The sequence below is a fragment of the Terrapene carolina genome, unplaced genomic scaffold, assembly GCF_002925995.2.
Source record: "Terrapene carolina triunguis isolate 2854851 unplaced genomic scaffold, T_m_triunguis-2.0 Scaffold706, whole genome shotgun sequence".
NCBI lineage: Eukaryota > Metazoa > Chordata > Testudines > Emydidae > Terrapene > Terrapene triunguis.
In genome coordinates this window covers 7,061,416-7,133,504 of record NW_020665057.1, presented here as the reverse complement: position 1 = coordinate 7,133,504, position 72,089 = coordinate 7,061,416, and the positions used below count along the sequence as shown (strand labels likewise).

General features: G+C 41.9%; 1 protein-coding gene across 1 annotated transcript; it reads right to left on the bottom strand.

Moving 5' to 3' along the window:
• Positions 1 to 12,072: 12,072 nt before the first annotated feature.
• On the bottom strand, positions 12,073 to 43,262 carry FAM241A (family with sequence similarity 241 member A). Its single transcript, XM_026659871.1, has 2 exons — positions 43,035 to 43,262; positions 12,073 to 13,048 (listed from the first exon to the last, which is right to left on the bottom strand). Exons 1-2 carry the CDS (start codon positions 43,134 to 43,136, stop codon positions 12,803 to 12,805), a joined length of 348 nt encoding a protein of 115 aa, XP_026515656.1. The 5' UTR covers positions 43,137 to 43,262; the 3' UTR covers positions 12,073 to 12,802.
• Between the last annotated feature and the right edge of the window lie 28,827 nt (positions 43,263 to 72,089).

The window sequence follows — 72,089 nt, the reverse complement described above, 5'->3', positions numbered from 1 at the left end:
TGTCAACCCTTATGCTTATGCAATGAACATAGGGAAATTGGGCTGAAATCACCTAGGGAAAGGAAGCAGAGCACACAGAGGGCAAATGTGATTATATCCCCACCGGGAAGCACCAACAGGCCTGCTACGGCAACTGTACGTTATCTTGGGTAGTATGTGAACTACAAGAGGTTGTGGATGGTGAGAGCAGTGGGGGAACAGCAGCTTTGTGGGACATGTTGCCTTCAAATTCCAGCGTATGTTACAGGATTAAAAACATGAGTTAATTCTTCTCTGATCAGACCTATGTGGCATGTGAACCATACTGGAGGAGTTATGTAGGTACCCTTATCATTAGTGGAGCCAATGGCATCATGGGACTGGAGCCAGCAATGCTGTCAGTGAAAAGCTGGGAGCTGAACACAACCTGTGTGAGTACCTATGTTTGGCCAGAAAGTCATGGGGTTTATGAAACAATCTTTGACTGTTATATAGTTTCCATGCCATGCCTCACGACTGTTCCATACCATCAGTGAGCCCAGTGCATCCAAGGTACTATTGCAGTCATTTTTAGCAGCTACATGAGTTATAAAGTTTTTGATTTACATTTTTCTTCCTGAAGAAACGGAACATATGGCAACTTGATTTTTGTTTTATGAGGCTGCAATAAGCCCCGGAGCACTTAAGCATATACACAACAATATCAGAATGGAAAAGACCAAAAAACATAGATGAAGGCTTTTTACAGAAGTCAGAGAGGGCAAAAAATCAAAGACATTTCCACTGCTCATGTCCTTCCTCAGGCTGAGATTACAACCACAACAGTGAAGTGGTTTTTGCACTCTTTAAAATAGTAAGCCATGAATCCTCCACTTAGCTATCTGACATTCTACATCTGAGTCAGTGAAGTTATTACTAAAACTTCATCCAGATCTTTACACAGTATCTTCAAGATGAACTGCAAAGTCAAAATGAAAAAACAGAGTTGTGCTACTTACTGGTTCTTTATGACAACAGAGAACCTTAAAGTTTAATTATTTACTATTCAAGATTTTTTTGTTTTTTTACATTAGGAATATCAGGTCTTGGCTTTCCTCTTCTTGCAGGTTGACTTTGGCAGTCTTTAAAGGACAAAAAACATGACATCACAGGACAATGAAACCTGAGCTGCACCTCACACAGTCTCCAACTGAGGTGACATGGATGTTGAGTCAAGCTAGGAGAGTAATTGCTAAATAAAGATAAGTGAAAATCAGAATTTCCATTCCATCTGATATTTCAAATGTTTTGGGGGACAATTTGGTATTCAAGTAATTAATTCACACATATTCCAAGATCATATATTTAAAATAGAAGACACTGTATAAGTACTAAAAGACACTCAAAAGTATATATGAATAGATGCATTAAAACAAATCTAATGACAGAAGAGATGAAATATGACATTTCAAATTACCTTAGAACAGCTCAGCAATTAAAAAAACAATTTTTGGGGGGGATTTCAATACTGAAATCTGTCCAGAATAAATTCTATGTGACCCTCTGGCGCATTCAGGCCTCAGAAGGCTGGACATGCCTACCGTGCAGTGAGCTGAATTATCCCATGCTGTACATGACTAATACTAATAACAGACCTCTGCAGGAATTTGCAGAGCTCCAAGTGGGGTGTAAAATTGTTGAGCGAAGGTGAGGTGGGGCTCCCAGAATAGGGAGACACCATCTTCCTTCCATACCCTTTGTGTGTATTCATGTACTTCTTCAGTCCAATGCACCCCATCTTTTCTCTCTGACTAAGGTGAGATGCTTTTCAGAGTCCAGCAATGAAATATTAACTTTGTGCCACAAGACCCATTTAAAAATTGTCAAGGCAGGTGCAGCATCAATCCCATGAGCCTGTTTGCCATCAACTGGGTACAGAGTCTATGCTTCTACACCTGGGATGGATACAGACTTGGGAACCCCATAAATGCAATTATTTGCTCTTATCTTCTGTCCTTTTGTAAGAAGTAGAAGCCTGTAGCTGTGTAGCTTTAGAGGCTCTGCAGACAAATTTCAGATGTATGGAAACGTCAGGATTTTATTGGGGGTGTCGGATTATTTTAGGATTCTCTGTGTTTTGTTTTCAATGAATGATTTAAACTTTAAATGTAACTCCCTTATCTGAGAAACTAAAAGGATTTAAAAGCCTTCAAAAGTCCTTTAAAAAGCCTTAAAGGAAAAAGTTTTTACATAACCTCTCCTTGCTTCGAGTTAAAGGTCATTCTATTTTAATCCATGAAAATATGCACTTGGCAAAGGATTTATCCTAAACCACCAGCCAGAAGTTTTATAGTCCCAGTAACATCCAATATAAAGCCACAATCATTCCCGTGTAAGCACCAGCAAAGGGACAGGAGTGCAGTTTGTGTCTCCTATTCAAGGTCATGGAGGCTGTAGGCTGGTGTGGCCTTTGGCACAGACTAGGGCAACCCTGAGAGCAGCTCTAACTCGCTCCCCAGACCCAATCACGCCCCGCCCTGCAGGTCTTTGCAGGGGTACAGAATAGCCAGGACATAAGCCTGTCCCAGCCAGCCACACCCCTTCCTTCCTCTGGTCCACCCAGGCCTGGCTTCTACTCTGCCCACCCTAGAATGCCCATGCATCCAGGGCTGCTTTGGAGCCAGGTGCACATTACTCAGAGCGCAAACGTCAGCACTTCTCAAACTTGTCTCCTGTGAACACAAAATACCAGGAATATGGTAATGAAAGCACAAGCTGTGTCAAGTGAGGAGAGAGTGGAAATTTCCAACACTGAATGCCAATACTTAATGGAAAAATTTGTAAAGCATTAGTCATTAGGACCCTGGTTTCTTATCAGCTCCTGTGGCAGTCTAAAGTCATACGGCTGTGTTTGTGACTGCACAACTGGTTGCTGCAGAGAGGGTTATAAATGTAACAAACAGAGTCCTGGACCTAACTCTGCAGTCCTTAATCAGGCTAAATTCTTACTCAAGGACAAGGCCAGATTCAGTTAGGGTTTAACTATCAGCAGCTCCAATAAAGGCAATAGTGGAAACAGCATAATTCTATCTAAGGATTGAATTTGACCTTGGGAGTTTTGCCTGAGTAGCAGCTACAGGATCAGGCACTATGGGCCAAATTCATTCTCAACAGAAAACTCTACAGGCCACTGGGGAGTTCCACCAGGGATGAATGTGGTCCTATGATTTTATATGGGAAATAAGCAGCAGGGGATGAACTCAAACAAATACTAATGTTTTCAAAAATTAGGTTTTAAATCGTAGTAATAAAGCACATAAAATACACAGAGTATATAACTATACATACACAGATCTGATTCTAAGTGGAATACTTTCTGAGTTTCCCCATGAGACATCTGGGGCTTTTACAGAGGAGAACGTAATGAGCACTACCAGAAGCCGGTGGTGAAAGTGATTGACTTCTATTGAAGGAGAGCTGAAGTGATTTTCCTCCACAGTCTGTATTCCCAGAGAATAGTGGGAAAGGGGATAAGGAGGCATTAAAGAAGCTTTCAGAGAAAGTATCATCCTGCCCGTGTGTGAGACAAGGGCAACCTTATTTAACACAAAAGATACAATATTACCAACTTTGACATCTAAATGAAGGTTGTAATAACAGAGAAGTAAGTTTCCTGAAAGTAATTTAAGAATAGAGCAGCAGAGTGTAATGATTAGTGAAGGATTACTTTCACCTGAAAGTATTTTGGAGCTTATTTGCTGCTGATTCCTGCAAAAAAAATGCCATTATGATACATTGCTCAGTCTTATGGGAAACTGCAGATGGCAATCAATACACAAATAAGTTCTTACTGTTTTAAGGTCCTGTTTACACTAACCAGCACATGCTTATAACACAGAATTCATGCAAGACAGGTAAAACCTGCCTAAGGCTTGCATTGTAGACAGGACAGAAAAATGATAAAGTCCAATGCTGAAGCACAGTTTAGGAACACTTAAATTATGATACACTCCTGCCTCCGCTGCCTTATTCAACTGTGCTATAACCATGACAAATCCAGCCCCTATATGGGAATTGAATTCCCCAAGACAGTAGATGTTACAAGTGTAGAGTGGACCGAATGGTGATGGCTACTGCACAAGATAGGAAAAATAAGGGAGCGATTTAAAGGTTAAGTTAACAAAGGGGTCAGTTAGCAGTAACTTGTGTTTGCTTTTTGAATAGCTGGAATAAGAATCAATAAAGCATAAGGCGTTAGGCAACGCTTCACTGAAAATGCAACAGAGCCAAATAGTTTCCTTTTTACCTTTCTGATTGCTGAAATTTCTGAATCATGATTAACAGAGTACAAACAACTTAGAATAATATTTAATTATGTTGGGGGACACTAAACAGCACCACTTAGCATAAGTAATTAGAGGGCTAGAAATCAGAGATAGGTAATAGAATCAAGGCTGTTAAATCTTTTTTCCAGCAACAGTGTAATTGTAGAAGATATTTATTGAAATAAGCTCAAGCTTTAGGGCACAGAAAGGTTTATTCTTACTGAAAAATTTATCATCATATGCTTTTACTAATCCTATTAAGACCAGGAAAAGGATGCAGTTTGCTAGACTATATTTCCACTCTCTTTAGGGAAAAGCAGGGCCATTTTGTGGGTTCAGCTGCCTACAGACAAAATAAGATCAGCTGGGGAAGAGGGACAGAGTTCTGAGCTTAAAGGGCTGAAATGCCTGAGGAAAGCAAGTACTTGGCTGATGTCAGCTCTAGCGAGGTCTTTTACAAGATGCATGAATACACAAAATGACTGTAAAGGAAATGTTGGAGAACTCGTTTTAGTGTGTGACATAAGCAAGATAGCATTAAGATAGATATGCCAGAATGCTTTACTGTAACCTGCACCAGTGTTCCTTAAACACTGCCTATATTTTCCCAGGGGGAAGTAGTGTTCTTTTAGGATCAAGATTATACAGATTTTTAAAGAGATATGAATCCATTGTTTTAGCTTCACTCAGATAAAATTTTCAAAAACGTAAGTGATTTAGGAGCTTAAAAGTTCCATTTTCAAAAGTAACTTGGGCACTTGGGAGCTCGAGTCTCACAGAAAGTCAGTGAGACAAAGGGCTTATCTACATAAACATTTAGTTTGTGGCAAACTGAGGCATGAATCTACCTCACATTAGCTTCCCCCAGTCTGTCTGTGTGGACCCTGCTGGCACATATTAACAGTTCATGCATTAAAGAGCTGTCAGTGTGAGCCAGCAGGATGAACAGTTAGAGCATGGCAGGCTAGTGTAGGTTAGATCCACACCTCCGCTTTCCACAGACTAAATGATAGTGCAGCTGAGCCCCAAGATTCCTGAGTGCTTGTCTCTTTTGAAAATGGGACTTTGGTTCCTAACATATTTTTGAAACTGTTACCCATAATATTTTCCTTTGTTGCAAGCACATGAGGGAGGCATGGCTGTGTTGTTTTGAGGCAAGCTGGGGTTTTTTTTGTGAGAAAAAGAATACAGATTTACTAAAAAGCAGAAATAATTATCCCAAGCAGGTAGTCTTTGTAAATGAACTGAGGAAGAATGCTGATGTCCACCTCTTGTCCTGGTATACTAGTATGGATCCAACAGGCTCTTCGCCACAGTACTCTCAGAAGTCCTCTATGAAGCCCAAACTGCTACAGTCATACTGAAATATGACTTCCCTTGCTGGGACGCCAACAGCAGTTTCCCAGTGATAAACTTGGCTCCTACTGCACAAATGATACCGCCAGCTCCTAAAAATGAGGTTTGGGAGATTAGATCAATCACTGTTAGTGCTTTAAAATAGATACACAGTAATGGGTATATTTAAAGTACCTTGACAGAGGACACAGCAAGACAGGTTAGAAAGGCAGACACACAAATTTCTTGCAAATAGTGATTGTTGTGGGCACAAACTGGGAAGCAAAGACCAGCAATAAAACCACCGGGTTGTTCTCACACCCAGGATAGAAAGCAATACACAAGATTAATGGATATAACAGATCCTAGATCCTGCATTCAGTCCTGTTTTAATTCTCCCACTATCTCCCTTTAATGTCATTGGACCAATTCCTAGACAGCGGAGAGGCAATCCTCCCTCTTCCATGCCCCTCCACTCCAAGCCGCCATCAGCATCTTGCTAAAACAGACCTCACTGATTCCTTGGGCCTTGTAGGGCGAGATTGTCCTTTCTCCCCATTAGCTTTGGTAGCTGGTGGTGGATTGGAAAGCAGCTAATTCATCCTCAGCTGGACATAGGTCAGCAACTGCCTCACCAGAAAAGTATTCTCTCCCATTGACCCAAAATACTTTAACCTTCTAAAACAACTGTCCCTTGGACAGATAACTCTATTCTTTCAGTTTCTTCACTTTATTCACTCTAAGAAAATATTTTGCAAGCACTTGATAATAAAACATTTTTAAACACTGCAGCTGACAGCATTAATTTGCTAAGCATCAAAAATGTAATCAGGGTTGTCCAAGACACAAATGAATACAGTTCCTGCCCCATGGAGTTTGTACCCTAGAAGGCAGACACAGACAAGATAAACACACTAAGGGCTGGTCTACACTGCCGTGCTAGTTCGGCGGCTGGGGATCGAAGTTCCGAGTTCGATTTATCGCGTCTGGTCTGGACGCGATAAATCGAACCAGGAAGTGATCCCCGTCGACTGCGGTACTCCAGCTCAACGAGAGGAGTACCGCGGAGTCGACGGGGAGCCTGCCTGCCGCGTGTGGACCGCGTCTGAACCACGGTAAGTTCGAAGTAAGGTATGTCGAATTCAGCTACGTTATTCACGTAGCTGAATTTGCGTACCTTATTTCGACTTGGGGGGTAAGTGTAGACCAAGCCTAAGAAATGAGGACTTCAGTTCTTTTTGTAAAAAGTCCTCTCTTCCATATGCCTCTCTGGTATAAAGCTAGAGCAGAGAAGACAACTGAAACAGTAAAATTAGTGTCTGTGGAACTTGCATCAAGTTGTTCTATGCATATGAAGTAGCATGGAGAAGAGACAAAGCTGGGAACATGTGAAGGAAAGGTGGTGATGATGAGGCTGTCATTGCTGATGGAGCAAAGGAGCTAACAAATGAGATCCAAGAGGTAGGCTGAGGCAGAGCTGTGCAAGGAAATAGGAAGTTTAAAACTGGTGTGGTAGGCAAGAGGGCGCTAGTGATATGGCCTGATAGAGAGTGAGGAACATAAGCTCTGGAGAGACTGTCCAAAGGGGAGTCAAGGAGGCCAGATAAGAGAGAAGTTACAATAATCAAGATGGGAAATTAGCAGGGTGTGAACAAGTGTTTTCATCATTGGGACAGAAAGGAAGGGTTGGATTTTCAGTGTGTTGTGGTGAAACATGAACCTCTTCCACCTTTATTACCTTACAATAGACACCAAGTATATAAGTGCATTAGAAATAACCAGAACTGCAGGGGTCACCAACGCGGTGCCCGCCTACTGGCTGCCGGACAAGCAACTGCCGAAATGCCGCCGAGAAGCGGCAACGTCAACAAGTGTCGCTGTAGAAATGCCGCTGGTTTTCGGCAGCATTGCCTCTTGATGACGCTAATTCTCAGCGGCTGCTTGTCCGGCAGCCACAGTCTTCGGCGGCTAGTCGTCCGGCGCCCGCCACACGAAAAGGTTGGGGACCACTGGATTAGAGTATTTGTAAGCCCCACACTTTTGAAACTATTCTGTCCCCATTATAAGAAAGTTAAGAGCTTTCTTAAGAATAGAATTTAGGTACACATTGAATAGATAAGCTATAGAATATAAAACAAAATCTAAATTATTCTTAAAGGCACATACTACATAGGACTAAAAATACTTATACAGAGAAGTTAACCAAGATGCTTGGGCAATTGGTAGCATCCCCACATTGCAAGGAATTTTACTGGAAAATGACAACTGTGGGCCTGATCCTGCAACCTATTACTCATGCGAGTGATCCCATATACTTCAAGTAAGACTATTCACATAAGTTTGCAGAACTGGGCCCCAAGGCCTCCTACACAATTGTTCTAAAGCAGATTGATCCCTATGTTGCCTTACCAGTTCTGGCTTTTTGTGTGGTGTAGACCAGTGTGGTCAACCTTTCCAGATTACTATACCCCTTTCAGAAGTCTGATTTGTCTTGTGTACCCCCCAAGTTTCACCTCGCTTAAGAACTATTTGCATACAAAATCAGACATAAAAATACAAAAGTGTCACAGCCCACTATTACTGAAAAATTGCTTTCTCATTTTAACCATATAATTATAAAATAAATCAATTGGAATGTAAATATTGCACTTACATTTCAGTGTATAGTATATAGAGCAGTATAAAACAAGTCATTGTATGAAATTTTAGTTTGTACTGACTTCACTAGTGCTTTTTATGTAGCCTGTTTTAAACTAGGTAAATATCTAGGGTGAGTTGCTGTACCCCCTGTAAGATCTCTGCGTACCCATTGGGTATGCATACCCCCTGGTTGAGAATCACTGATAGAGACGTGCATTTTTTGGAATGGCCTGAAATGAAACAACTTCTGGGTTGAGGAATGAGAAATGAGAGAGAACGAACTGTTCGAAGTGGATCCACTTTGGTATGTCTTGGACTGTGTATCATTCACAATGAGTGTTAAACAAAAATGTCTATTTAGAGGTCTACAAATTATGGGCTTATAAAGTATCTCTCATGCTACTGACCAAATCTAGTTCCTCCACAGATTGCACTCTTAACCAGAAAATCCTCCCGCCACCGAAGCTGTAACGAGATTACACAGATTTTTGGAATGAGACAGTTTATATTCTTTGACATATAGTTATGTGATGCTGTATGCAGTTACCAACAGCTGCTATGGTCCACTGATGAGCACCTGTGTACTCTTCCATAGCTGATTTACAATAATTTCAAGTTCAGTTGAAATCAGTGCATTATCAAGACATATCAGATATGTTTTATTAATCAGTTAGCTGCTTCCAAATGTAAGACAGAACAACACAGAGGGTAAAAACAAATTCATGCGAGGACAGAATACATTTTATTAGAAAGAGTAACAAAGTGCTTTCAATAAGACTTATTTCACACAAATATCTCCAGGAAACAACATTTTCCCCATTATGGACAGTTTCAATGTGTCAATTTTCAGTACAAATGAGGTTCCATCAGCTTTGCTGTATGTGCACTTTCCTTACTGTACATAGTAATTCAAACATTTATGCATCTGATGGCTCTTTTGGAGACACAGTAATAGTTCTACAGAAATCTTATTATCCACCCCAAAGACCAATAAGGATTACATAGTTCGTTGTTTAATGTGAATTTGGATGATGTAATTCTTTTATACAATCATTGTATACATACATAAGACACATGTAATTAGAACTGGAGAGAGACTGACAGTCGCCTGTATTAATGTTAATGATTTTCAGCATGAGATTATAACCCTTGTATCCAAATAAAATTTACATTCACCCTTTATTTCTGGAATAGAGACTCTATTCTGCATTCTTTGCAAATCCAAAACTCCCAGTGACTTCAAACTGTAGTTGGGGGTGTGGGGAAGAAGCAATGCAAAGGCTGCTCATACATTTTCTCACAATATTTGACACAATTTTACAATGCATTTTCTTTTGATACACATCTTTGTTCAGTTATGTTGCTCATTTAAAATCATTTTCAATATAATGGAACGTCTTCCCCAGTTCACTCTCAAAAATAAAAAAAGACAAAAAAAAAAAACCCCAACAAAAAAAACAAACAAAAATGGGGCAGGGAAATGCTGTAACACATAGATATTAAAGGCAGACAATCCTGTATAAAATACTTTTATGTGACGGACTATAAGTAATGAAGTAGGGGACATTACTGAAAGGTGGTGGGGGGAGGAGAGGTGTCCAAATGATAGGTTTACTTTTTTAGAAAAAGATAAAACATTTGTCCATCTCCATCTATTCCATGTTAAGTTTCAATAATAATAAAAATAATAATAATAATAATAATAATAGAGAGGGGGCTTTTTTTTTAGGGTCATAAAAATGCAGATATGAAAGACTTGTAGGGCAGGATATAGTCTCCTTCAAAAGAGGACAGACATAGCTGACACTCCTTTCGAACTAAAATCAAGTGTAAAGAACCACCTTTTATGAATGTGTGTTGCATGACATGTGTGGGAAGGGGAGCTGCTGGGATGATTATATGCATATTGTTTGTGATCATTAACATGCACCGACAAAAAATTATATGCTGGTAACTACATTGTCTTCCCTACTTCATTTCTGTACCTGTGACCAAGCAGCCCCACTTTTGGCCGGCTATTCCTTAAGCTCCAAAACAATGGAAGGTTTCCTTTCACTTCAGGAAATCAGTGTATTCTGCATCACAACACAGTCTGTGCACACAGAGTCTCAGCAACAGGGAATATCCTACAAGACATTGACCTTTTCCCTACGAGGCAAAAGGGTTTGGATGAAATGCTCTGAACAATAACTTGTATGGGAGGAAAAAAGCATGACGTAAAAAATAAGCAAATTTTGTAATACAGGCCATATATACATATATAGATACACACACAAAACCACAACTACATATAAACAATACACAAACATACTATGTATATTATATTATTTTTAAAAGGATTTTTAAATGTTTATCCTTAGGCACTTGTGGGTTGAGAGCTCCCACCATTAAATTCAAATTATATTCATACTTAGCTTTTGGAAATCCAGATTTCCAGCAATGTTTGAGTAAAGCATATCTATGAATATTTTATGATGTACAGTATTCCCATGTCATCAGTATGCTTCTTTTACTCATGTACAGACTGATACATTCTTTAACCTGGGCCCAGTCGACACACACTTGCAGTTGAGCTTAACTTCCCACATGCAAACAGTCTTATTAATGCAGTGGGGCTACTTATAGAGGTAAACATATGCATAAAGTGTTGCAGGATTGGGGCCTTAGTGCTTAAAACCACAAATAGTAATTGATTTCAATGGCTGTAAAAGTTTACAAGGAATGGCTCCATAGGCCCTGCAACTGGATCAATGTGTGCAGGGCATGGAATCCAACGGGACTCCATGTGGACATAAGAATCTTCCTAAGGACCCAATTAACTAAAGGATTGGAGCAATAGGGATTGTTTTCATTGAGTTCAATGGTCTTTGGATGAAGCCCATAGTTTGTAAATAACTAAAAACTACACATGGTTAAGGTTTGTCAATCCAAAAATGTTTGCAAAAACAAAAGTAAAGCAGCATTTCAAAAGCTTACATCTTAAATTGTAAACTGTTTTATTTAAACAAATGTAAATGAAAAAATGCAGATGGATAGAGTCAATTCTGTATTTAAAATAAATACCGTGTTTTGGGAGGTGCTAAATTGTTAGCCTATTTAGTGAAGATTTTCTCTGGCCTTTCCTCTGCTCAGCACTTCTCAGGATTCGATCCTACATTACCAAAGTGGATTTTACAGATTTATTTTAAAACTCTATACAATATTATATCTTATTCTCTGATATTTCAGCTTACAACATGCTTCTCTAGATGGTATATTTCCAAATCAAACACCAAAAATTCCTGAGTAAGACTGCAGTTGAAATCTATCTTATTTGCGTAATTGCTCATATCTTACATTAGGCCTGCGTCTGCTGTGCTTGTACAAGCAAAGCTTGCATCTACGTTAGGATTGGGCAGTAAACCAGAATCATCATCAAAGTTGATAGATCCACATTTAATACTAGTAATACAACCCTCCTGCATATGAGGTGTAGAGGGGCTGTGGTCAGTATTCAAGCACATTAGCTGGAATAGTAGGTGCAGAGGTGGGGATTTATATTTATTTGCAAAGTCCCCAAATTATTTCCTCTAAGAGAACTGTTTTGATATTTAAAAAAGGCATTAATGGCTAGAGCCAAGCACACATAAGTAGACCTAGGCCTCGTCTACACTAGAAACTTTGCCAGCACAGCAAAGTCAGTTACGGGTGTGATTTTTTCCTGACAATTATATATTGGCAAAAGCTTTAGGGTAGATACAATTATATTGGCAACAGTACTTTTTTGCCAGTATAAGCTAAGCCTACCGGAGGAGGATTTGCTGGCATAGTTATGTCGGTATAGCTAGACTGACAACCCTTTTCTAACGTAGGCCTGGCATTACAGTCACAAACTAATGTGTGTGCGCACACGTGCAAGCCAGTGGAGGAACACATTTTTAGTTAGTTCAGATTTATGGGCCCAGCCTTCAAAAAGCTTACAGGAGAGAACAATGTAAAAATAACGGAACATAAATCTCATGGTTATGTGTACTCTTCAAAACAAAGAGAGGAATTTCCATTACACAAGAAAGTGTCATTTCAAAATATCAGCCACATCACAGAAGAGAGGCTGACCCCATTCAGATGGAGGTGTTTTTATACCACATTTAATAAAAAGGCAACCTAGGACTGAGCCCTCAAGGTTGCAATGGCTCATGTACCCTCACTCAGGCTTGTCCACACCGAGTTAGTATTTGAAACGCTAGTGTGCAGTAGAGTCACACCCTGGCTTGCTGTGTACTAACTTACTGTGTGGACAAGCCCTTCAAAAGAGTAAGTTACTTTGGACAGTACCATTATTAGGAGCATATCCTTTTCATTCCCTTTGGAGATGTGCTAGGACTGTTGACTTCCTTTAAAATGCATATGTAATTTTAGTCTGAATGTAGAGACCTCACAAATGTAATGTGTAGCATGATTTGGAAAATTGCAGCTTTTAATATGCCAGTGTTTGTTTAAACATATAAATCCACTGAAAGGTGACATGGTTGTAATATGTTATCCAACAGGCCATTCACCATACTCTACTGTTGCACGTAAATAATGACAAGGCACAGAACAGCAACTAGTCCAAGAGCTTGTAAGCCAAGGAACCAAAGCATAACCCAGAAGAATATGATTATTACAGGTTCCACAATCCGTTCTCCAAAATACATCCTCGTGAAGCCTATGCTGATAAGGCTTTTGTTTAGTTCACCAAATAGAGTCCCCATCTTTTTATAGTCATCTATAACAGGCTCCACAGTGTGGTTTCTTTGTTCTTGCTGGACCTGCAGACAGAAAACAAAAGCAGGAAATAGTTTGGACGTATATTATTTATATGATACTATTATTACTGTCTCTTACAATTTACAAACATCTCGGCTGTTTCTACTTTCAAGAATTAGAAAAAAAATCAAAATATACCAAAAAGTATACGTAAAAAGGAACTCATTAAATTCAGTACCTGATATGAGTCGCATATTTTAACATAGTCAATAGTGAATACAGTGGATTCATTGAAAAGTCATTGCCAGTAAGACTTTAGAACCACTGAACCTGCATGAATAACCTCTACTAGCAGACTACAAACCATTACGTATTTTGCACAAGACAAAGAAACTGAAGGGATTTTTATTATTGAAAGATGGCCAGGGAAGACAATGGGCGAGGCTAGCAACAGGGAAAGCTGAAATTCATCCTAGTGTGAAGACATGGTGCAAGAAGTTGTGGAAACCTCCCAGTATTTCTGGAGGTAGGGGTAGGCAGCAGAATGGGTTTAGGAAAATCACAGGTGGAGCAGTGGTACCAAGGAACCTTTGCACCATTAAAGGGTGTTCCACACTAACTCCAAATGGGACAGATTGGAGGGGGGCAACTGGATCTTCACTTATGCAAATCCAGTGGTACAAACACCATTGTACAAGAGCCACAGAGGGGCAGAAGTCACCATTCTATCACATGGGTTAGAACAGCGGCTGCAGAGCTGGGACAGCTCCATGAAATTAATTGCGCAAAACCGAAATACTTGGGATTTGAGTGAAGAGGGGTGAATTTCATGTTCAATGAGCACACTTTCAAGATGATAAAGTAGCTCAGGGACATGCCTTTTCTGATGCTTCCATTAGTAGCAATCACAAGTTACTCATCAATATTTTAGTCAACAAATCAATATTTCCAACAACAGGCTGGTTGTAAACCTTAATTATAGTTATTAAGTGTTCATCATAAAGCAAAGTTTCTGGAAGAGGGAGTACTGTGTCAAGTCTGGATTTATATTCAAAAGCTAATTTCTAACTGCAGCTTCAATTATATCTAAGGGTAGAAGTCCTTCTATTTCCTGTGGTTACAGCAGATAGTAATTGGCTTCCTGATGGAGACTACCTGGGTAACTGATAGTGGAATCTGGTCCCCATTACAGAATCTGATAACCTATAATTTTAAAATGCTGAATTCCCATTAGTATAAAGCACTGTACTCACGATAACAACAACAACAACAAAGACAATCCAACAGTCTAAGCACCTTTTCCCAAACTAGATATTAGGTCACATGTAGAACCTTCATATGGAATGAAAGCTTGGTTGTAAGAGTGCTATAGCAAAATTAGGAACAGCAATGAAGAGAGACCGAACATTTGTAACAGTCCATTGCAGTTCTACAGGTTCATGTGTGTAAAATTAATTTTTCCTACCTGCCAGTTCACAAAATTATTTGTTTTGAGCTTCCAGACTTTATCTCAGAAAGAGACAGGTAGGGCAAACATACCCAGTGGTTAAATATTTTGTGTAGTTACTACGCAGGCTCACACAGTAGGCAGATTGTTGCTTAAGATTGGAACTCCGCTAACTGGACAAACTTATTAAAAGCCACCTGTGACGTTGCAGTCCATATAGTTTTATAAAAATATGCTAATAAGTGAATATAATGTAACTGGAATATGCCTCATGCAAAAGGTCTCTTGTAAGGTATCATTACAAAGCTTATAACTTACTGAGTGTGATCATCCTATTTGTATAAATGTACCACTCTTGTATCTGACACTAGAAATATGAAATACAATTCTGAGGGCCTATTGTAATTATGCAAAGTGTGGGCCATTAATGGTGGTTTGGAATCTTGATGACACCCATTAACCAGGACCATTGTCTGCAGATGGCTGTGTTTTACTTGTAAGTCTTCCTGTATACCTGTGTGCTGGCAAGTGGGCAATGAAGTCTTGCAGTGACATGGGATCATGTCACCTGAACTGGAATCCATCTTTAACCTGGCGTCTTTCCATTGAGAAGGAGGGGGTGGGAACCCAGAGAGGGCCAAAGGATTCCCACCTTATGCAAAAGACATATAAAGGGGTGGAACAGAACAAAGAGAGAGGAGCCATCATGAAGAATCCCCTACCCACCACGTGAGCTGGAACAAGAGCTGTACCAGGGAAAGAATTGTGCCCAGGCCTGGAAGGTGTCCAGTCTGAGGAAAAAAACTTACTGAAGCATCTCTGAGGGTGAGATTATCTGTACTCAGTTTGATTAGACATAGATTTGCACGTTTTATTTTATTTTGCTTGGTACCTTACTTCATTCTGTCTGTTACTACTTGGAACCACTTAAATCCTACTTTCTGTATTTAATAAAATCACTTTTTACTTATTAATTAACTCTGAGTATGTATTAATACCTGGGGGAGCAAACAACTGTGCATATCTCTCTATCAGTGTTATAGAGGGCGAACAATTTTTGAGTTTACCCTGTATAAGCTTTAGACAGGGTAAAACGGATTTATTTGGGTTTAGACCCCATTGGGAGTTGGGCATCTGAGTGTTGAAGACAGGAACACTTCTGTTAGCTGCTTTCAGGTAAACCTGCAGCTTTGGGGCAAGTAATTCAGACTCTGGGTCTTTGTTGGAGCAGACGGGAGTGTCTGGCTCAGCAAGACAGGGTGCTGGGGCCCCGAGCTGGCAGGGAAGGCAGGGGCAGAAGTAGTCTTGGCACATCAGGTGGCAGCTCCCAGGGGGGTTCTGTGATCCAACCCGTCACACCACCCTCCTTTTTTCTCCTCGCCAAATTTCTCATACATGGGTCTGCTTTTCAAGGGGCACAAAAACCACACCTGCTGGCACTTTGGGTCCAATCCTGCTCCCAATGAAATCAGTATTAAATCTCCCAGTAACTTCAGGAGTGCAGGATCAGATTGCAGAATGTTTGAGCCTGAATCTCGTTTGTGTACAACCCTTAAGATTCCATAGGAAGGATGCTTGCCACATTGAGAGTCTGTTCTTGTCCCCTTCTGTCCTCTTGTGTAACAGAGGGAGTTTCCTAAAAGACAGATGTCACACTAATATGCCAGCTAGTGTATTTATTGAGGGAAGGATATGTAGGGGGAAAAAGTGCAAAAAACTGATCTCGCTCTGTCATTCACACTCAGAGGCTTGCACTTAAGGTCTATACTGCAGCTCCAGGGACCACAGTTAGCATGAATGGAACGACACCACATACTTTCCATGTGCAATGCTGATGCAGACAGAATACTTCTGGGAGTGCCTGTAGGAGTAACTCCTACACCTTCCTGGAGAAACAGCATCCTCTATCCCAACACTGGTCTTGGACAGCTGGCCAGCGCAGAATGGTGTAGGGCCACATCCCATGGGGTTTGTCCAATACCACAAACAATGCAATGACTTCCCTAATACTTGCACTCCCTGATACGGAGGGTAGCAGCCAAGATCCAGGCTACACCATGCTCAGTTGGCCTCCTGGACAAAGTCAAAATCTTTAGCAAGATCCTTAAGTGAGTCATCACCTGATCAGGCCAACAGTTCTGAACTATCTTCAGTCTCCATGAGGAGGACAGAACAAATTTCGATAGCCCAGAGGAAACAACTGAAAACACTAAATAGTTCACCCCTGAATTTACTGACTTGAATTCTTCCCCATAACATAGATTAACACTATAGAGTACTGTAAGATTTTTGGTGGAGAGGCACATATCAAACTTAGTTCAGGACTGCCTGGAGTTTTACTTTTGTCTTACATGTCTTGTACATTTTTATCATCACATGAATTAGTGCCAGGCCATTGCTGGGAAAGCTTGGAGTCCTTGCCTTTCTCATATTATTTTACTCTGAAAAGTTGAAGGCAGCAAAAGCACATACATTTTATTACATCAGAACAATGAATAAATACAATAGTCTATTATTCTGTAATAGCCTATATTACAAAATTTAAAAAGTCTCTTCTAGAAAAATTTTAAAAATGAAAGGCATTTACTTCATTCCCCACTTCTTAAGCACTGATACAAACAATTTTGTATTCCTGAATCTCTAAGGTAAAATAGATATTGAAGCACATTAAAACTAGAACAAAAGCCTTCATTGTATGGTATGTTTAATATGGCAGAATAAATTTCACCCATTTTTCTGATACTGTAATATCTGTGGCAGATTATAAAGTAACTTTCAAAATGAGATTCTTAATCTAGAGGAAAGCTGCTAAAGCAGTTAGTATGTTACTAATCTTTTCGTTGGACTGAAAAAAAAATCTAATAAAGAGAAATAATGTAGGGCTCTCCTCAATAATGCAACATATTTCTGAACTAGTCTCTGTACTGATCTGAGTTAAAATAAAAATTTGAAAATGTGCTTCAAAGACTTCTGAGATGAGCAATTTTGCTTCAGCAGGGTATCAAAAAACAAGTAAAACTGAAAACAGATTATCAGCCATAAAATATAGATGGCACATTTTTCTTCACTAATGCTGCATAATCATTCCATGTTCTTGCCAAATACTTTCTTTACCAGTGGAGCTACAGTTGGACTACTGTTAATATAAAACTCCAACAATTGGTTACGATACTTCAGACTGCTAAAGAAACATGACTAAATTAAGCTTAAATTTATTCGCAAGTAGTCGCATTGAATTTAACTAGAATACTAAGCAGCATAAAGTTACGTAAATTGTCAATGTTTGCAGGACTGCAGAGTTAGTGAGTGTATATTATCTTTGTTCAAAAATGAACTTTCAAACACTTAGCATTATCTGTCACTGTTTTAGACCCTTATTCACGATTGATTTCCATGAGACTATTCACACGGCTAAAGTTAGGCGTGTCTTTAAGTATCTTGCTGAATCAGGCCAGGCCTTTGTGAGTGCTGCCATACTATAACAATGTTTTCAAAAGAGAAAAAAACAGTTACCTTCTCGTAACTGTCGTTCTTCGAGAGGTGCTGTTCATGTCCATTCCAATCAGGTGTGCGTGAGTGGCAGCCGGAAGATTTTCCCCCTAGCAGTATCTGTCAGGTCGGTCTGGGCCCTACCAACCCCCCACTCCCTCAGTTCCTTCTTGCTGGCTACTCCGACAGAGGGGTAGGTGGGTGGGTATTGGAATGACATGAACACCACATCTGGAGAACAACAGTTACGAGACAGTCGGAGCTGTCCTCTAACTGGAGCACTGCTCTACCGAAGGCCGCATCGTCTCTGGCCTGCTGGGTAACCACATAACGCACGGTGAAAGTATGTATGGAGGAACACGTCGCTGCTCTGCATATTTCCTGGGTTGGGACTTACGCCAGAAATGCGGCTAAAGAAGCTTGCGCCCTAGTGGAGTGCACTGTGAGCGGAGGGGCAGGCACCTCTGCCAGTTTATAGCATTCACAGATGCAGGACGTGATCAACGAGGAAATTTGTTGGGAGGAGACTGGAAGACCCTTCATCCTGTCTGCCATGGCCACAAACAGTTGAATGGACTTCCTAAACAGTTTAGTTCTTTCAATATAAAAGGTTAGCGCTCTGCGGACATCCAGTGAGCGAAGCCTCTGCTCTCTGCCGCTCGAGTGCGGCTTCGGATAAAACATAGGGAGGAAAATGTCCTGGTTGATGTGAAACTGGGAGACAACCTTCGGGAGAAAAGCTGGATGTGGCCTGAGTTGAACCTTGTCCTTATAGAACACGGTGTAAGGGGGCTCTGATGTTAGGGCCTTGAGCTCATATACCCTCCTGGCTGAGGTTATCGCTACCAGAAATGCCACCTTGTATGACGGGTAGAGCAGGGAACATGTCGCCAGCGGTTCAAAGGGCAGACCCATCAATTTGGAAAGGACCAGATTGAGGTCCCAAGTTGGGGTCGGTTGCCAGACGTGCAGATATAGCCTGCCAAGACCTTTCAGGAAACAGCTGACCATAGGAGTTGGCAAACACCGACCAGCCCTCTGAACCTGGATGGAAGGCAGAGATGGCGGCCAAGTGAACCCTTATTGATGACATGGACAAAGATGTGCTTGAGATGGAGAAAGTAGTCCAGTATGAGTGGTGTAGAGGTGAGCATCGGGGACGAGTGATACTGCGCCGACCAGACTGAGAATCTCTTTCACTTGGTAAGGTAGGTAGCCCTGGTGGAGGGTTTCCTATTGCCAAGGAGGACTTGTCTAACTGGGTCCGAGCAGGAGAGCTCTGTGGGGTTCAGCCATGGAGTTTCCACGCTGGGAGGAGCAACAACTCGAGGTTCAGGTGCTGGAGACGGCTGTGATCCTGAGTTATTAACTCTGGGAGGAGCGGCAAGGTAACTGGGGCTTCCATGGACATTTCCAGGAGAGATGTGTACTAGTGTTGGCAGGGCCAGGCTGGAGCTATCAATATCATTGAAGCCTCTTCCCTCCATATCTTGAGGAGCACCTTGTGAATGAGAGGGATGGGCAGGAACTCGTATAGGAGATGGCCTCCCCATGGAAGGAGGAACGTGTCCGCGATAGAGCCCGGGCTGTGATTCAGGAAGGAGCAAAACTGTTGGCACTTCCTGTTGTGTCATGTGGCGAACAGGCCCATCTGGGGAAAGCCCCACCGTTGGAAGATGGAGTTTGCGATGTCTGGGCATAGAGACCACTCGCGGCCGTGAAAAGACCTGCTGAGACAGTCCGCCAACTCATTCTATACTCCTGGGAGGTACGACGCTTGCAGGAGTATCGAATGAGCTACACAAAGGTCCCACAGCATGAGGGCTTCCAGGCACAGGGGAGAGGAGTGTGCACCCCTGTTTGTTGATATAGAACATCACCGTGGTGTTGTCTATCATGACTGATACATATAGAATCATAGAATGTTAAGGTTGGAAGAGACCTCAGGAGGTCTTCTAGTCCAATCCCCTGCTCAAACCAGCAACTAAATCATCCAAGCCAGGGCTTTGTCAAGATGGGCCTTAAAAACCTCTAAGGATGGAGATTCCATCACCTCCCTAGGTAACCCATTCCAGTGCTTCACCACTCTCCTAGTGAAATAGTGTTTCCTAATATCCAACCTAGACCTCCCCCACTGCAACTTGAGACCATTTCTTCTTGTTCTGTCATCTGCCACCACTGAGAGCAGCCTAGGCTCCATCCTCTTTGGAACCCCACTTCAGGTAGTTGAAGCTGCTATCAAATCCCCTCTCACTCTTCTCTTCTGCAGACTACATAACCCAAGTTCCCTCAGCCTCTCCTCGTAAGTCATGTGCCCCAGCCCCCTAACTGTTTTCATTGGCCTCCGCTGGACTCTCTCCAATTTGTCCACATTCCTTCTGTAGTGGAGGGACCAAAGCTGGACACAATACTCCAGGTGTGGCCTCACCAGTGCTGAATAGAGGGGAATAATCACTTCCCTCGATCTGCTGGTAATGCTTGACATCTCCTTGTCAAGTGGGCTTGGAAAGTCTGGCATGCTAGGCGCACCGCTCTCAGCTCTCTGAAATTGATGTGGAGAGCGAGTTCCACCTGAGACCAGAGGCCTTGTGTCCTGAGATCTCTCAGATGTGCTCCCCATCCCAAGGCTGACGCGTCTGTCACTAGCGAGATGGGACAGCTGAGGACCAGTGAAGGGACCCCTGCACACACTACCTGTGGGTCCAGCCACCACTGAAGGGAGTCGAGGACCAGGCGAAGCAGAGTCACGACCCTGTCCAAACTGTCCCAGCTGGCCAATACACTGAGGCTAGCTACGATTGGAGAGGCCGGAGTCTGAGCCTGGGGTGTTGCACCACATAGGTACAAGAGGCCATGTGTCCTAGAAGTTTCAGGCAATTCCTTGCTGTGGTAGTGGGAAACTGCCTGAGACTTCGAATGATGTCGCCCAGGGCCTGAAATTTCGCTTCCGGGAGGTATGCCCTGGCGTGTGTCGAGTCCAGCACCGCCCCATGAACTCTATCCACTGAACAGGGGACAGAGTCAATTTCCCTATGTTCAGGTTAAGGCCCAGTTCATCAAATGTTGATCTTATGAAGTCGACTTGTGCCTCCACTTGAGCCCTGGAGTGGCCCTTGATCAGCCAGTCATCGAGGTACGGGAACACCTGTACCTGGCATCTGTGTAAGAAGGTCACCACGATTGCTATGCACGTGGTAAATACACAAGGCGCCACTGACAGGCCGAACCGGAGGACTGTGAACTGGTAGTGTTTGTTGCTCACCACACACCTGAGATACCGTCTGTGGGATGGTGTAATTGCTATATGAAAGTACGCGTCCTTCAAGTCGAGGGCAGCCTACCAGTCCCCTGGATCCAAGGAAGGGATGATGGAGGCCAAAGAGACCATGCAGAACTTCAATTTCCTCATGAACTTGTTGAGCTCTAACACGTCTAGGATGGGCCTGAGCCCGCCTTTGGCTTATGGTATTAGGAAATACTGGGAACAGAAGCCCTTGCCCTTCAGCTCCTGACGAACCTCTTCAACTGCTCCTAGTGATAGGAACAAGTGCACCTCCTGTATGAAGAGTTGCTCGTGAGAAGAGTCCCTGAAGAGGGACGGGGAAGGTGGGTGGAAGGGCAGAGCACTGGAGGGAGTATCTCCTTTCTACCGTGCGGCGCACCCAGCAGTCCGATGTGATACGGGCCCACACAGGGTAGAAAAGGAGATTGTAGGGGTAAGGCGGGTTGGATCCAGTCCAAGTTCTGGTGCGCCGTTCTCATCCGCACCTTCAAAAGGCCTGCTTCTGGCCAGATGAAGGTTCAGATGGGCCAGAGCCCTGGCCCGAGGATGGGTGCAGCCTCTTCCTGCTGCTCCTGTTTCTCCTTCTTGAGCCGTCCTGCCGGTTCTGCGGTTGGTAGAACCGCGGAGGAGGTTGCGGCCTAAAATGTCTCCACTGCATGGCGGGGGTGTGGAGGCTCAGCGATTTGAAGGTGGCTCTTGAGTCTTTTGGGCTCTGTAGCCTTTTATCCATCTTTTTGGAAAACGGAGTCACATCCTCAAAGGGGAGATCCTGAATGGTCTGCTGGACCTTGTTTGGTAGACCTGATATTTGGAGCCAGGAGCTCCTTCTCATGGCAATCCTGGTAGACATCACCCGAGTGGCCGCATCAGCCCTGTCCAGAGCAGCCTGCAATGAAGGTCGGGAAATGAGCTTGCCCTGCTCCTCCAGGGCCAAGAATTCAGCATGGGAGTCCTGCGGCAGCAGCTCTGCAAACTGTGCCGTTGCCCCGCATGTATTGTAGCATATGGCACTTGTGTTGGTTAGCAGCGTCCACGACCAAGGAATCTGGTGAAGGATGGGTATACAAGTGCTCATAAGCCCCTGGATGGCACAAAATAGCATCTTTCATGGTGCTTAGGCGTAGGGGACAACGAAGCCGGGGACTGCCACGAGGTTTTTGTGGTGTCGGCAATAGTCTTTATGAGGGATAGGGCAATATGTGCCTGTGCGGAGGGGGTGAAGATATCCACCATGGATCTGCATCCTCCACTACCTTCTCCGCCTGAATGCCCAGGCCCTGGGCAACCCTCCTCAGCAACTGCTGTAGGACCCTGTTGTCCTCCAGGGCCGGGGCTACCAAAGTACCCACCAGCGCTTCATCTGGAGAGGAGGAGGAAGAGACCCCCGCAAGGAGTGGTTGTGCTCTTCCCTCCGCACCCAAGGGGTCCCGCGGTGCTTGGGGATCCTGGGCTAGAGCTGACAAGAATGGTGTCATGGCCCTTGGTGCCGGAGCTGTATACGTTGGTGCCGAGGCCGCCAGTGCCGAAGTTGTCGAAGCCAGAACCGATGGTGTTGGGGCTGTCGGTGCCAAGGACATCAGTGCTGATACCGCTGGAGCTGGTGTAGCCGATGCCAGTGCCGCAGGGGTTGGGTTGGTGGCGTTAGGGAGTGACGGAGCTACCCCCGATCCTGCTGATGCCGACGGTGCCGGAGGCGGTATGATAGTGGCTGAGGGCACAGCCGCCGCCCTGGAATGCGACCCTTGGCTCCACCCTTGGCCTTGGTGAAAGGCCCAAGGAGTCCAAAAGGGCCACTGTACCGGGGGCTGCCACTGCATGGGCCACGGTGCCGGGGTAGGGTGCTGGAATTATAGAATTATATACAGACTGCCAAATGCAAGACAAGAGCAAGGGGAAGTTCCAGCTAAGCGTCACTGGCGGTAAGAAGGAACAGAGGGGGTGGCGGGTCGATAGGGCCTTATATTGAGTGCCATGATAGCGCCACTCGAGGGGGCGCCCAGACCAACCTGATAGATACTGTTAAGGGAAAAATCTTCCGGCTGCTGTGCATACGCGCACGCACACACCTGATTGGAATTGACATGAACAAGCTCTCGAAGAAGAATTATTGGATCATGTCCATTATGACTGAAAGGATCAGCTTTCCCATTTGAAAGCACTGGAAATTATAGTTTCAAAATCGCTGATAGATAAATTAACTCTTCTTTAAATAAAAAGAAATTAAACAAGCTGTTCAGTTGTTACACAACTCAACCAATAATATTTGTAAAAAAATCTGGCCCCCATTTGGCACATCTAAAGACAGAGCCTGTGTTCACGCCTTACTGTCTCCATGGCATGCTTTCCTCATCCCCTGAACTCATGAATGCCCCAGTGAGCATTGCTAGATTGTTACTTGTCAAAATCCACAAGGAAAGCTGCACAAGTTGCAGTAACTTGTTCCAGCTTCCCCAACTGTTTATAATGCAACCCTGTGAGGACTGAAGAACAGCATGGGGCAAATACAGTTGGGTGAGCTCCTAACAGCATGGTTTCTGCAGGAGTCATGCAGTTCAGAGCCTACAAGTAAACTGAGAGGGCTGGACAGCATGCAAATACAAGGAGTCTGTGCCTTCTGTAGATCTTAGGAAAATCAGGTAAGTGGGGAGAGAGATGTCTGTTTCACTGACAGAAAAACGAAAATGAAACTCCGTGAGTTGAAACTTGCCAAGTTTACGCACATACAGGGCTGTTCCTGCATAAGGGAGAATGGGATCCTCCTATTTTTTCTAAACATACAACAGCTTAGATTTTTGGTCACTCATATTTTCCAATGGGAAAGCTGGCTTCTGTAGTATTCTTCATCAAATTGTCAACATAGATTGATGATACTCTTTACTGTATTTACGAATAACTTTTTAAAATGATTTGTAGTAAATCTACATAACTAAATGTAATAATTAACATTTATTTTACTGTATATTACACAGGCATATTCCTTGGTGTACAGTATTTCCTCTCTAAGGAACAAAATATTCTATCATGTCGATATTGTATCATGTCTATTATAGCAATCTGTTGCCTTATTTTCCTCTTTGCCTCCTCGCCCTGTGTTCCTTAATACCTACCAGTTGATAACTTCATCACTCAGTTTCATTCTGTTTCTCAAATTATTAACATTTCAAATTTTGTTTAGCTCTTCAAAAATCTTGGGCTTTGCCAATGGAAATTTCCTTTTGTTCTTTATAATGAGCTAATTAGCCTGTCATTTGAACATTTATTGCCAGGTTTGTGTACATACACTGAAAGGTAAGACTGCCTTCACATGTTTATTGTGTCAACCAGAGAGGCTCCTGTTAACCTCTCTTTGCATATTCATCATGTTCCTATTTAGTTTTTTGTCTATGGAAACACTTCTGCCTTCATATTTTTAAATGACACCACTCTTAACTCTCGACTACCAATATTACAAGAGAGAATTAAACAAATTTGCACACTGCTAAAACTCCCCCACCTCAAGTAAGGCAAGGATGTTCAGTAGCGATAAGCTAAAATCCCATGCCAATTGCCTCACTCACAACTGAGGAATACATTTTTCTGAACTGATAAGAGGTTTAAAAGGTGAACCTACAAAGGTTTGTTTATTTAATTCTTCCAAAGAAATTATTCCACTCCCCTCCATCTTCAGATATTAAGTGTCCTCTCCAACGTTACCCCAATATTAATCCTTCGGACAGACATTCAGATAAAAAATTAACTAACCCTGGTTACCCCTTTCTCAGGTGGAATTCCTCAATAATTAAGCCTCTTGTGGATAAATGCATATAATGATCAATTCTGCCAGTTATTTGAGAAGAGTTCAAATATCTTTAAAATTGTGACCAAAATAACATAATCTCAGGCTAATACTATATTAGCTTTATGCAAATAACAGATTTTTTTAACCAGTTATTATTACATGTTTCTTAGGGCTGAATTACACACAAACTTGCACCTAAATAACTAAATCAGTTTTAATTCACACCTTTTGTCATTTAAGTGAGTCTGTATATGGACACTCTTATTTAAATATGCTTAATTGAAAAAACCCACTTCGATTCCAAAATGCGAGTGCCAACACACACAGTCTTGCACCAAAACAACAAATTAAAACTAATGTAGTTATTTCTATTAACCAGTGGCAAGTGTGTGTGTATGTATATTCTATATTTCAAAATCCTAAACTAAAGCAATTTAAGAGCTCATCCTCAAAACATTTAAACGTTACTGGCTATGGAGCAAAAGTAAAGGAATTACCAGTATCTGACTGACCATTTCCCAAAAAACAATTCTCGGTTTCTACCTAGGAAGGTCGCTTGTAAATATACATCTATGTTCAGCACATTGCAGAGATGACATGATATTTTAAAAACAAACAAAATTCTAGGATCTTCAACATTCTTGCTTCCTTAGTACACTGGATTTTTTTTTTTTTTAAAAACACAGACTTTTATTTGCCCAAAGAATGCCAATAATTGTATTCAATGTTAAAAAAGGAAAATCTTCCAGGAATAGGAAAGGGCAACAATATTAATCTATTAACTGGCATTATTATTTTAACCGCGTACACCATTCTCTGCCATGACAAATTATTCCACTGCTGTTTCCCTTATGACTTTATAGCGATCATTCTCCATTTTAAATGTAAGAACTGTTGCCAAATACTTAGAGAAAAAATTTCCTAAATATTAATCCACTCCACTGAATAACTATTCACTATACAGCACTATCCTTTTCAGCATATAGGCCCCAATCCTGAAAGATTTAAGCATGTGCTTAACTTCAGTGGAACTATTCAGAGTACATAAAGTTAAGAATATGCGTGAGTCTTTTGAGGATTAGAGCTTTACTGACTTGAATCCAATCCCCAAAGTAATGTCAGTGGAAAGTCAGAGAAAGCACCAACAAAGAACGGCCAAACTTCCTAAAAAAACCAATTTGTACATTGCAGTTTATTGAACCATCTTTTGTCTTTTATTGTAGAAACAATATTCACAGTGGCAGAATATACTCACACAGGCTGCTGTGGTTATCCAACATCTCACCTTGCTTCAGCATTTAATCACCTAAAAAACCTGTTTATTGCTAGTAACTGAGCTTCATAATTACATTTTCACCACTAATAACACTATCTTTCCTAAAACCTGTATATTTCTGTGTCAAGTTTTAAAACAGGATCTTAACCATAGACATCACTATCAGCTCAGTCTAGGATTTATTTTTGCAGTTGCTTATCTCTAGGGAACAGAAGAACACTATAAAAACGTGCTGTTAAAATATTTTAGGACATTTTCTTATATTGGCACACCCAGTAATCCAGGTAAGGTCTGTCAAACACTTTTGAAGAATTAGTATAACCTTTTGCTTTGTGTTCTCTACAGCTACTAATCTAACCTGGTGGCAGTGATCAACTGTATTAAAACAGCCTGCGTAAAATGTTCAAAAGCACCTATATGGTTTAGGAGCTTAAGTCCCACTTTCAAAAGTGATTTAGGCACTTAAGAGGCTATCGGCTTGTCTAAACGAACAATTAGTTCATGGCAGGCTGAGGTGTAAATCTACCCCACATGAGCTTGCCATGCACTAAGTGTCCATGTAGACCCTGCTACCAAATACTAAAAGTTCCCTAGTGTGCTTTGATGTAACCTGCTTTGAAGTAGGAGGGGTTTAGCACAAGTCCCACTGACTTACAATAGGTCGCGTGCTGCTAAATCACTATGGCACTTTTGAAAATCTCCCCCCTATCTAATTAGCTATTCTGAAATTGCTTTACATAAAGACTAATACAGGTAGGTGAAGATCGTACAATGATTAAATCAGAACACTTAACCTTGGTGTCACAAATGTGCTTGCTTTTCAAGCTAGAACGTCCATACATCTTTGTATCTGCTCAATACAAAATATAATTTGAAGTCTCTCTACATTTTACTTGTGGCAAGTTTGACATGCCATTCACAGACTTGTAAGACTGCCTGTGGTCTATTTTCAAGAAAGCACATGACAACTTTGTGGTTTACATACGGTTAGTAGGCAACACACTGTTTCTAACTAAAATGGTCTCTCTCCCCACCATCTCATCCTGAATAGGGACCCAATGATGGTAATCATTTTAGCCACTTAAAAAGTCAGTATTATACACTAGATCCCATTATAGCACATTAAAACATGATAAACTCCCAAATAAAATTTATGTATAAAAATCGCACAGTGAAATAGTATGATTCAAGCAACATTAAAACAAGATCAAGGAAACTTAGCTTTGAATTTTTACTTCTAAATAATTTAAAACAGATTACTGTATAAATCTAAGGCTAACAACGTTAGTTGCAAATCTCTCTTTTCCAAGGCCCAATTCTGTAAGGTGCTGCATGACCTCTGTTCCTACTGAAGTTATTATGGGTGCAAGGTTAAGTCACAGGGAGTTCCAGTTATACTTCTTGCAGAGTAACGCGCTACTCATAAGTAAGAATGGCAGAATTGGACATATAGGAAATATATAACTTTTCAAGCTCAGGAAGTTAGTTCTTTCTATTGCACATTGCAGGGTGGAGTATGTTAATATAGAGGGGCTTTCATTTTTCACTTTCTGTTATCTACAAAACAAGTTGGCTAAAGGGCGTCAACAATGAACAGAAGAGAAAGCAGATGAATTAAGATAACTAACTTCATTAGAGCATTGCAGCAATGATTATGGTTGGTATTACAGTTTTAGTATAAGTCCCTGTTTACAGACATTTAAGTTTCTGAAGAAACACAATCTGGTTCAATCTCTACCACATCTGTTCTTAGTTTAAAAATGACTCTTTGTATGGAGAAAAAACGTAAGTTATTGAGCTTGGTGCAGGAATTACTGGGTGAAATTCAATGGCCTGTTGTTTTGCAAGTCAGACTAGGTGATAATAATAGCCCTTTATGGCCTTAAAGTCTATGGCTTAAAGTCTATGAAATAAAACTCAATTCAGCCATTTTTAAGTTAGAGTATTTCAAAACAAATCAAAACAAAAATACCCAAAGATTTTTCATGCTTTAAGAGATTTTAACTGCATTTTTGTGTGCTCAGATTTCAGACAGATGGGTTATTTTAAAAAAATCTCATCACAGAGTAATTGTTCCACAAGAGCAGAAGAGTTGAACTCACTAGACTCTTCTCTTCTTGTTAGTACAACATCAGCACCGTCTGAAGGAGCAATAGTAGAAGTGTGAATTCCCTTAGGCAGGGCCAGCTCTGGCTTTTTTGCCGCCCAAGGCAAAAAAGCCTCCCGCCGCCCCCCCCCAGGAGCCCGGCCACGGGCCGCTCTCCCGGACCGTCCGGAGCGCCGGGAAGAGGGCGGAGAGCCCGGCGGGGGCTCCGCTCTCTCCGGCGTCCAGAGCGCCGGGAGGAGGGCGGAGAGCCAGGCGGACGCTCCGCTCTCCCCGGCTCCGGGGGGGGAGGGCGGCGAGCCTGCTGCGACCCCGCTCTCCCCGGCGGCCGGAGCGCCGCGGGGAGGGCGGCGAGCCCAGTCGCAGCCCTGCTCTCCCCGGCGGCCGGAGCCGGAGCCCCGCGCTGCCCCCCTCCAGGTGCCGCCCCAAGCACAAGCTTGGTGGGCTGGTGCCTGGAGCCGGCCCTGCCCTTAGGGGAGGAATGTCTAAAAACATATAGTGGTGTGAGAAAATGTCAGATTCCCATAAACTTTTGCCAATTTAAAATGATTGTATTTTTAAGGTTAGGGAGAAAATGCAAAACGTAGACCTAGGGGTTGTGTAGTAGGGGGAGAGAGCGAGTTTAAAAAAAAAGAAGGGGGGGGGCTGTCACTGAGTAATGGGAAAAAAATTATTTCCATCAGAAACAACAGCTCTTGCCAGGTTACAGACAAGAAGCACTATCTCCAGAATAACCGATACCAGTATCAAGACATGGCATAAGCCATAAATAAGGACAAATCACATGCACAAAGTTACCAAAAGAAAGAAATAATGGAAAGAATAGCATACTTAAGATTATCACCACATTCACCTTAAATGTGGAGGGAAGGGGGGGAAGCTTTGGATTTAAATCTGAATTGATATTTAATAATAAATGTCTAATAGACACAAGAAAAAGAAAAAAAGGGTTGGTACCATTAAATGGCGAAATAAAAATTAAAACAACCAAGCAAGACCACAATTGTTTCCTGCAGTTTCTAGCATTCACATAACCCAGCTACTAATTTTATCTCACTAAGGGTTATTTTCACATCAAGAAGCAGTGTGTATGGCTGATGGCACGCATACTTAAATGTCAAAAAATGCCTATGAAACTTGACCTTTTAGCTTTATATTTATTTGCTGAAAAATACTCAACATTAAACAGAGGAAGCTCTAAAGATGTGACAAAGCAAGGTCTCTAGAAAATACAAAGGTAAAATGAAGTTCTTAAGTCTAAATCTGACCAAAAATACCAGAAAACGGATTACGAAAGCAGATGTCAGAGATACTCATGAAGGAATCAATCATGAGCACCTTCACCTCCCATGGAAGGACCCGAAGTATGTAACCAGGCTACGTATTCAGAGTAACACAACAATCAAGGCTGGGAATCAGAATCCTGAGCACAAACATGTAACGGATGTTTGCTGGATATACAGCTGCTAATACAACACATGGAGGAGTAGAATACCCAACTCTCCATGCACTCAGAGTAATCTGCTAGATAGATCAAGATGGTGGTTTGGCTAGATTGTGATCCCATTTGCCACAGATACCCCTTTGACAATCGCTTGGGCTACCTACACATAGCCTCTGCCTGCATTCCTGCAGACTACCTCCACCGAGCTCTGCTTCCTAATGCTGTATGTTCTCAAACCAGAGCAGTTCTGCTGTTTCTTAAGCTTTCTACTGCTGTGGGGAGGGTCAGGATTTCAACCTGTTTCCAAACATAACTTTGAATAATAACAAAATAATAAAATATTATTACTTATTATTATTATTTTACTTGGTTAAATACAACAGGATTTGGCTCAGAGTTAACCAGCAAGGATATTTTTGCTTTTCTTATTTCCTTCCCTCTTCTATCATTAAGTTAGAACCGAGCATCACACAGGAAATGTGGTAACCTTTCATCAAATGTTGGGTTTTATGAAAGTTTGGCATCATATTTACCCAAAATACTTTATAAAAGCAATCTTGCTTTTCACCAACCACAGGAACATACCCTATAATGAATTCACATGCACAACTCCCACTGACTTTCACTGAAGTTTATTTAACATGCAGATTGATGGCAGAATGCAGCCCGCAGCCTCAAAAACTGATCATTAGTGCCTTTGACCTTGCAGTTTTAAGTGACAATATAGATTTTGATATTCAGACAACAGAATACTGGACAGAAAAACAGTAAACATCTAAACTGCTTTGGGCAAAATGACCGGTTCACTTCCTAGAACAATGTTTATTCTTCTGCATATAAATTAAAAGGCTAATAGATGGAAAGCAAATGAGGAAATTAAACAGTGCTTGCAGATGATAGAACAATGAGAAAAAAAAATTCCTGTATAGGAAAACTGCCAAGACCACCAGTATTTCTGGAAATAGTATCCATTAAAGATTTCTTTTCTAAATTTAAACAGGGAATTTCAACAAAGCACATGTGGTATTAGCACAGAATGATATCTGGGTCCAGTATTCATCACAGCAAAAATATATAAACATCTTTCATATTTTGAAAATGAATATGTTTTTTAAAAAAATGAGAGACTTACTTGAGCTCACTATGAAAACCATCATATCTTAGTCAGTCATACTACCTCCCTGTTGATGCCACATTTGATAACAAATGCCAACAAGATCACCATCAGCAGCAATAAGCTTCAAAATGCCAGCAGAAGTTTTAAATAAAGTTTTTATTAATGTGTTTCCTGCCTTGGATACTGAAGTTCTCTATCCATATAACAGGTACAACCCTGACAAGGGTAGTGTAACCTTCCATACATCATCCACAAACGTGCTTCAGCCCTAACCTGGAAAGAATACTTTAAGAGCAAGAATGTAGTTCATTTTCCATGTTGATTCAAATTCTTGGCCTCTCTGTGTGTGGATCTGTTTTCAGGACAGAGACCTAAATTGTCCTCAAATATATAATAATTTGCCTCTGCGATCATGGTCTCTTAACTCTATTGACTCTCAGCTTTGGAATTCACTTCCCTTGGTATGAAATAACCAGAATTTGCTGATGTTAGAGAATGCTGCAAATTTCATCTGTTTCCTCTGCCTTTTAGCCAAGGGGAGATGAATCTAGGTTGGTAATATTTCAGTGTGAGCTATTTTATGTTTTAAAATATCCTTTTTGTTAGCCTTGTTTTGCTATGCTGGATTAGCTGCAAAGTTTGCTGATTGTTTTTGTATAGATTTTGCTTTAAAATTTGTTACAAGAACCAGGAGTTTAATATTTGGGCTTTTAATTTACATATAATTCAAAAGAAATAAGATACAAAGGCCTGAACAACCAGAAATAACATCTGAGTAGAAATAAGTGACTTGTTTTTATAGAAGGAGAAACAAGAGCAAACAAGAATAAGCTTGTAAGGCTGACCAAAAAGATAAGGAATAAACTAGCAAACAATGAAAAGAAAAGCAACTGCTATGCAAAAGTTGTATTCAGCTGTTAGGGCAACTAAAAGTTCAAATACGATGATGCAAACCACAGGAAAAAAGAAATCTAAGAGTACTGTCTCAAGTTGTTATGGCAACTGAAATCTCAGCACAGCAACCAAGTGAACACTATCCACAAGTTTTATTTCCTGCACATCCAGATCTTTGTGAAATAGTATACTATAATGAACTTAGATGAAAATAATATTTTATGAAAACACAAAGCTAGACCTACCCAGCCTACCCTATGATTTATCATCATGTTGCATCACATAAAACATTAAAATAAGGCAAAAACAAAACCCAGGAAATTTTAAGACAGCAAGAAGGAAAACCATTTTAGAAGTTGAGCTCCATGTTTCTCTTTTAGATGCATCTTCCTTCTCTTTCAAACTATACTAAGATGCCTCTATTGCTATTAGAAATTTATCCCATCCATATTATTTTGTATATATTTGACTTCAGTCCCTTTTGTGCCTGTCCTTTCTTTATGAAACCTTTTCTTGTATTTCAGGGGTCGGCAACGTTCAGCACGCGGCTCGCCAGGGTAAGCACCCTGGCGGGCCGGGCCAGTTTTATTTACCTGCTGACGCGGCAGGTTCGGCCGATCGCGGCCCCCACTGGCCGTGGTTCGCCGTCCCGGGCCAATGGGGGCGGCGAGAAGCGGTGCGGGTGAGTGATGTGCCAGTGGGGGCCGCGATCGGCCGAACCTGCCGCGTCAGCAGGTAAATAAAACTGGCCTGGCCTGCCAGGGTGCTTACCCTGGCGAGCCGCGTGCCGAACGTTGCCGACCCCTGTTGTATTTAAACATTTCCAAATATGTTTAAGGCATTTAATGACCTCAGGGTTTTCTTTTTCTTTTAGCGATGTCCCCTTCTAAAATCAAGTCAACTTTACACAGCAGCACTCTAAGCTAAAGGAAAGAATTACAATTTAGCACATATGTATCCTGGCACTGATCTATTCTCAAATTCAGATTATAAAGGAACAATGGACAACTTCTCCTTAAGTATATGGAAAAAGCTATAATCTGCAGAAGTTTACTACAAAAGTGAACAGAACATGTTAATACTTAGCACGCTATTCAGTTGTGAGGGGAAAAATCTCACTGCAGTAAACAATGTGTGGCTACAATCACTGAAACCTTGTTGAGGAAGCTACAGAGCACGGCATTACTGTATACATGGCAGCCTGTTCAGTAAGGAGCCAAGACATTCATAGCGATACAGCAAACTTATTTGAGACCATTACAGTCACAGATGAAGCCTCCACTCCGTTTGCAGCTGTCCCTCTGTATGCTTAGGCATCTACTGAAATGTACCTATCACCCCACACTTAGGTGTTAATATATTTTTATAATAAATTACTGCTACCCATTTTTTTCTGTAATAAATTGAAATATGTCCAAAACAACACTCCAGATTTAAACACCCTTTAAGCACTTGAGACCCCCTCCAAAAAAAGTGTTATTTTAAAAAAAAAAAACATTTCAGAGAAGGGAGAAACTATACTGGACTACTGACTGGAAAACTGTTTAATATATAAAGGCACAGTTCTGCCCTCAGATATACTTGAAGTACAATTGTCTACTATTACAGTTACACTGATGTAATTTAGAGCAAAACTGGGCTATAACCTACTGTCTGTAATTTCCAATATGTAATGCTGTATAAATTCTAGTGAATGGGTGAGGTGAATTCCCCCTTTTCCCTGCCACTCCTGAATCTCATTTTAAGAATAAGTAATCAGGACACTAGAATTTTGGTAGGAATTCTGTAAAATTAAGTAGCATTCAATTAGTGGAAAATATGCATGAGAATATATTTTCACCAATTTTCCAGTACCGTAATTCTGTCTATGTGCATAACTGCCAAGAAATCAAGGTCCTCTGTTAAATGAAAGACCCCTTTAAAGGATTCTAGCCTTCGACCCTTTAACCAAAAACAACTTTAAAATGTGTATTGGAAATGTTCCAGTCAAAACTTTTAAAAGATGTCTGACTAGATATAGTATTAATTGGGCAGAGAGATAAACCCATATACTGCAGACGAGAAAGAGAGAGACTGTTAGGTTTTATATTTAACTGGGTCTGGAATAAACCAGAAATAGTACTTGAGGCACCACAATTTCTATTCTTAAGGGTAGAAGTTTGCTTTTGAAAACACGCTGATCCTCTGGTAGTTTATGATTTAAATGATGTGGTCATTGCCTCTGGTGGAGAGAGGAAAACTATCAGTGTCCATTGATCCTGCAGTTTTGTGAATGATGAAATGTCTAAGAGCGGGCTGACACAACACCGGCCTCTGTCAAGTTGACATGAGTTGGAGACAGCAAGATAAGAGTGAACTTAAAACACCAGAGACCTATAAAATAGCCTGGAAGGCAGAAGTTGCCAGTGCTGCTATCATGCAAAAGCAAAATGTAGAGGCCACATCTGTAGTCACTGAAATTATCTTCTTTGACTTAGCTTCTGTTCTTTCCATACTTGAAAAATGCTTGTTGAAATCTTCTTTAAAAATTTCAGAGCTTCAAAACCTAAACAGGCTGACCAAATAATAGCTGCGTTTATAACCTGAAATATCTCTGCCTCTAAAAAAAATTCTCCAAGGAAAACACCAAGAAGAAACATGCTTTTGGAAATAAAATACTGTTAAAAAATGACATGCTAAATTTGGTACAATTGTGTGCCTGGACCAGTTAACTACTTTATGTGCATAAATGCCACACATTAATTCTTGCATCTATACCACATACCATGTTTGGGAGGAAGTCAGATTTTTGGCTTAGCTGTCTGGATGGCTGAGGAAACTCAGGCTTGTGATCATGTGGCTGAGCTAAAGGAGAAGCCACCTATACCTCATTACATCTAACCAAGGGTGGAAGTACTTGTGGCACCTTAGAGACTAACAAATTTATTAGAGCATAAGCTTTCGTGGGCTACAACCCACTTCTTCGGATGCATGCTTCTCTGAAACCTAACCAAGGGTGAAAATCCTGGTCTCAATGAGGTCAATGGGAATTTTGCCATTGATTTCAATGGGACCAGAATTTCCTCCCAGGTATGTTAGTGAGGGAAGACTTTAAACCTGGACTACTCTGAGCAGAGACAAAGAGTTTTTGGTACAAGTCCTACTTCTTGTTCAGCCAATCGCTAAGAGAAACAAGTTTTTTTACATTTATAGGAGATAATGCTGCCCTCTTCTTATTTACAATGTCACCAGAAAGTGAGAACAGGCATTTGCATGGCACTTTTGTAGCTGCCAGATATGCTAAACATTCATATGTCCCTTCATGCTTTGGCCACCATTCCAGAGGACATGCCTCCATGCTGATGATGCTCATTAAAAAAATAATGCTTTAATTAGACTTGTGACTGAACTCCTCGGGGGGAGAATGTATGATCCCTGCTCTGTTTTACCCGCATTCTGCCATATATTTCATGTTCTAGCAGTCTCGGATGATGACCCAGCACGTTATTCATTTTAGGAACACTTTTGCGGCAGATCTGACAAAACGCAAAGAAGGTACCAATGTGAGATTTCTAAAGATGGCTACAGCACTCGACCCAAGGTTTAAGAATCTGAAGTGCCTTCCAAAATCTGAGAGGGATGAGGTGTGGAGGATGCTTTCAGAATTCTTAAAAGCGCAACCCTCCGATGCAGAAACTACAGAACACGAACGACCAAAAAAGAAAATCAACCTTTTGCTGGTGGCATCTGACCCAGATAATGAAAATGAACATGTGTTGGTCTGCACTGCTTTGTATTGTTATCGAGCAGAACCCATCATCAGCATGGACGCTTTCCCCCTGGAATGGTGGTTGAAGCATGAAGGGACATACGACTCTTTAGCGCATCTGGCACGTAAATAACTTGTGACACCGGCTACAACTGTGCCATGAGGATGCCTGTTCTCACTTTCAGGTGACATTGTAAACAAGAAGCGGGCAGCATTATCTCCTGCAAATGTAAACAAACTTTTTTGAGTGTTTGGCTGAACAAGAAGTAGGACTGAGTGGATTTGAAGGATCTAAAATTTTACGTTGTTTTATTTTTTAATGCATTTTTTGTACATAATTCTACATTTGTCAGTTCAACTTTCATGACAAAGAAGTTGTACTATAGTACACCTCTACCCCGATAAAACGCGACCCGATATAACACGAATTTGGATTTAACGTAAAACAGCGTTCTGGGGGGCCGAGGTTGCGCGCTCCAGCAGATCAAAGCAAGTTCAATATAACGTGGTTTCACCTATTACACGGTAAGATTTTTTGGCTCCCAAGGGCAGCGTTATATCGGGGTAGAGGTGTACTTGTATTAGGTGAATTGAAAAATACTATTTCTTTTGTTTTTTTACAGTGCAAATACTTGTAATAAAAAATAATTATAAAGTGAGTACGGTACACTTTGTATTGTGCTGTAATTGAAATCAATATATTTGAAAATGTAGAAAACATCCAAAAACATTTAAATAAATGATCTACTAATCGCAATTAACTTTTTTAATCACGCGATTATTCACGATTAATTTTTTAATCGCTTGACATCCCTAGTAATAATCTGATAAAGGCTAACCTATTTTATGGAATGGGATAGGGAACTAAAACCAGTTTCAGTTTCGTTAGGTTCTATGGGTCCATTAATACTATGGACAATGCATTTTTCTGTTTAATAACAATCAGTATTTAGTACACAAGGAAATTAACGTGTAAGATCATTGGTTCTCAAGTATAGAAAATGACCTATATCCAGTATTTCTGAAGGATGTAAATCCTCCCTCACCCCCATACACGTAATGCATATGCCAATTATGAAATACAATATGTGGATGGGAAAGAGTGCTTTCTGGAACCCTGCAGTGCTTATTTTACTCCCTGGAGCATGAGAGTAGATTACCCTTATCTTACCATACATAATTACAAAGGATATTAGTAATAAAATTATCCCATCCCCTTTTTAAATCCAGTCCCAGCACTAATTATCTGTGATCTCCTGCAAAAATGAATTTCGCAGTGACTATACATTACACGAAATGGCATTTTGTTTTATTCTTTTTAAGTTTACCTGTCATTAATTTCACTAAGTGATCTCTTACTGGTATCATCTTATTAACAGGCTTAAATAGAATTTTAAAGTCTAAGGGTTTGGGATTTCTTAAACAGACTGATATCCCAATGAAAAAAGAGTACTATTACTCAATAGGAAGATAAATATTAAAGGAGCTTATGACTGAAACAAGTAGAGGAGGTTTTAGTAATAATAATTACTAAGGAGAAAGTGTATTATTTCAGCACAAATCCATTTGGTCTGATCCTACACAGGTTGGGTCTGTTCCAAGTGGATATGGAAAAACATGGTGAGGTGATGAGATTCAGAGCCTGGGCCAACTAAAAGCTTTCATGAAGGCCTTGGGCCAAAATTTGCTCTCATATACAACTGGTATTAGTCCAGTGTAACTCTACTGAAGTCAGTGGATTTACACCAGTATAAATGAGCAGAATCTGGCCCCTTATTTCTCCTTTTGCACCATGGAGCCTCCCCTCTTCTTTAAATAGCACAGCAAGATTTGCTTTTAAGACAGGAAAATGGAACATAGGAAAACACATTATATCAACAGCTTGTTCCTGAACTACATAGGACTTCATGGTCATTTAATGAACTAGGCTGTGAGAATAAACAGGACAATATAATTAGGCCGCTATCGATGCTTCAGTTTGATCTCTTTAGAACAGGGGTGGGCAAAGTACGACCCGCGGGCCGTTTTAATCCAGCCCTCGAGCTCTTGCTGGGGAGTGGGGTCTGGGGCTTGCCCCACTTCAGCTGGGGAGTAGGGTCAGAGACCACTCCGCGTGGCTCCCGGAAGCAGCGGCATGTCCCCCCTCCGGCTCCTACGCGTATGGGCAGCCAGGCTCCGCTCCGCACACCGCCCCACAGCTCCCATCGGCCGGGGACCACCAATTACAGAAAGGGGAACTACACAAAAATGAGGTGGTTAGTTAAACAGAAATTAAAGGGTACAGCACCAAAAGTGAAATCTCTGCAAGCTGCGTGGAAACTTTTTAAAGACACCATAATAGAGACTCAAATGTATACCCCAAATTAAAAAACATAGTAAGAGAACAAAAAAAAGCCACCGTGGCTAAACAACAAAGTAAAAAGCAGTGAGAGGCAAAAAAGCATCCTTTAAAAAGTGGAAGTTAAATCCTTGTGAGGAAAACAGAAAGAAGCATAAACACTGGCAAATGAAGTGTAAAAATACAATTAGGAAGGCCAAAAAATAATTTGAGGAACAATTAGCCAAAAACTCAAAAAGTAATTGCAATTTTTTTTTAAGTACATCAGAAGCAGGAAGCCTGCTAAACAACCGGTGGGGCCACTGGACGATCGAGATGCTAAAGGAGCACTCAAGGACAAGAAGGGCATTGTGGAGAAACTTAAATGAATTCTTTGCATAGGTCTTCATGGCTGAGGATGTGAGGGAGATTCCCAAACCTGAGCCATTCTTTTTAAGTGACAGATCTGAGGAACTGTCCCAAATTGAGGTATCAGAGGAGGTTTTGGAACAAATTGATAAATTAAACAGTAATAAGTCACCGGGACCAGATAGTATTCGCCCAAGAGTTCTGAAGGAACTCAAATGTGAAATTGCAGAACTACTAACGGTAGTCTGTAACCTATCGTTTAAATCAGCTTCTGTACCAGATGACTGGAGGATAGCTAATGTGACGCCAAATTTTAAAAAGGGCTCCAGAGGTGATCCCGGCAATTACAGGCCTGTAAACCTGACTTCAGTACCCGGCAAACTGGTTGAAACTATAATAAAGAACAATATTGTCAGACATGTAGAGGAACATAATTTGTTGAGGAAGAGTCAATATGGTTTTAGTAAAGGGAAATCATGCCTCGCCAATCTACTAGAATTCTTTGAGGGGGTCAACAAGCATGTGGACCAAGGGGATCCACTGGATATAGTGTACTTAGATTTCTGTACATAGTGTACAGAAAGCCTTTGACAAGGTCCCTCACCAAAGGCTCTTAAGCAAAATAAGCTGTCATGGGAGAAGAGGGAAGGTCCTCTCATGGATTGGTAACTGGTTAGGAAACAAAGGGTAGGAATAAATGGTCAGTTTTCGGAATGGAGAGAGGTAAATAGTGGTGTCCCCCAAGGGTCTGTTCTGGGACCAGTCCTCTTCAACATATTCATAAATGATCTGGAAAAAGGGGTAAACAGTGAGGTGGCAAAATTTGCAGATGATACAAAACAACTCAAGATAGTTAAGACCCAGGCAGACTGTGAAGAGCTACAAAAGGATCTCTCAAAACTGGGTGACTGGGCAACAAAATGGCAGATGAAATTTAATGTTGATAAATGCAAAGTAATGCACATTGGAAAGCATAATCCCAACTACACATATAAAATGATGGGGTCTAAATTAGCTGTTACCACTCAAGAAAGAGATCTTGAAGTCATTGTGGATAGCTCTCTGAAAACATCCACTCAATGTGCAGCGGCAGTCAAAAAAGCGAACAGAATGCTGGGAATAATTAAGAAAGGGATAGATAATAGGACAGAAAATATCATGTTGCCTCTATATAAATCCATGGTACGCCCACATCTTGAATACTGTGTGCAGATGTGGTCACCCCATCTCAAAAAAGATATATTGGAATTGGAAAAGGTTCAGAAAACGGCAAGAAAAATGATTAGGGGTATGGAACGGCTTCCGTATGAGGAGAGATTAATAAGACTGGGACTTTCAGCTTGGAAAAGAGTCGGCGAAGATTGAGGTCTATAAAATCATGACTGGTGTAGAGAAAGTAGATAAGGAAGTGTTGTTTACTACTTCTCATAACTCAAGAACTAGGGGGTCACCAAATGAAATTAATAGGCAGCAGGTTTAAAACAAATAAAAGGAAGTATTTCTTCACACAATGCACAGTCAACCTCTGGAACTCCTTGCCAGAGGATGCTGTGAAGGCAAAGACCATAACAGGGTTCAAAAAAGAACTAGATAAATTCATGGAGGATAGATCCATCAATGGCTATTAGCCAGGATGGGCAGGAATGGTGACCGTAACCTCTGTTTGCCAGAAGCTTGGAATGAGCGACAGGATGAATCACTTGATGATTACGTGTTCTGTTCATTCTCTCTGGGGCATCTGGCACTGGTCACTGTCGGAAGACAGGATACTGGGCTAGATGAACCTTTCGTCTGACCCAGTAGGGCCGTTCTTATGTAAATACAAATATATTCATAATATTGTAAATGTGTAATGAACACTGTTCTTTGCTTGAATCATCTACAGAGCCTGCAACCCAAACATTTTGCCACTATGTAAAAGGTGATTATTAGGGCACTACCAAATTCAAAGCCGTGAAAAACGCATCACGGACAGTGAAATCTGATCTCCGCTGTGACATCTGGCGCCCAGCCGGGGGCTCCTTCCCTGCGCAGAGTTTCAGCTGCTAGTCCTGGCGGGAATGGGGAGAGACAAGACTTCCTCTTCTCCAGTAGGGGCTGCTTCCAGGGCAGGTCAGACCCACCTCTGGCTGCAGGAAGCTCAGCAACTCCAGCTGTCAGCCCCCCCCCCCCCCGGACCCCTTTGGGCAGGAGACTGTTGGGAAAACCAGACATATGGTAATCCACCCCCCCATCCTCTGTGACCCTCACTTCTGCGCTGCTGCTAATGGTGGCACTGGCTTTAGAACTGGGCACTCTGCCAGCAGCCTTCCTCTCCGACTGCCCAGCTCTGAAGGCAGCACCTCTGCCAGCAGCGCAGAAGTAAGGGTGGCAATCCCATGACCCCCTTACAATAGCCTTGTGACCCTCCCCCGACCACCTTTTGGGTAGGGACCACCACAGTTACCAACACTGTGAAATGTCAGATGTAAACATCTGAAAACGTGAAACTGACTGATTTTAAATCCTCCTGGTCATGAAACTGAACAAAATGGAATTTGAATTTGGTAGGGCACTAGTGATCACCCACTGTGAAAGTAACTTTAAACAAAAATGAAATTAGCCAGTCTGTTTTCATTGGCTAGTTGAGTGAAATACATAATTTTCCTAAGCGATGCTAAATGCATAACCTGCTTAAACAAACTAACTAGTGAAATTCTTATTCAGTTTTCATAAACCCCATTGTTATTAGAGACAAGGTGGGTTAGTAGTTACCATTTACGATAAACAATCTGTTCCACCTTGTGTTAGTAGTGACGCTCTAAATAGGTTTCCCAGACCTGCAGAGTTCTGTGTAAGATTGAAAGTGTCTCTCTCTTACCAACAGAAGCTGGTCTGATAAAAGATATTACCTCACCCATCTTGTCTCTCTAATATCCTGAGACAACATGGCTACAATACTGCATACTACATTGCTATTAACAGATGAAAGGACATTTTAAAAAGTCCTTTTAATTTATTGGGGCAACTCAACCAAATATTGATGTGAGACTGTTTTCTGAAGTGCAACACTTTGTTTTACAGGTTTTTGTTGTCAAGATCTACATCTAAAGTCAGCAGCAGATCTAAGTCTAAAGCCTCCATTCCATTAGCACAGAACTCTGCATTCAGGTGGGTATGCACTAGTAGAGCCTGATACAGGACTGGAACCATTGTGAAGCTATAAATAATTATTCTAAACATTCCTCCTCACCAAATCGGATTTCTCTTATTAAAGGAGTGGGGGAAACAATGCCACCTCACCACATAAGTGATTCTGACTATTAGAGGGCATAATAAATGTTACTGTACTATGTAACTGGATTTTATGGAGGGATGTTGTTGACCATGATTAACTGCAGGTTAAAAATCTGCAGTCCTATAAAATACAATTTGAATTGTTTGTTATACGTTTGTTATAATAAGTGGTTGCATAATCATCTTTTACCTCAAGAATGAATTTCAAGTAGATCACCTAATTTTTTTTAACAGTAGTTTATCAATATACACTTACTGCCTCTCATGCACTTTGTATTATTGTAATATCTTTTTGAGTCTTTAATGTATTTGGTTGCTCCTCAATTTTCTCTCGCAGTTCAGACCAGTCCCGAACTGAAATTGCTAACTGAGGAAGTTGTGTGCAAGGCTGCAGGAACCGCAGAAAATTTATTTTGATGGCTTACACAATACAGAAAGTGTACTATTTTTTAATGATCCATACTCTAAAGCTGGATACTATTAAATCTCGTTTGCAGTTTTCCTGCTTACGATGGAGTGACTGAAGATCTTATTGAGATAGGGAGATAAAAAGTGATGAATCTGATATAATTTATAAATCTGCAGGGGAGATACCAAAATCTTGACACCCCTTAAATAGCTAACCCCAGCTCATCAGAAAGGTCCCACATCCTCTCCCCTTTTCCAGACCTGGTGACCAAAGCACCAGACTGCCAGGTGACTTGCACACTGAGGTCCAGCACACTCACCAGTACCTCAACCACCATTGCTCCAAGCACTACGCTTCCCTGGCTGCCTGGCTCCCTTGCACTGAAACCTGGACACGTGAAAACCCGGACAGCGGGTATCTTCTTGGGGTTGGACATCGCAACCTGCCTGCTCCTGTCCTGGACAGTGCTGCGACTCCGGCCCGAGCTGGTCCTCGTGGCAGGCCATTCCCCTGGTGTGCAGTCCGGAGACCGTAGCACCCAACACACCCACCAGTTTGCCGCCCCTGCACCGCGCAGCTGCCCCTATCCAAAGGTCTCGAGGCACAGCTGCTCCCCGCTTCGCCCCGGAGCCCACCGCTCCACCTCTAGCTGCTACCTGCTGTACCCACTCCCTTCACTGTGGGGCGGAGGCCATATACCCCTGCGGCCAGGCACTTGGGCTGCATTGCCCCATGCTCCTGGGCGGCACCGTGCCTCCTCCCTGGTACAGCTGTGCATGGGGTGACCCTGCTGGGTCTGCCTGTGCCTGGTGCTGCACTTGTTGCTGGGGGGAGAGTGGAGAAACACCAACCTGCACCAGGGTTAGCCCCAGGTACAGCCCCCCCCCCCCCAACGCCCCCCCCCCCCCCATGGCGCTGCCGCCTCCCCCCGCCCCGGGGACAGCCCCCACCATGGCGCTGCCGCCTCCCCGGGGACAGCCCCCCCATGGCGCCGGGGGAAGAGACCAGCGGCTGCTGTCTCTGTTAGCGGCTGGTGCCTGTTGCTCTGGGGCGCGGCTGCCCTGCCCTGTCCCCGAGGCGGGGAAGGTGAAACTGACCCGCTCCTCTGGCTGCCGGTGTCTGTGCCGGGCTCCCGCAGCTTCCGCGTCCCCATCGCACCCGCAGTCTCCGGGCGGCAGCAGCCCCGCCATGGAGCCCATTCCCCTCCGACACCAGCGCCCCCTGCTCCCGGGGGCAGCCTGGCCCGCAGCGCCGCCGCCTCTGCCCGGCCGGGGGGCGAGCCCCAGCGCGCCGCTCCGCCGCACAATGCCCGCCGCGGCCGCTGCCTGGCAGGGCGGGTCTGTGCGGTCACGGGGTCTGGGGGAGGCGGCGAGCGCCAGCACGGGGTGGGGAAGGGCGTGGGGCTGGGACCCGTGGGGCTGGCTGGCTGCGTGAGGCAGAGCGGAGGCAGCACGTGTCTGCGGGCGGGAGGACCCAGCCTGGGCGTGCGTCTGGCTGAGGAGAGGGAGGTGGCTGGGATTGTGTACGTGAGGCTGAGCGGCGGCGTGAGCGTTTCTTAGAGGCTCGTATGTGTGAGCGAAGGGAGGCTGAATTTTTATATTCCAGCACTGCCAGTAGGAACACAGAACTAAAGACAAAGCGCCAGAGCCCTTCCCTGCAGGATCGAGCTAACTCCTACTGAGTTCAGGGGAAGCTATTCACATCCTGCTGTAGGGGAGAATGGGGCCCTGACAGTCAGAATTTAAGATATTGTAATCTGAAGGCCCCACTGGACACTGGGGCTATTTTATTTTTCTTGTCACCGTTTTAATATTCTTCCCTAGATTTCCCAAACTTAGTCCACACACTGCTGGTGGTGGCGGCCACCAGATCATAAGCTGGAGAGCTGAATGGTTATATGGTGCAACTTGCTACTCCTTATTTCTAGCTTCTAAATTCCAATAAAAGCCAAAACCATATTAAAAATGTTCCTGTCACCTTATCTAAGCAATGGCTGTAGGCAGGGCCGGATTTACAGTTTACACGTCCTAGGCACAGCATCTTCAGCACCCCCTGTCCACAATTGACCTTCCTGTATTCAGTAAAAAATGAAACTTCTAACCCACTTTTAACTTTTAGGCGCCCGTAGGATGCCGGTGCTCCAGGCATGTGCCTAATTGGAAATCTGGCCTTGGCTGTAGGGAGCTGCAACAGTGATCTTGCATGATCGTGAATGAGAAGGGAGATGGTCTGTTGTTTTGACAAGGGGGTGTCGGTGTCTAGGGACCAGCAAAGTATAACATTTTAATGAAACCCTTCCTCACTGTTACAACGTTAAGCAGTTATGTATGATCCAGGCTTTTGTGTCAAGGTATTGATGGCCACTTCCATTGTAACAAGCACCATTAATATTTTAAACTTTTTATTAGAGCTAGAAAAATCAGTTAAAGCATTTGAAATGTAAAGTATTAAATAAAGCTTTTGTTTTTAACAATGTCCCTTATTCCCTTTCCTTTTAGATGCATATAGTCTTTTATACAGAGAAAACTCTGACAGTCTTTTAAATGGTATTACCTATTGGATGCTTTTTTAATGTTAATTTAGATGGTCTGAAACTGTTGTTGTTGGAGTTCGGTCCTGTTTTCTCTCTCTTTTTCTCTCACACTTCTCCCCCCAAGAGAAAATGCAGCTTCTGCTTTTAGCTGTCTTTCTGGTCACAGGCTCACAGCATTGTTTGAAAAGGTGGAGTTGTTTTGATGGCTAAGCCAGACTCTTAAGGTACATCTACACTTGGAGTTGGGGGTGTAATTTCCTGTCTGAGGAGTCATATCTGCACTAGCTGATGGAACTAGCGCTGTAAAAATATAGCATAGCAGCAGAGGGTGCACCCAGGGATGTTTTCAGCATTTTGGATGGGATTATACTTGGGGTGGCTAGCCCCTCCCAGAGCTAGCACAAGTATGTCTCCTCAAGATGGGAATTACACCTCCAGCTCAAAATGTGGACATACCCTTAGACAGAAGGTAAAAGGAGAGTGACAAGAAAAAGGAGAAACAAATGAAAGTGGTGATGTCATCTGGTTCCTTCTTTCTGTCCCTGTGTGTTCAGGACATCTTTCAGGATCAGTATGATGAAGGCCCAACAGTGTCATTGACGATCCCAGCAGACAGTGGGGCTGCCAGCCATTATGGTGAATCTAGCTTCCTCCAGTCCACCAGTCCTCTTCCTCCAATTTCTACAGTCTTTCAGCTCATTTTCATGCCAACCCATGACTTTCCCAGGAGTCTTGCAGACCGCTTATCATAGTTCTTTTAATCATGTAATAAATCCAGTTTGTGCCAGTCTGTTTGGTTCCGACTTTTGCTGACTTTTATGAACAATTTTATATAACAGGCTGAGTTGGACTTCTGTTAGCTGGGACCCATTTAGGGTTACAGGCCTCTGCACAATAGATCTGTACAGTTTTAAACAGGAGAATAGGTGATTTACGAAACAATTTCTGAGTTAAAATGTGGTCTGTGCTCTATTGCAAGGAACTCAGCTGAGCAGCAAGTAGAGTTATTAGTCATATGCCACGACTGTTCATTGTTGATTTCTTTTCCCACACAATTTTACTTTGTACTACATGAGTGCCATAAACATAACTTTTTTTGTAATTGATACAAAGTGAATTATGTTATTTGTTTTAATACAATCAATACAAAGAAAGTTTAACTTCAAACACAATAGATTATAAAACTCAGGGAGAAATACGAGGTCATAGTTCCTAAAGGAACGATAGTTGGCCACAGTTCACACAGTATGGATCGTGTATGTGACGGTAATAGAAATTTATTAGTGCATGACTTTTGTTGCACAAAAATTTATAGATAACATAGAACAGGTACATACTGTGTGTAGCATATTGTGTTGTATTTATAAATAGCAGGTATTACTGTATATGGTTTTAACACCTTAGACCTAAATTGATGTCTTGTTTACATGGAAGAGTTGTATTTGTCAAATCATAATCATTTTAAAAATAAATTTCGTTCATAGATTTGTAGTTTCCAAGGCCAGAAGGGACCATTATGATAATCTAGTCTAACCTCCTGTATAACACAGGCCATAACATTTCCCCAAAGTAATTCCTAGAGCAAATCTTTTAGAAAAGTATCCAGTCCATACTGGGTCAGGCCAAAGATACATCTAAGCCCAGTATCCTGTCTTCTGACAGTAGCCAATGCCAGGTGCCCCAGGGGAATGAACAGAACAGGTAATCATCAAGAGCTCCACCCCCTGTTGCCCACTCCCAGCTTCAGGCAAACAGACGCTAGGGACACCATCCCTACCCATCCTGGCTAATAGCCATTGATGGACCTATCCTCCATAAACTTATCTAGTTCTTTTTTTAAGCCTGTTATAGTCTTGGCCTTCACAACATCCTCTGGCAAGGAGTTCCACAGATTGACTGTTCATTGTGTGAAAAAATATATCCTTTTGTTTGTTTTTAACCTGCTGCCTATTAATTTCATTTGGTGACCCCTTTTTCTTGTGTTATGAGAAGGAGTAAATAACACTTCCTTATTTATTTTCTCCACACCAGTCATGATTTTATAGACCTCTAGCATGTCCCCCCTTAGTCGTCTCTTTTCCAAGCTGAAAAGTCCCAGTCTTATTAATTTCTCCTCATACGGCAGCCGTTCCGTACCCCTAATAATTTTTGTTTCCCTTTTTTGAACTTTTTCCAATTCCAATATATCTTTTTTGAGATGGAATGACCACATCTGCACGCAGTATTCAAGATGAGGGCGTACCATGGATCTATATAGAGGCAATATGATATTTTCTGTCTTCTTATCTATCCCTTTCTTAATGATTCCCAAAATTCTGATTGCTTTTTTGACTGCTGCTGCACATTCAGTGGATATTTTCAGAGAACTATTCACAATGACTTCAAGATCTTTCTTGAGTGGTACCACTAATTTAGACCCCATCATTTTATATGTATAGTTGAGATTATGTTTTCCAATGTGGGGGGAGGGATAGCTCAGTGGTTTGAGCTTTGGCCTGCTAAACCCAGGGTTGTGAGCTCAATCCTTGAGGGAGCAATTTTGGGATTTAGTTGAGGATTGGCCCTGCTTTGAGCAGGGGGTTGGACTAGATGACCTTCTGAGGTCCCTTCCAACCCTAATAATCTATGATTACTTTGCATTTATCAACATTGAATTTCATCTGCCATTTTGTTGCCAAGTCACCCAGTTTTGTGAGATCCTTTTTGTAGCTCTTCACAGTCTGCTTGGGACTTAACTATCTTGAATAGTTTTGAATCATCTGCAAATTTTGCCACCCCACTGTTTACCCCTTATTCCAGATCATTTATGAATATGTTGAATAGGACTGGTCTCAGTACAGACCCTTGGGGGACACCACTATTTAGCTCTCTCCATTCTGAAAACTGTCCATTTATTCCTACCCTTTGTTTCCTAACTTTTAACCAGTTACCAATCCATGAGAGGACCTTCCCTCTTCTCCCATGACAGCTTATTTTGCTTAAGAGCCTTTGGTGAGGGACCTTGTCAAAGACTTTCTGAAAATCTAAGTACACTATTCACTCTATCCCCCTTGTCCACATGCTTGTTGACCCTCCTCAAAGAATTCTAGTAGATTGGTGAGGCATGATTTCCCTTTACAAAAAACATTTTGACTCTTTCCCAATAAATTATGTTCATCTTTGTGTCTGACAGTTTGTTCTTTACTGTAGTTTCAACCAATTTGCCTGGTACTGAAGTCAGGCTTATTGGCCTGTAATTGCTGGTATCATTCTAGAGTCCTTTTTAAAAATTGGCCTCACATTAGCTATCGTCCAGTCATTTGGTACAGAAACTGATTTAAATGATAGGTTACAAATTACAGCTGGTAATTCTGCAATTTCACATTTGAGTTCCTTCAGAACTCTTGGGTGAATACCATCTGGTCCTGGTGACTTATTACTGTTTAGTTTGTTAATTTGTTCCAAAACCTCCACTAATGACATCTCAATCTGGGACAGTTCCTCAGATTTGTCACCTAAAAAGAATGGTTCAGGTTTGGGAATTTCCTTCACATCCTCAGCCATGAAGACCGATACAAAGAATTTGTTTAGTTTCTCCATGATGGCCTTCTCGTCCTTGAGTGCTCCTTTAGCATCTCAATCGTCCAGTGGGCTCACTGGTTATTTAGCAGGCTTCCTGCTTCTGATGTACTTAAAAAAATTTGCTATTACTTTTTGAGTCTTTGGCTAGCTGTTCTTCAAATTATTTTTTGGCCTTCTTTATTATATTTTTACACTTCATTTGCCAGAGTTTATGCTTTTTTCTAATTTCTCACTAGGATTTAACTTCCACTTTTTAAAGGATGCCTTTTTGTCTCTCACTTCTTCTTCACAGTATTCCGGCAACAGTCATACCAGTGCCAAATACAGAAGTAAGAGCTTGCAATCTAGAGAAAAGACAGACAGAAGATGGGGGAAGGATAAATCACACAAGCAGAATGAACAATGTAATGGCGGCAAACATGTTAGTTCCACAATTTTTTTGGGGGGTGGGGTCAGAGTTACTTAAGAGGGATAAGCTAAATGGAAAGAAAAGGGAAGGGACATTGAAGGAAAGGGGAATAAGCAGACAGTGTAGGAGAAAAGAGGGTTATTTGAGAGGTTGTTTGGTCTTATGGTATGTTTCTGATCCCTTACTTCCTGAGTTACTCTTGGAATCAGGTTTCTGATGTGAATACTCACAGTTGCAAATCCAAAATTTACTTTGTGTGTATTTATTTTCTGTGAATATTCAGTATCTACTTAAAATGTGCTATTTTCACAGGCATTCCTTTCAGTAAACATCTGTTAGAATATCTGTGGAAAGCAAATAACAGTTCGTGGGAAATAAATAAATATATAGTTAAATCTTATTGCTGTGTTCACCTCCTAAGCCTGGGCTTCAACTAAACTTAGATTGACCTAGCTATGTTACTGAGGGCTGTGAAAAATTTCATGCCCTGTGCGACATAGTAATGCTCAATATAATCCCCGCGGTAGATGCAGCTAGGACAATGGAAGAATTCCACTACCACCTCTCGAGAAGGTGGAGTTACTACAGCAATGGAAAAAACCTTCCATTGCTGTAGTAAGTGCCTAAACTACAGTGATGCAGCTGCAGTGCTTGTAGTGTAGACCTACCCCTAGTGTCACGGATTCTGAGTGAGCCATGCATTAGACCCCTTTTAGTCCCTCTTGAGTACGTCGGCCTCCGATGCCAGGCCTGGTGCTTCTGACACATCACTTGAGGTCAGGGGTAGGAAAAATCCAGCCCGTCTCACCAGGCTTTTTGGCATCTTAAAGTAGCATTGAATTGCCAGAAGGAACATATCATTTAGGAAAATAGGTTAACACAACAGAGTTGGCTGGCAACTCAGTCAGCCCCCCCAACCCTCCTTCCAGAAGCCATCATCTTTAAGGATCCTTAGATCCTTAGATTTTGGTCTGGGAGGAACGCACCCTCCCAGGCTAGCTGGAACCAGGCATGGGGTATCCCCAATTAGCTTCTCCAAGGAGTATTCTCTTTGTTATTTTTTCCCTTTCCTGTTGGTTTCTCCCTTAGCAGCCTCCTTTGATTTAACTCCTGGCAGTCAGGCAGGTTAACCTCGAACAGAACCTGAGTGGCATTACATATTTATAAAAAGTTATTATGCAAAATTCCCTCATTCTCAAGATCTAGATACTTGTGTTTCCTGAGGACGGAACCAGCTGCTTCCTCGAGGCCAAATTCTAATGCTGCCAAATTCTTTTCCTTCACCTATGTGAAGAGTTTAATAAAGAGTGAATCTATAATAATAGAAACAGAAGAGAATTCTAAAATCACAGAGCTCTCTATTGGATTGAAAGGCAAATACAAAACAATGCAACAGAAACCTGTTTTGATGACAGGCTGTATTTTAACTAAATAGCAAGACTTAATGACCACTGTAACAGCTTGAGTTCAGAGTAAACTAAAGCCCACTGTATGATTAACTCCTCTGTTTTTTGGATAGGGAAAGGGAGATTGAAAAGACAAGTATATAATCTTTTCAGAATTTAATTAAAATGGTTTAAAACAAGTTACCATTGCTACCACCATAATCCTTGGGGCAAAGAGAGACAAAACATAAGAAAACAGGAAAATAAAAACACAGGAATATGAAAGAAAAAGCTCTAAATAATTTGTTTCTAGTTGTCAACCTTTCCACTCCACACCTCAGCAAACTGATTTAGATGCATCTGTCACAGATGCTGTGATACAATGCCACAGTATTGAGGGCACTGGGTGAAATCTGCTTTGATGTTCCTTTTTTTCTTCGACAACAGTGCTGGATAGTTGTAAAAAATGATTAAGTATTTATATTTACGGTAGCATCTAGAGGCTTCAATCAGAGATCATGACCCCACTGTGGTAGGCGCTGTATAGATACACAATGAAAACACTGCCCCTGCCTCCAAATTATTTATAATCTGATTACGTAGAGTCCTTGTAGTTCATATAACACAAGTAGAGCTCTTTTAGCTAATAAAATGCTCCGGGATTTGTTGGTTTACCTAGCATCTTAGTTCAAGTTCAGGAGAGACATCCAGGTAGAATGTCTCAAATCTACAACCATGAAAGAATTCTATAAAGTCTCTAGGTCCACAAACCTGTTTCGTTATTAAAATAAAAAGGACAGCAAGAGTCTTCTTCCTTTTCACTTTGTCTAACAGCTCCAGAGGGAAACGTAAGCAAGAGAAAATTGAAGTCACCAATAACTAAGCTTTATATTCCTATTCCATACCCCTCTTTTCCAAACCTTAAATATTAGTGCTTTTATCTGAGAATTGCAAGATATTTTATCAGCAGTAATTAAGCCTCAAAACACCACTGTCAGGTAAATATTACATTTATTTCAAACAGAGATTAGGTTACACACAGCAAATAAATACAAGAGCCAAGACTAGAAGCCAGGATATTTGAGAGACTGTTCTGTTTTCTAACCAATAGACCATACTTCCTCTTCAAATAAATAATGTATGGTATGTGGTGCACATCCTCCTTTCTCAAAACCTGGCCTGGTTACACTAGATTAGGGCTGGTCTACATGGGGAAATTATCAAAATAGCTTTTGTGGAATAAACTATTTCAGAATAGCTTCCTGCGTGGACACCCTATTCTAGAATAAAAATAAGAAGAATTAGTGCACTTCCAAAGCAGAGTAATTATTCTGAAATAAAATCACTTTTATTCCGGAGTAGTGTGCACAGAGAGAGCTATTCCAGAATAGTTATTGCTGGGTAGCTTAATCTGCAATACCTACTCCTGTCAATTTCTTCATGTACACAAGCTCATAGAGTAGCTTTGCAAAACTGCACCAGAAGGAGGCAGGCTTGCAAATCTATTTCTCTGCCAGACCCCCAGATGCTTCACCAAATAGCCTGAAGAATTCAGTGGGGGCAAAAAGTCCTCATTTAGCACAATAACCTTTCCCATTCCCCTTCAGGTCACAGTGCTTATCTGGCTTTATGTTTGCTCCTAGAGCTGGAGCTGCTGCCAAGATCTGCCATGTAGAGAGCTATGACTGGGAGAAGAGGAACTGAATTGCAGTATGTTTTGGGACTTCAGAGAAGGAAGGTGAGAGGGGAACTGGGTGGATGATTGTACTGCTGAAGGGTAGAAGTCTGACTGGGGGGAGAAGGAGTAGGGTAGATGGTGGATAAGTGAGTCTGTTTTGCCTTATTCTTTTTGGAATACAGCACATGTTCCCATTTGATTTAGATACAGAACCTGAAAAATTTGAGCTCCACTGCTACAGTGAACCAGTTCTGCCCTTACACTGTCTGGTGTTGAATTTTCTTTCTTTTACTTTTCCTGTTCTTCATTACAGATAAATTCAAATCAAAGCACCACCCCTGAATACTTCCAAACTTTCGGAAAATCTGGGTCTGTATCCAAACTTTATGACTCAGGGCCATGTCTGGTCTCTGTGTTGTCAATTCTTGTGATTTTTTTTAATTGAGAGTCTGGTGACATTTGATATATTTCTCTCATCGTCAGTACATAGAATCCAGTCATTAAATGAAAGCTGAGATCTTGCGTAAAACAAACAAACAAAAACAGAAAAGTTTCTAGTCATCTGGGCTATGGAGAAAAGCTTGTAAACATGACTGGATTGCACCCAAATGGTTCAGAAACCAGAAGGCAGATAAAAGGAACACTTATTTTTAAAAGTCTCATGATTTTTGGTGCCTAACTAATGATTCCTGAAACTTGGGGATGACAATATCCAGTAGGACCCTAGCATGAAAAAATAGTGCCTCTTAAATTCATCTTCTACTACTTATTCCAAAGTGTGACATTGCATTTGGGTCCTGATGCTGCTCTGAATGACTCTAGTGGTGCAGAATCAGGCCCTTGACTATATTGGGGCTGATGTTACAAATAGAGGACTAGCACCTACCTTAGGCAAACAGCAGCAAAACCAGACAAGCTGTAAAACAAAAATCAGTTTTTTCTTAATGGAAGAAAAATTCATAATATCTGTCATTGCTATGCAGAATTGTTTCTAAATATATTTTGGAGTAGGGTCCAGATGTTTTTTACATTTGGAAAAGCTAGTGCAGTCATACTGAAGCTGAAGCCCATTTAAGGGCTGGTGTACACTAGGAAATTAGGTCAGTATAACTACATTGTTCAGGGATGTGAAAAATCTGCACTCCTGAGTGATGCAGTTAAACCAACCTAAACCCTGGTGTAGACAGCACTAGGTCAACAGGAGAATGAGCCCATCAGCCTAGCTACTGTCTCTCGGGAAGGTGGATTACCTTCTGTCAGGGTAGGTAGTGTCTTCACTGAAGTGCTGCAGTGGCACATTTGCACCATTTTAAGTGTAGACAGGCCCTTAAATGTAGTATTATATGCACGCTTCAGTTCCTTTCCTGTTTTTCCTTCATTTTTATATTTTTCCAAGTTATTCAGTCCTTAGTTATTCAGCTGGGATTAGCTCTTTTAGAAGCAGTGCTTCCTAATTGTCTCTCTTTGCTCTATGTACTCAAAACAAAATTTTACTACCCAGTAAAAATCCATAAAGCAATCACAGGACCTTCATAACAGAAAGGTGAATGGCACGGTTAACAATATGCTGTCATATTGTTAGAAATTACCCAGTCTGACGAACCGGATTAATCATCTCCAGCCCAGTGTCTCTGTTTTCAATACGTAGACTGGTAGATTCTAGTGCTTAGTGCAGATTACCACACAGTTGTACTCTTGTGTAGGAAGGCTGATTTGATTACATTTTCTGCCACAAACTGAGGCTATGTCTACACGGCACCACAATGAGGACTATCAGGGTGCGAACTGCAGAGAGCACCGAAATGTTGTGCTCTAACTGCCCCCGGGGATACTGCTGACTCGAACTAAAGGGTACCTAATTTGAATTAAAAGAGACTCAGCAACAGTTCTTAATAGTAAAAAATTGAGTGGTGTAATGGGGCTTTTTATGCCAGTTATACACATTTAAAGACTTAACTTCACAGTGCACATTCATCCATTCTATAGAAAGAGAATTACGTTTCTTAGACTTTCTTTTCTTGTATGCAGAGTCCTCCTACAAGACTCAAAATCAATATTCCCTTGTGCAAATGAGGGCCTTTTGATTCATGCCACTAACAAGTTATTGGCAGTTAACACTGCAATTTTCAGCAAAAAACGTTTGCCTGGGTTGAGTAAGTGCTCTACCGCTAAATGTATTGCATCTAGGAAATGACAGTTTTAGTGTTCTTAAAAAGGAAGAATGAAAACCATGACCCTTTCAGCAATTTCAGAAGGTCAAGTGTTGGGAGTTTAAATGGGTTATTCTGTGCTATATCAACCCTTTCACTGCTGTTTGGTGCCATATCACTGATGCAAGTCAACAGAAATAAGGCAAAAATGGGGACAGGATGGCTCTGAAATGAAACCTAGAACCTTTTTTTCACCAGTGTAAATCAGTCCCAGGTAGGGTAATTACTAAAAAGTGCTCAGCTGCTATGATGTTAAGTACGGTATAAGAACCAATCCAGCACAGAATTACATTAAGGCTGTGTGATGGGCTGTGTGACATGTGCTGGGTGATCTCAGTGCAGTTTCGTATGGACAGGCATTCCCATCTACAAATAACTACCATTGACACCCCCGTTGGAGGTAACAGCAAAAAAGGCACCGAACATGGAGTTAAACTTCTTCCTCAACTTTGGAGAATGCTTCTGAATAGGTCTGAGGCATATGGTCAGGGTAGTTCTTTCTGCTGTTGCCTGTGCTGGACCTGTTCAATGGTGAAACAGACCTTTAGTTTCCAGCAGCACAAGACATGTCAGCCTCTAACAAGCATTAAAATTCACTTTATCAGAAAAAAACTATGCATAATATGTAAAATTAAGCATTTTAAAAGTAGTTTAAAATCCCAGTTCTACACAGGAAAAGTGACTGTTAAAATGGCAGCTTCTTAACTCAAACAGACCAGCTCCCACCAGGCCTATTTCTCTGCTCACTTACTTCAGCTTTACACTCCGCCGATGTCAATCTCCCAATTTAAACTGTTCTAAGGCAGAGGAAGGTAAACCATGTGCATATCTAGTGTCACCCAGGCCACTTCGAGAACAAACAAATATTTACTATTTTTATGCTGGTCTGCTTAGCTCCACAGAACCACAAGCTCTGGGAGAGTGAGTGGTATTCCTTTCTGGCTCATGCATCATCTAAGAATTTGTAAATAAGTTTTACTTCCCCTTCTTCCAATGCAAATATTTCAATTGCTTTAGCTTTTAATGTTCTTTTTCCCTAACCCCACCTTACTGCTCATATCTTAAACATGACTCGGCTGTTGACACCTGCCTCCACTCTCACAGTGATGCCAGACTTTATTGTCCATTAGTTCAACGTTCCCTCAAAATCCTTTGTGCTTTCTCCCATCTCACCCCTTTATGTCTGGGAAGAGCTCCAAGTAAAAAAACTGCAAAGTCACTATATTATCCTCCTTCAGATCTTTCCTTAAAACCTTGCAGGGTTTGGGCAATCTACGTTTCTCTTAAAGTTCCGGGTTCAAAAGCACTCAGTTTCAAAACAAAACTCAACAAAATATCAACTTTTTCCTGGCTTCAGGTTTCAAGACATGCAAAACTACTATCACATGACACCAGGACCTGCAGCCATTTGCACATGAATAGTCCTATTGACTTTAGTGGGACTACTCATGTGAGCCAAGGTACTCCCACACATAAGTGGTTAGGAGGATCAGGCTCATTCTACTTTCACAAATGTTCAAGATCTCTACTTTTCATCCTGATGTGGGGTTGGAGCGGGGGGAGGGGGGGATTTGAAATCTCAAGATCTCACAGGCTGGGAAAACCACACACATTTTCTCTAGCCTCTGAAAATTCAGTGAAACTTCTTTTAACTGTTTGTTTCATAGGGATATTTACAGGTAGTTACAGTGTATCACCACAAAAAGCAGGGAAGTCCTTTAACAAATTGTACAACAAAGTAGTGTCCCATTTCACCCACCACAGTTAGGTTGCATCTATCAATTTACATATAAAAATAATGCGAAATAGGAACTCAGCTCTTCCAAATAAAGGGATTAAAAATCACTCACTCATTTGGGGCCAAATCCTGGTCCTTTTGAAGTCTATGACAAAAATCCCATTCACCTCAATGAATGACACTAGCTTTTCTCCATATAAAATCTACAGCTGGCATTAAGGGGTAGGAAGCAGGGCAATTGCCTGGTGGCCCATGCCAGAAGGAGCACTGGGAAATTAAGTTGCTCAGGCTTCAGCTTCAGCCCCAGGTGCTGGAGCTCAGGGCCCCGGACTGCAGTCCTCCATGGTGGGGCTTCAGCTTTCTGCCCTGGGCCCTAGTGAGTCTAATGCCAGCTATGCTTGGCAGTCCCCCTCAAACCAGCTCGCAGCCCTCCAGGGGGCCCCGGACCTCTGGTTGAGAACCACTGCTTTAGATCATGATTTACAAGCATCCTGCTTATCCTCAACCTACAGAGTTAATGTTCTATACCCCATCCTAATAATGCTGTAATACCCACAATCCTATTAATACTATAAAATCTTTATAACAAAAGTGGAGTTTAGTTTTTCAGACAGTGACAGCTAGTGTCTTCTGAATTAGACAGATAACTGCCTAATAATTACTTTGTAAGGAAAGCATATAATAAAGCAAGTTCTATAATCAAACCCGATGCCAAAGTGCCCTCTAGTGGTCAAATCATTGCTTTGTTTGTTTGGTAACCCCCTTCACAAATTAAAATTCCACACTTGTTTCTGATCTATTATTTCTTTAATCAGGTTTCCCAACAGGATTTTAATACTTGCACTTTAACTTGCATTTTCTTAATAATATTTTTAACTTGCATTTTCTTAGTGGGGGAAATGGCCTTTCTGAGTGGGGATTTGGAGAGGCTTCCCACTCCAGCTGGAAACAGGGCTGAGGCTGAGGAGGCCTCTTTCAGGAGATGAGACAAGTAATTAATTTTACTTTTTTACATTATTTTTAGACTGGATCCCAGCCCATGCCTATTAGTTCCTCACCATCACAGTCATGGAGTCACCTGGGAGGAGAAGGCTCTTACCTTCAGAAGAGGTTTATTATATTCTGCATGCAACCTACACACTATTTCTAAAAAGTAATGACAGTAATTCATAACGTGCAAATTCAGATAGGAAATATACTCCTGAAAAATGCAGGTGCAGCTACATAACTGCATTTTAGTTTTCAGCCACTAGGGACTGGTGTTGGAATGGGTCATTTGAAAATAATCAGTAGTGTGTTATTCTCTAGTGGTGTAGCAGGTTTCATGTCTATCATAAAATTAATAGCCTTGCGAAAAACTTTTGTGCATTTTTATAACATTAAGAAATGCAAATGAAAGGTTTTCTTGTGACTAATGTGCTTGTAATGGGTGCCATCTTAAAACCCCGCTCAATTTATCCACAGGGCAGCTACAGTATATGCTGCGGCAGTATCAACTTCTCCACACTGCTGAACCAACCTTATTTCAGGCTTGACCTGGAGGAAACATTTCTAGGATGAGCAGTTCTGTTTCCACTGTCTTTCAGTTTTTTCAGAGACTGCCAGTAAGGATACCAGTAAGTGGCAAATGGTAGCCGTGTGGACATTTTTCCAGTAGGAACTTACTGGACTGAAATCACCAAGCTAGTTTAATATAGACAATCAGATAACATCAACTTTCAATCATGTTGCAGACCAGGGCTGGATTTGAACTAGCAACCGAGGAAGTGGATGATTCTATATCCCATTATCAATTCCCTGCATCATCCAGAGCCAAATTGATGTGTGTGTGTTGTGGATAATTTAAGTTTGTCCTTTAAAATGAAGAAAAGACATTTAACATACATAATGAAACAGACGTATGTGATATATATTTGGTTTGGATGGAGGAAAGCTCCAACTGTTAAATAAAAGGTTATATCCTGAGGCCCTTGTTCAGGAAAACTCTCAGTCCTGCTAGCAGGAATTTAGCTTGAATGCAAGAATCTCAGGTTTTGGTCTAATATGCCTAATCATTTTTACAGAGTTAGAAGCCTCAAAAGGAAGAAGTTTACAGCACACGTTTTAATATCAGATCATGTATAGTTCTGGGTGAATTTTGTATAGCTCCCTGCCTATCTATCTTAGTGAAACTAAGGCCTGGTCCCCACTAAGCCCCCACTTCAGACTAAGGTACGCAAATTCAGCTACGTTAATAACGTAGCTGAATTCGAAGTACCTTAGGCCTGGTCCCCACTAAGCCCCCACTTCGGACTAAGGTACGCAAATTCAGCTACGTTAATAACGTAGCTGAATTCGAAGTACCTTAGTCCGAACTTACCGCAGGTCCAGACGCGGCAGGAAGGCTCCCCCGTCGATGCCGCGTACTCCTCTCGCTGAGCTGGAGTACCGGCGTCGACGGCGAGCACTTCCGGGATCGATTTATCGCGTCTAAACCAGACGCGATAAATCGATCCCAGAACATCGATTGCCTGCCGCCGGACCCTCCGGTAAGTGTAGACGTACCCTTAGTAAGTGAAGTCAGCTTTGTTCCACTTCCCACACATCTTCTGCATTCTAGCTGAAGTTGTGCTAATGGGAAGGGATACAGGGTTGATAGTTTTCATTTACACTGCTAAAAAAACAAAAACCAGGAGTTTCTCCACTGAAGTCAAAGCAGTTATACCAGTGAAAGTCTCAGAGTAAAAAAGATAAGAATGAGGCCAACATGATTTTTACATCTTTCTTTTGGCCCCTGAGATTGAGCAGATCAGATCACTTTGCAGCAATCTATTCCTAGTACTGCACCAAAATACATGTACGAGCTTACTGATAAGCCTTTATTAGATGCAGTTAAAACTGCTATTATATTTTACACCATGAGCCCCTCAGCTGAATTGTAAGGAAGGTTACTAGCGATGGAAATCTAGTTAGCATAAAAAGAATGACAGGCAAATCCCAAAGTATTTTGTTTTGCTCCTTTTTTCATTTCTGTACAGAGTTATAGATCTTTCTCCATGTGATGTCTAGTCCCACTTACTATTAGCATCTTTCAGAGGGGAGCCAGGCACCATAAGTATCAGATTGTTAGTTCAACTTGAAAACATTTCAAAATATTTTAATTAATTTACATAAAAATGTTTTGAAGCAGATAAATGTGTACCTTAATGTAAGCTGTCCCTTATACAGAGTTCTAGTAGCACAGTGGAATGATTACTATGTACACCTTCTAATGAAAGCATTCCAAAAAGCCTGGAGGGCTATGGAATAAATTCTACCATTAGGGAGATCTGACTGTACAGTCTTCTGCTAGTTTGTACACCACTGGGCAAAGATAACTTTGCTCACAAGTCATTAGGGGTGTACAAGGGGTCCTTTAAAAATGCATGGCTGTCCTTCTGATGTAGCAATGTGCTCTGCTAGAGCAGCCCACCTGGATTCAGCCTTTACTAATGGGATGCTGTAGGGGGATGTCCAGGAAGGAATCCTGGCAGAGATTTCCACTGAAACTCCTTTGTGTGTCTCAGTATTCAGAAGCTTACACACGTTTCCTTCAGTTTGTACCCACTCTGCAGAGAAGACTGTCTCCCTCTGACACACTCATATTGAAACTCTGACCTCACTTTCATTCTTGAATTATTTTCCTGTGCCTAGTGATTAATTGACCCCCTATTCCTTTTTGGCTCCTCCCTTATTCTGGGTCTGGATTAATATCTATATGGGAGAGGGCTTTTGGGGGCCTCCCTCTGCCTATGGGAGATGAAATAGGCAATATTGTTCATGAGCAATAAGACAAGAACAATGGAGTTACATAGTAACCTTGTGTTTGTATAGAATATCAATTTTATTGGTTCAGTACTTATTTCCTACAGTACTATATTTGTAAAAATATGTATGTATCCAACACTGAATTTTGCTTTGTTTTTATGACCCCAGAAGCCCCTCAATGCCAACTGGCAGAGGGTCCCCCATGCTGTAACTCACATCAGGCCTGACACACTCTTTGCCCCCTATTCATTCACAATGTTGTAATGAATTTTACTTGTGCTTCCACACCTAGATCTGAGCTAGCCTTGATTTGGGACCTGACAAAAGTTGACAAAACCAACCAAAGTTTAGTACAATTTGATTTTATTGTAGTCTTGCTAGTTATAGACCTGATCCTGGCCTATTGAAGTGAATGGGAGTTTTGCCATTCACTTCAATGGTACAGAATGAGACACTATATGCTTAGTTTGAAAAATAAGGACCTTTTACAGCCTGACACAAAAGTGAAGCCACATGAAGAGCCAGCTGACTGTTCTCTCCACCTCCTCCCCCGTTTTTCCTTTTTGTGAACTCTATCCCCTCTTTCTCCTCCCCCTCTGCTGCATTATGACATACAGAAAAGACAGATTGTATGTGATAACTGCAATGGGGAAATTCTTTTCCAATAATAGTCTTTTTGAAATTTGCTTTTCTGTTTGTCTCTTAAAGAAACTAATTAGCATAGTGTCATCACATTGATTACAGATGTGAGAGGCTGGAATTCCCTTTACCATGTGAAAATATAGCTGTTTTCCTATTTGTGGCTGCATTTATATATAATGTGACAAGGCTTGAGGTACTTTCAGTACAATGGTAACACGAATCCCTTGCATCTCTAAAAGCTAAATTGTCAATAGTTGTTGTAGGAGGCTATCCAAAGGTGAACCTGATAAATCTACAAGTTCATAAATAACCAAAACAGAGACAAGCCACGGAAACAGATGGTGCTTCTGGAAGGGCCTGAAATATTTCCACTGCTAATTCAACATAAACCTTCTGTCTGGAGTTCTGCAAGTGGGTGGACTTGTGTGCATGCCTGTGAGTGTACAGTGCTTTTGTAGTCAATATTCATCACATTTAATTTTTGAAGCTTCTTTAGGCAGAGACAATATAGGTCCCAGTCCTGGAAATATTTATACACATTCTTATCTTTAAGCATGTGAGTCATTCTCCTGAAGTCAATGGGACAATTTGTGACTAAAGTTAAGCATGTGTATAAGTGTTTGCAGGATCAGAGCCATAGACACAACTGAACAAAGTCATCTTTACTTTCTACTGTTATTCTCTTAACATAGTAATGTCTGCCCATAGTGGTTTGTCACAATTTCTTTAATTTAGTTGCCATGACTTAAAAAATATTAAAACTCCAGTAACTTTGAGGCCTGATTCTGGACTCTCACCAGTTGTGTTCCAGTGTAACTTCATTGACTTCGGTGGAATTAATACCAGTGTAAGTGATAATGGAATCAAGAGCTCAGTGTTTAGAAGATACCAAATGGCTTAGCTGAATGATCTGCAGCAGTGGCAACTGAGAGTGTTCGCTGAGTAAAGACTACAGGGCTGAGCTCAAAAGAGTAGCAGATGGAGTGATCAGACATGCTTTCTTCCGTCTGCATACCTGCTCCCAGTAAACGTTTTTTCTGACAAGAGAAAGAAATGCATATGGGGGTAAGCTTAAATGTTAGGATGTGCTCAGTGGGCGAGTACTTGCCAAAAGTCCCCTCCATGAGAAAACTATTACATCATAATAATTTTGAAGAATTATGTGAAATAAGTGCAGAATGTGATCTTTCCACATCATTTATTAGTTCCTGTGCTACATCAATCTTTCATTTTCATACTACTGAAGCTCTCCATTCCAAGAGGAGTTCAAATTATCCAAAATGGGAAAAATTAAATGCTGTCTGGCTATTTATGGGCTAGATGTACATACCATAAAAAATAAAAAGCAGCTATGTATTAGCTAGAGCTCTGAGGCAGCATAAGATAGGAGCTGAGCGCTAGCCCTTACCTTTTCTCCACTGTTTTACAAAAACTATTGCTGGTACTCAGAGTAACAGGCAAATCACATTGTACTTTGAGCATCCTGGAGATGTAGAGTGGGATTTTGCAAAAGCTCATAGCATTGATTTAACTGTGCTTCTGTGAAGTCTAGAGCATAACTCCCATTGACTTCACTGGAGGCAGGATTAGGCCAATGTTGAGTGCTTTTGAAAATCCAGGTATTTCCCCTTTTTAGGTATTTATAAGGCCCTCAGCTTTGTAACCACTAAACATCTCACATATGCTAATGAATTTCTTCTCAACACCCCAGTGAGAAAGGGAAAAATTCCCATATCCATTTCAAAGTTGGGGTGGGGAACTGATGTATAGAGAGTAAAAGCCTGATTTTCCTATTCCTTCCAGCAGTTTTACACCAGTAGAGCTTCACTGATTTCAGCATATTCCTCATTTGCCCTGATGTAATGAAACGGAGAATCAAGTCTCCAGTGACTTGCCCAAAGTCTCACCAAAAAAACATATGGTAGAGCCAGTCATGGAAACAAGAGCCCCTGCCCTCTCTGGAAACCACAAGGCATGAAGGCATCTTCTTTACGAGAAAAAAAATCCATCCTACTAATATGTAATTTACAGGATTTTATAAATTACATAAAATACAATAACAACGAGGAGTCCGGTGGCACCTTAAAGACTAACAGATTTATTTGGGCATAAGGTTTCGTGGGTAAAAAACCCACTTCGTCAGTTGCATGGAGTGAAAATTACAGATGCAGGCATTATTATACTGACACATGAAGAGAAGGGAGCTACCATACAATTAATACCAAATAAATCTGTTAGTCTTTAAGGTGCCTCGTTGTTTTTGTGAATACAGACTAACATGGCTACCCCCGATACTTGACATAAAATACAATGGTTCCAAATGTTTTCCCTTTTCTCTCCCTTTTCCTTTTTACAGCTGCTCTTATAGTGTGAGAAGTCATTTAGAGGGGCATTTGTTTTATGAGTTTGGATGTAGTTTCCCTAAGGCTGACTTCTGAAACAGGCTAATGATGAACAATAGTATGAATGACAATGACCCTATTAGTGATGGATAACATCTGACCATTGCCAAACTGCAAATGTGTTCATAGAATATCAGGGTTGGAAGGGACCTCAGGAGGTCATCTAGTCCAACCCACTGCTCAAAACAGGACCAATCCCCAGACAGATTTTTGCCCCAAATGGCTCCCTCAAGGATTGAGCTCACAACCCCAGGTTTAGTAGGCCAATGCTCAAACCACTGAGCTATCCCTCCCCTCTATACAATGGTTCACTCTGAAGGTGTTCTTTAGGCCATCTGGAAGTGTCTTTGATTTCCCCCCCTCTTGTCTATAAAAGTTGCTGTCATCTTATTGAGGAGAAACAAGAGCATGCGACAGAGATGTGGAAAGAACATATTTTTTGGTTTGCTGGAAATTTTGAGTCAAAGTGAAACAATTTTTAAGGTTTCCTGTTAACTGAATAGTAATCTCCACCTTAGTAATGGGTCAAACAAATCATTTTGTTCAACCCAAAATGAAATACTTAAATTTTGAGCATTTATAAATTAATTTTTTAAAATAAAATGAAAGGAAAATTTGAAACAAAAAGCCATGTCAAATAAAAATGGAAACATTTTATTTCAAGTGTCCAAACAAGCCATTTTGGTTTATTGGAATTATTTTAGTTTTGTTTATTTTTAAAATTTAAATAATACAGTCAAAAATTTGAGAAATATTTTGGTGTCACCAAACCTGCAATTTTCATCCAAAAAAGTTATAGAAAAAAAATATCACCCAGCTCTATTTAGGAGAATTGCACACCCTGAACAATGAATAATGAAGAGTTAAAACCACAGACAGAACAAATAGTTTGCAAACAATCCTTGGACCACAGTTGTGTAAGGTTTTTGAAAAATTCTGAATACTGAACAAATTCATAAAAATTAAAGTCTGTTTGATGATTTGAAAAGAGAAAATTCAAATACATTATTTGCTACAAGTAGTTTGCCCAATTCCCTCTACAATTATATAAACCCAAGAAGTTATAATACGGTTTGTTTTACAGCGTTAGCAATCACAGGAACTACCACTGACTTCAGTGGAATTACTTGCAAGCTGAAAGTTAAGTACATGCTTAATTGCTCAGCTGGATCAGGACAATAATAAGGAGCTCTGGATACAAACAGCACACACTTAAAACTGAACAGCCAATTTAAGGCCTGACCAAAACCCACTGAAATAATTGGAAATACTCTCATTGACTTCAGTGGGCTTTGGATGGAGGCCCATAGAGCACAATCCCATTGTTTTAACCTTGTGAATTTGGCAGCTATTTAGCTAAAACTCAATGGTCACAGAAAATAACAAAAGGAAACACCAAACTTTAAATTGATAATTGAACTAATTAACTTCATTAATTGCAAAGGAATTGCATCAGGGATTAATTTGGCCCACTGATGTTATGGGCATAATTAGACGTCAAAGCTGAACTCATGGCTAGGCCTTTTGCTACTGCAGTAAAACACTTGTAGCTGAAGCAATTGGTGCACATGAGGCATAGTCTATTCTTATTGACTCAGCATTACATTTTAAGTTTCTGACCTGGTGTCAGAAATCAATGGCACTTCCAGTACTCTGGGGAAAAGCTTTTTCTAAACCTAATGTACATTGTATTTATTCCTAAAATCTCATCCACTAATCCCTTCGAAATAAACTGCTGCACTATAAATGTCATGTCTTTTCCTGTCTGTTCAATTTAAGGGAATGCTGGCTTTTCAGAGCTTCTCCCACAGGGTTTTCTTCCACTCCTGAGCCAGAAAAAAAAAAAGTGTTAATCTGCCAGGAACATAGAACCCTTAAAATATTTTCTTGCAGAGTTCGCAGTAAACAGTATATCTGTGACTATGTATGTTATATACCTATAGACACACCTATTGGGCCAGATCCTCAGCTGGTGTTAACTGTCTTACAAGGAGCTATAATGATTTATACCAGCCCCCTCCCTGGCTGATCTAGCCCACTGTACATCATCAATTGTGTGAAATGTTCACAAGGAACCTGAAGCCATGGAAAATTCATCTGATTCTATATTGTATTTGCTGACACAAATTAAAACCGTTTTTAAAGATACCCATTCTTTATCTCCCCCTCCCTTTCAGTGGCGAGGGGATTGCATAGAAATCTTTTAGTTTATGTCAATGATCTCTATTATAAACAAGCATCTAACTATTTTAAATTTGTGTTGGAGATCTAGACAAGTGTCTGTGACCCAATGACCTCTGACTGCCAACTGGCAGAGGGCACAAGGGTGCGTAAGGGTCTCCTGCGTCTGGTATTTACATTCTAATTCACCAAAGAGTGTCATGTAAGGTTTCCACTGAATGCTGCCTGTGTCACACTGGCCATCATAATCTTTGCAAAGTGTATGCGCAGATAATATGTAAGGAGTTATGTACATATACTGGAAATTATGTTTTTAAAGCCTTGAAGTTAAAGGTGGGTCACCCAGCAGTAATATGCCTTAAGACAGGTTCCACCAGAGAAGAGGTGGGAGACATTTCTCTCTCTGGTTGGCCATTGTATACTGCGTGTTTTACAATGGGAGTCTATTTGCATACCAAGTCAAATGCTAATGAAGAGATTGCTGGAACTTCAAGTGAGGAAATTAACAGGAAGAGTTGAACAGCAGAAGAGGGAAACCTGTTTACAGGTAAAGAACAAGAGAGTGGTCTAATATACCTAGGGGTGCAGAAAGACACCCTAGCATCCATCTGGGGAGATATGCTGCCAGAGGGCTTGGTCTCATGAAAGGAGGGGCTCAGCCATCCTGGTTGAATACGCTGTAAAAAGGACTTTGGGTAAGCATTTCTTGTTAGACAAGAGGGCGTCTTGTTAGTTAAGTTAAAACGTTAGAATATGTTATGATTTTATTTTATATGTAATCCTAATTGTACATACTTCTTATCTAAGACTTACTCTTTGTTAAATAAACTAATCCTTGTTTTCAGCATAAACATATCTAAGTGCTGTGTGTTAAGCAGAGTAGCGTTACATAGGTGAAACTGATACGCTGGTGTGTACTATTCTTTGGGAATAGCAGATTTGTGAATTCTGCATGTCCAGTGGAACAGGGGCTGGACAGCGCAGGAGGATGCTCGGAGGACTTAGGGCTTGGAGTCTGCAGATCACTAACCTGTATGAGGGACACTGGAACCTGTGCAGGCTGAGGTGGAAGTGCTTGTGTTGCCTGGGGCTGGGATGTCAGAGAGCTGACCCTACTGTAAAAGCAGTCATAATGTGACAACTGTGCAATGCTACACACTGAAGGGTGTGAGAGTGAAATCAGGCTGTAGCATGAGATTTGGGGTATGTCTACACTGGCAGAGTTACATCGCCGCTCAGAGAGCACTGAAGGGAAACCACTGTTGTGTCTTCATGCTGTCAGCTGCCTGCGCAATAGCGTGTTCACACTTGTGGCACTTTCATCGGTATTCGGAGCGGTGCACTCTGGGCAGCTATTCCACAGAGCATCTCTTCCTCTTCTGCTGCTTAGAGTTGTGGGAAGGCAGAGGGGGTCGCAGGGCCTGTCCCAATGCCCTGTGATGCATTGCTTCGCATCCCAGCAATCCCTGTGCTTCTGTCCACATTTAGCACCATCTTTCAACGGTTTGTGTACTGCGCACTCTGCCTCTTCAATCTGCAGGAATGGATCCAACACTGTTGACCAATAAGCTGCTCACTCTCACTAACACGTCACGAGTGGCAGTGGAGTTATTCCTTAAAATACAAAGGCAAGAGGAGTGCGACATTGATCTCGCCACACGTAGTAGCTACGACATGAGATAGCTTGTGGCATTCACGGAGGAGCTGACCACAGTGGAACGCCACTTTTGGGCTCAGGAAACAAGTACTGAGTGGTGGGATCACATAGTCATGCATGTCTGGGATAACAAGCGGTGGCTGCAGAACTTTCGGATGAGGAAAGCCACTTTCATGGGACCGTGTGATGAGCTTGCCCCAGGCCTGTGGCTCATGGACACGAGAATGAGAGCTGCCCTGCTGTTGGAGAAGCAAGTGGCGATTGCACTGTGGAAGCTAGCTATTCCAGACTGCTGCTGATTGGTCACTAACCAGTTTGGAGTGGGAAAGTCAACTGTTGCACTCATGTTGACGGAAGTGTGCAGGGCCATTAATTGCATCCTGCTCCTAAAGACCGTGACTCTGGGCAACATGCTTGACATTGTGGATGGCTTTGCACAAATGGACTTCCCTAAATGCAGAGGGGCGATAAATGGCACGCATATTCCAATTATGGCACCAGACCACCTAGACACCGAGTACATTAATCAGAAGGGGTATTTCTCTATGGTTCTCCAGGTGCTTGTGGATCATCGTGGGCGTTTCATGGACATTAACGCAGGGTGGTCCAGAAAAGTGCATGACGCACGCATCTTTCAGAACACTGGCCTGTTCAGGAAGCTGCAAGCAGGGACTTTCTTCCCGGACCAGAAGATCACCGTAGGGGAAGTCGAAATGCCCATTGTGATCCTGGGAGACCCTGCCTACCCCTTAATGCCATGGCGTATGAAGCCATACATGGGGCCCCTTGACAGCAGCAAGGAGCGGTTCAACAACAGGCTGAGCAAGTGCAGAATGACGTGAGTGTGCTTTTGGCCATTTAAAGGCCCGCTGGCGCTGCCTATATGGGAAGCTGGACCTGGCCAATGACAATATTCCTATGCTTTTAGCCGCATGCTGTACGCTCCATAATATTTGTGAAGGGAAGGGTGAAAGCTTCACTCAGGGCTGGACCGCTGAAGCTCAGTGCCTGGAGGCTGAGTTTGAACAGCCAGTGACTAGGGCTATTAGAGGGGCACAGCGCAGGGCCATAAGGTCAGGGATGCCTTGAGGCAGCAATTTGAAGCTGAAAGCCACTAATATTTGTTGCTATGCTTGGGAGTGCAGTGCTTTTAATGCTAGGAGGTGATTGTGATTGGTGCAGACGATGCACTATGAAGGTTTAAGAAAATTGCCTGTTGCTTTGCAGGGCTCTGTTTGCTTTCAATTAATAGAATAAAGATTGCTTTCAAACCAACACAATTCTTTTATTAAAAAACAACAACTGGAGGAGAGAGACAACAAAAAAACATATCAGCACTGAGGGGGATGGGAAGGTCCCAGGAGGAGGTGGGGTTCCGGGACGGTTAAAGATTTGTGTATGTCCACGGATCATATCCAACCTTCTCCTTTGGAGTACATGCAGTGGGTACTGTACCTCAGCAGGGCTAAACTGAAGAGGGATGGGTGTTGAGTGCAGTGGGTACTGGGAGTCTGCAGTGCTGGACTTTCATGGGGGAGGAGTGGAATGCAGGGAGTACAGACTGGAGCCAGGCAGTTGATAAGAGTGTGTTGGCGGTGTCTGCGGGGGCGGGTGGGGGCGGCGCATGGGAAAGAGTTTTGCAACAGCGGCTGCAGGGGAGGGCAGGCACGGAGCTGCTCGGTTTGCAGAGCATGTCCACTTGGTGCGCCATAACGTTTAAGAGCCGGTCCGTGGCTTCATTCTGGCATGCCATGTTCTCCTTTCGGTCCCTCTTCTTGCTGTCCCGCCACTCTTTCAATTCTTGTTTTTCGGCCGCGGAGTGTATCATGACATCATGCAGAAAGTTCTCTTAAGTTCTTTGTATCCGCTTTCTAATTATGCGCAGCCGTTCAGCCGGCAATAACAAAGAGGGAGGCTGGGCTCTCAAGGTCATATCTGGGAAGCCAAAATGCAACATTTTACAGAAGCAGCATTGTTTGCGACCCCCAGACCACTGATTCAGTGATTTAAAGCACAGCCAGTATTCACATACCTGTCACTAACTGGCTGACCCCAGGAAAGCACACATGAGCCACAAGACCCCCAAAATGGTGAGTAACCACAGGGGTAGGGAAAATCAGTGTTCCAGGACCATACTGTACACTGGGCATGTGGTTCTTGGGTAGAGCCAGCACTGGTGGGGGGGGGCTGGGGGTGTTATCATAATTCCTGTCCCACATTTTCCACAGGCTGTGTTCATTATGGAAGATATCTTGCTGCTGAGGGTGAGCAGGGAATCAAGGGAGGGTCTTCTCCAAGACTGCGGCTTCCGCCCTGGCCCTTATGTGGCTTGCTTGTGTGCAGCAATGGTCTCCCCCCCCCCCCCCGCCACGGCAGAGTGGCGCAAGAAAATTACCCTTAATGGGTAAGAAACAAAGCTGCTCTGACAAAGAACCTGCGGCAGTAGATTGCCCAATATCTCCATGAGAGTTTCCTGGAGATCTCTGAGGCAGATTCCCATGAAGCAAGGGAGTCTAGCAACAGCCTGTTCCGCCACTCAGACTAGGCATGTGGTGGTACGCGCATCATACATACAAAAGCCTGCTTTCTGCAACCCTCCTGTCCCCAACAACTCGCTTTAGTGATTCCCAAAATCAAAGCCACTTACCAGGGGCCTCCTCTCCTGTTTGTGCTTCTCCAAGATCCGACAGCTGTGACTGACTAGCCTCCTCCAGGGTAGAGAAGAGCTCCTGGCTGCATGCATCTCTGGCCTCTGAGTTGTCCTCTGCCTCTGAGTCCCCCTCCCCCTACACATCCTCATCCAAGATTTCCTCCTCTTGGCTTGGTCCACTCTCGACTGGCACATGAGCCACCGAAGTATCCACAGTGGAGGTGGGGTCGCCACCGAGTATCGTGTCCAGCTGTTTGTAGAACCGGCAGCTCGTGAGCGCAGCACCGTAGCGGTGGTTTGCCTCCTGTGCCTTGTGGTAGGCATTCCACAGCTCCTTCACTTTGACCCTGTACTGCAGTGTGTCCCAGTTATGGCCCCTTTCTGTCAGGCATCGTGAAATCTGTCTGTAGATATCATAATTCCTATGGCTGGAGCACAGCTGGGACTGGACAGCCTCCTCTCCCCAAATGCTGATGAGGTCCAGCAGCTTGGCATTACTCCAAGCAGGGGATCGATTGCCTGGTGCGTGGAGCAGGCATGGCCACCTGGGCAGATGCGCTGAGATCACTGCATGCGATCAAACAGGAAAGGGTCTTTCAAAATTCCCAAGGAATTTACGGGGTGGAGATGGCTGTTGGTCACCTGAGGGCAGGGCAGTAGGGTTCAAACTGATGACCAGAGAGGCAAGAACAGGCATTGTGAGACACATCGCAGTGCTGTAATCGACCAGGGTGTCTACACTGGCACCATAGCACTGTAGCCCTGGCGCAGAAAGCTGTACACCTCTTGTCGGGGTGTTTTTGTTTTTTTACAGCACTGCAACTCCACAGTTTCTGTGCACTAAGTGGCTTGGCAGTGTGTACACCTTGGGAGTTACACCGCAGAAAGCTGCTTTACTGCACAGAAACTTGCCAGTGTAGACAAGACCTTGATTACCCAACTCAGTATGCCTGTGTTACTGGTCACTAAACCAGTTACTCCTGTCTTAAATTTAACCACACCACTTAATCTATGATCTCTTGTGGAAATGAATTTTACAGACTGATTACCCCAGATGTTCTATCACCTATGGAAGAGATAGTAGAATGAAGAGAACAACTATCACAGCACTGCACTTCTGCACAAACAATAATAAAAGTAGGGGTAGGTTCAAGCAACAGAATTCAGAACTGGATTTTGGACACTCCGAAGCATGAGGGTATTTGGATCCAGGTCTTTGGTTTGACCTGTAATAAAGATAGTACATATACTCTCAGTCCCTGTTTCTTTACATCTGTATCAGAAAGACAGGCAGGAGTGGACTAGGATAGACTCTAGACAGAAGCTCTACAGTGAAGCAGAGGGAGGGGTGGGGGCAGAGTAGATTTAGGGATAATCAATTTTCCTTATTGTAATAGTTTCTTGTTCAGTGTTCGAAAGTGACTGATTCTTTCCCTTTGTCACACATCAACTGCCTGATGCAAATCTCTGTTTGGATTCCAACCCTCCATACTAGTAACTAGCAACGTTCTAGGTGTTCAAATCCAGAGATTTGGTTTGGTTTGGGCCTCTCTCTAAATAAAAGGGTTAATCAAGCAGATAGCAACATCCTTAAGTCATCATTTAAAGATGCTAGTGCCTTGTAGAGCACAGTGCTGCTTCAATATCCACAATCAGCTATAAGAGTTAACTTTAGAGAAAGGCTTTGACTATTAATATACAACTTATTTTAAGGAACCAATGGGAGTTGATAATTTAGTGGAAGAAATTTTATTCTTCATTGTTTGACAGTCACAGGCCATTTGGCTCTTATACCGTTCCTAATGGCCTAACACTAGTTGTAACATGTTATAGAATTAAACTAACCAGACAGCAATTGCCAAAATTAACAACTCTGAGATCATTCACCTTTTAAGAATGAGTTGCAACTGTGCTAGCAGTAAAGGTTCAGACAACTAAAGTTTATATTCCAAATAGGAGAGGAACATTAAACCTTACTTATATCCACTAATTTACAAGCATAAGTTTTAAATTATGTAGCCATCAAAAAAGTGGGTTCTGAACCTTGTTCCATCGTTAAATTCCTCACTATCAGACAGCTCAGAAGTCTGAATGGTCTCATTTTAGATTTGGCCAAAAGTGATAGCATAACAGGTAAAACTAAGCTTAGGAATATATTTGACTTTAGGATGGTCTCACATAAATGAGGTCAACTTGGCTTATATTATACTCACTACCTAAGTGAATATGTTGAATTTTTTCCAGTTATTTGTGCATGCTCTACTTTATATAGTAGGAAAGGCTTTTATCATGTATTTCAGGTCTTCCTGCCAGGCAGTTTCTTTGCCTTTAATAAATTTTAAGGAACCATATAACAGTTCTGCACATATAATAAACAGACTTTATATGGAAATAATTTCTTGAATTGTAGTGCTATGGTTTATCTTAAGAAGTTCTGCTTTAGGTTTGCAAAAGCAAACCAATGATTTAAGAATCTATGCTAATGATAATTTAAATGTAATTGCAAATGTAAGCTATCTGCCCCCAATATTATTTTACTGTTAAAGATTAGAGATAAATCTGGAATGTGTTCAGAGACAATGTTTTAGTAAGACTGAGAATTTCTATAAAAATCATTTTACAGTTGTTCTCATGATGAGATAGAAATACATTATAGAATCTTAGAAATTAGGGCTGGAGGGGACTTCAAGAAGTCATCTAGTCCAGTCCCCTCTGCTGAGGCAGGACCAAGTAAACCTAGCCCATCCCTGACACGGGTTTGCCCAACCTGTTCTTAAAAACTTCCAGCGATGGGGATCCCATAACCTCCCTTAGAAACCTATTCCAGAGCTTAACGACCCTTGTGGTTAGAAAACTTTTCCTAGTATCTAACCTAAATCTCTTTTGCTGCACATTAACTCCATTACTTCTTGTCTAACATTCACTGGTCATGGAGAACAAATGATCACAGTCCTCTTTATAACAGTAGAAGACATATCAGGTCTCCCTTAGTCTTTTTTCAAGACTAAATAAGCCCTTTATTTGAACCTTTCTTCACTGGTCAGGTTTTCTAAATCTTTTATAATTTTTGTTGATCTCCTCTGGACCCTCTCCATTTTATCCACATCTTTCTTAAAGCGTGGCACTCAGAATTGGATGCAGTACTCCAGATGAGGCCTCACCAGTGCCAAGTAGAGCGGGACAATTACCTCCCATGTCTTACATAAAACACTCCTGTTAATACACCCCAGAAAGGGATTAGCCTTTCTTACAACTGTATCACGTTATTGGCTCAGTCAGTCTGTGATCCACTATAATCCCCAGATTTTTTTTTAGCAGTA

Excerpts from the sequence above, each read along its gene's own strand:
- FAM241A (XM_026659871.1), bottom strand. The coding sequence starts at position 43,136 with ATGGGCTCCATGGCGGGGCTGCTGCCGCCCGGAGACTGCGGGTGCGAT. Across the intron at positions 13,049-43,034 it reads ACCGGCAGCCAGAGGAGCGG|GTCCAGCAAGAACAAAGAAA; the intron begins GTCAGTTTCACC and ends TTCTGTCTGCAG.